The sequence below is a fragment of the Tetrao urogallus genome (assembly GCF_951394365.1).
Source record: "Tetrao urogallus genome assembly, chromosome: 1".
NCBI classification, from domain to species: Eukaryota; Metazoa; Chordata; class Aves; order Galliformes; family Phasianidae; genus Tetrao; species Tetrao urogallus.
The window spans coordinates 20014881-20075890 of NC_136813.1; the positions used below are offsets into that span (position 1 = coordinate 20014881).

The window sequence follows — 61010 nt, forward strand, 5'->3', positions numbered from 1 at the left end:
TACAGATTAGAAGAGGAATAATGCTTATGTTTGCTTCCCGATACATTATTCATTTCTCAACAGCTTGACAGTGTGGTGTCCTTTTCTGTTTGCTGCTCCCAGTTCTTTCCATTGAGTCGTGAGGCAGGAACAAACATGCAGTGTCATTAGAGTAGCTTCAGCCATTCTTGTCCTGTTTCAGGCCACAGGTTTGTTGTGTGTTGTAACAGAGAATGACAACAGGACCCTTGCTTTGTTGGTGACAAAGTCTAACGAGCATCATAGAATATCCCACACTGGAAGGGACCCACAAGGGTTACCAAGTCCAACCCTGGTTCCACACAGCATCACCTAAAAATCAAAGCCTGTGTCTAAGAGCATTGTCCAGACACTCCCTAAACTCCAGCAGCTCAGGGCTGTGCCCACTGCCCTGGGCAGCCTGTTCCGTGCCCACCACCCTCTGGGGAAGAACCTTTTCCTGATATCCGTGATTGAGAGCTATAAGCTTTTATGAAAGGGTAGGTGAGGGAACTACAAACCAGTGAGCCTCGTATCTGTGCCTGGGAAGATAATGGAACAGATCCTTCTGGAAGAGATGTTAAGGCACATGAGGGATGAAGAGGTGATCCGAGACAGCCAGCATGGCTTCACCAAGGGAATATAGTCCTTGACCAGTCTGGTGGCATTCTATGATGAAATGACTGCATCAGTGGGCAAAGGAAGGGCAACTGATGTCATTGTGCGAGGCCTTTGAAATGGTACCCCACCACATCCTTTTCTCTAAATTGGAGAAATATGGGTTTGAAGGCTGGACTATTTGGTGGACAAAGAATTGGTTGGATGATCATAGCCAGAGGGTTGTTGTCAACAACTCTATGTCCAGGTGGAGGCTGATTGCAAGTGGTGTCCCTCAGAGGTCTGTCTTAGGACTGGTGCTTTTCAACATCTTCGTCAATGACATAGACAATGTGATTGAGTGTACCCTCAGCAAGCTTGCTGATGACACTAAGCTGAGTGGTGCAGCTGAGACAGTAGAAGGAAGGGATGCCAAGCAGAAGTACCTGAACATACTCAAAAAATGGGCACACAAGAACATTAATGAAGTTTAACATGTCCAATGGCAAGGTGTTCCACTTGGGTCGAGGCAATCCCAGATATGAGTATGGGTCTGGAGTACAAAAGAACTCATTAAGAGTAGCCCTGTGGAGAAGGTCTTGGGGGTCCTGATGGATTAAAAGTTGAATATGAGCCAGCAGTGTGCTCTTCCAGCTCAGAAGGCCAACTTTATCCTGGGCTGCATCAAAAAAGGGGTGGTCTGCAGAGAGAGGGAGGGGATTGTCCCCTTCTACTCTATACTTATGAGGACCCATCTGGAGCACTGTGTCCAAGCCTGGGGGGTCCAGAGGAGGGCCACTAAGATGATCAGAGGGCTGGAGCACTTCTCCTATTAAGAAAGGCTGAGGGAGCTGGACTCGTTTATCTTGGAGAAGAGAAGGCTCTGGGGAGACCACATCGAATCCTTCCAGTACTTGCAGGGAGCTTCTGAGCAGGAGGGATACCAATATTTAACACAGTCTGATAATGGTAATACAGTGGGGAATGGTTTTAAACTAAAAGGGAAAAATTAGAAACTGGCTGCCCAGAGAGATTGTGCCCCATCCCTGAAGGTACTCAAGGCTGGATGGGGCCCTGGGCAGTCTGATTTGGTGGGTGATGTCCCTGCCTGTGGCAGGGGGTTGGAACTCGGAGGGCTATAACGTCCCTTACAACCTAAGCATTCTATTAGTCTATGATACCTGGCCTGACCCTCTCCTGACACACGTTACAATGTTGGATTGCAAGCACCAGTCCTACCTTGCATGTGAGATCTGAGCAGCACGGCTGGGCTGGAGGAGGGCTGTGCTGTGCCATGCTTTGCCACTGACTCCAGATATTGTTGGGATCTTGCAGTCCTGGAAAGAAGAAAGGTGAACTGTTTGTTATTCTCGCTGCTAAACATTATAACATGATGGTTAAACTCAAAGCATTCATATAGGATGCGAAGAACTAGCAAACATCAGCACAGCCTGGGGTGCTCCATGCTAGATTTCCAATCTTAATAGATCGGGATCGGGATGGGGAAAAAAGGTGTAGTTACCTGTGAGATCCAAAAGACTTCAGGATCTTGCAATTCAGTTTCCTTCCAATAGTGATGTGTAGATTACATTTTTACCATGCCTTTCTCATTCCCACACAGGTGCTGTTCTCTGAGCAGAGGTGTTGACGTGCACACGCACTTCCCTCCCCAAAAGCTCAAGCCAGCTGCCAGCACCAGATACTGCTTGTGTGGGAACCATCAGCTCCACCCAGGACCTGAAGGCAGAGAACAGGGCTGACAGCTGTGACAGGTGATGGCACATGAGTAGGACTTGGGACTGCCCTGGGAGACACTGGCACCTGGCAGTGACTGGTGATGGTGCTTAGAGAAGCACCTGCTATAAACAGAGCAGGTAGGGCCATTCTTTCTTGGTCCTTGCACTGTAGGAATTGCTGTGTTTGTGTGCATGTTTGCATTTATATATCCAGTCCTGTTTGTATACCTCTGCTTAAATGCAAATTTCCACTGTTTCCATTGGAAATATTTCTGTATTTCCAGTGCAACCTGAAGCTGGATGCTGCATTGACATTTTTATTTTTATCCCGACTTTTTATGCAGTCGGTATTTAATCTCTGTTACAACTCATCTGTGCCTTTACATCTTCTATCTTCTGATAATGTTTTCTATGGTTTAGGTAAACAAGTTTTAAAACTCATGCCCACCGAATTATTCTTCGAGAAACAGAAGGTAAGCATTCTTTTTTGTTGTTTTCTAAATGCTATTCATAATTCATAACTGATTGCTGTCTTATTCCCCCTCAATCATTCTTTCTGCAAACTTCATTGTCCTCATTTTGGCAGTCACTTCACCCAACAAGTCATTCCATTACTGTGCTTCCCAGTCATTACTGTCCTTCTCTCATTGTCTGTGAGTTCTAGCCCATGCTTTTAAGAACAGAGACCAGAGCTGTGTAGAGGATTCAGGGTTTGAGTACATCTACACTATGGCATAATGATGTTTTCTGTTTCACTCTCTGTTTTTTTCCTAATAACTCCTGACATTCTATTTACCTTCTTGACCACCATGGAATAATGAGCTGGTATTTCAGAGAGCTATTCAAAGATCTCTTCCCTAGTGATAATAGCTAATTTAGAGCCCATCACTGAGCACGCACAGTTAAGATTGCTTCCCCGTGCACATTACTTAGCATTTACCAGTGCTGAATTTCATCTTCCTTTTCATTGTCGAAGACACTCTGCAGCCTAAAATCCTCCTGCAGCCCTGCAGAGCCAGTTGTCATTGTTACTCCCTGACAATTTTGCAACTTCAGCAAACTTTTTTCCCTTCACCATTCACCCCTTGTCCAAATCACTTATGAAAATGTTGGCCAGCACAGCTCCCTGGTGGTTATCTCCATCACTGTGAAAAAATGCCTCCGTTTTCCCATCATTCCTTTTGTGTCTTTTAACTACTCTGGGTTAGTTATTAATGCTCAAAGGAGGATTTTTTATGACTGATCCATTTCTTCCATTTCAAGGGCCCTGAGCAAGGGGTTTTTGGAAAACTGAAGAAGCGATGGCGCAAAGATCCTTGTGTATGGAGGGAAAGGTGCTTTCGAGGTCCTATTCAACTCACTGTAAGCACACCAAAACCTGCAGATAAGATGCAAGCAAAGGTGGGCGAGATGAAATATGTGAGGCAACCCTTTGGCTTTAAAGCACTCACGGACTAGGGGTGTTGTCTGGCAAGGCTGGGGAACCCCAGTCCTTGGAGTGCTTCAGCCCCTGGCTGGAGAAACCCAATCCAATTGCTTGTTGTTTGAGCAGAGCTTTGGATTAGATGAACTCGTGCTTCGGAGGTCCCTTATGATACCAATTTTCTACATTCCTATGTTTACAAGCGTATGTAAGAGATGTATGCATTAGTACAGGGTATTAGAGACTTGCCAGAGTCTAAACATAACTTTTGATTTTTGAACGGGGTCTGGTTTTGGTTTTCGGCAAACAAAAAAATGGAAAGTTATGCCTGCATTCAGTGGGAACAATTGGATGGGTGGCAAACAGCCCAAGTGCCTCTGTTTGGTCATAGTACCACTTTTGTATCTATTCCAGGCAGTTCCCACCCCACTGATTTTACACTGTAAATCATGCTTGGTGCAAAGTTCCAGACCTCCACCCACAGCTGCTGCAGCCTTGGACACTTCACTTCTTGAGTTCTGCTGAAAATGTCCCAACCAAGCTCCACTCCAGTTGGTGTAACCTTCTGTGATGGTCCCTGTCTGCAATCCAAAACCATGACTTTAAGCAGCACCTGAGTACAAACTCATTTCCTGTCCCTCATTTTGGGTAGCAAATGATCTTTGTCCCAGACAAGCCTGGTATTAATAGTCATTTATGGTCACAAATTATTGCAATTAGAGAAGGTTCGCTATTAATGGGCTGTAAAAGAAGTGAATCTCTGTTTAATTCAAGCTGCCATTTTGTGATTTAGTCATGACCTGCCTGTGTCCTTCAGGCCAGTGGGAAAGGTGAGCCTGGAGCTGCGCTGCCTGGAGAACTCAGCGTCCCCCCAGGAGGAGCAGGGCTCGGGGGGACACTGCTCACCCCGGTGCACCTGGCGGGAGGAGGTGATTGATTTCTCATCTGGAAGGGCACAGCAATGTGAGCAGACAGGGCACAGCTCTCTGGCTCTCCGTGCTCCCTTGGTGCAAAGCCCTGAGCCAGGCTGTGCTCACCCCATCCTGCTGTCTGGCCAAGGGCTGGTCCTGGGAGATGGAAATAGAGCTATGTTCTTCCTCAAATAACCAAAGCATCTCTTTTAGGATCTCATTTGCAGCTTTTATTTTTTTTTATTTGTAGAGCTTGGTTTACTTGAAGGCAAAGGACTGCCATGTCACAAAAAGGTTTGAATGCCATTGTTATCTCCTTGGCCTTCATTGCAGAGCAAAGCAGTGCACTGCTTACTGCACACTGGTACCAAAAGAAACCCAAGTCCTTGAAGAAGCTCAACAGAAGTGGCACTAATTAAGCTTAGAAGTGGGAATAGAACAGTGTTGTGGTTTTGTTGTGCTGTTCCCTGGTTCACACAGACACCTGGATCAGTGGGTCCCATCATCCATCATCCCACACAGCCTCAGGAGCTGTGTTCCCCCTCTTCCAGCACGCGCTATGTTGTGGTGCTCACTGAAATACACAGGAACCATATCTGTGCTGCAAATTGCTACTGAAAATCTGATCAGGTCTAAAAATAGATATTTTGCAGGTGCTTTAGAGGTGAAACCAAGTGTCATGTCCCAGTTGCAGTGTGGCTGCTTCGAAGTCAGGACGTGTTACAGCCCTGGGCAGGTGAAGGAACATGCTGCAGGAGTGAGGGGATGCGTTCTGCTGCACACTCAGCTGCGTTTGGAGGCAGCTCTCCATCAGTCACTGCTCTCTCTCCTTGCCTTGCCCTTCCTTTCCCACCCACCATGCTGCCACCTGTGCTGTGCTGACACCACAGCTTTGTGCTACGAGGAGCCAGGGATCTGCAACAGCTGAAAAATGACTTTGCACAGAGGTGGGCGATCTTTCCTCTGAGCGCAGCAGTCCTGGTCACCATATGTTGCACAAATGAGGGCTGGCAGAAGGGAGCAGAAGCAAACGCTGGTGGTGGGGTTGGGACAAAATGCAGATTGACAGTCTGATTACTGGCAATGGAGAAATGTGTGAGAACTGGGATCTGTGTTGTGCCCTACCAGATTCCTGCTCCAAACAGCAGGACCATAGAAACATTTGAGTTGGAAGGAACCCTTAAAGGCCATCTAGTCCAATCCTCTGCTCCATCAGGTGCACAGAGCCCCGTCTATGACCTTGAGTGCCTCCAGGGATGGGGCACCCACCTCTTTCCAGGCAACCTGTGCCAGCACCTCACCACCCTTATTGTAAAAAAAAAAAGAAAAGAAAGAGCACACCCTGCCCTGCACTCACTGGGTAATGCCCCCCATGCAGGTGGGTGGCTGTGAGCAGTGAATGCTCAGGCTCAGACATCACAGAGGCATCCTAATGCGTTTGCATTAACACTTTTCCCTTGGCTCTTCAGTTAAGAGCCATTTCTGTGATGCACAGGACAGAGCAAGCGTTGCTTAGCAGCTCTCTGTGTCAGCGGTCTGTGTGTATCTGTGCATTTGTACCTTCCCTCTCCTCACTCTGGACCAAATGAAGGTGGTGTTTCTGTTCTTCCTGTGAGCCAAGGCACTCCTGGCACATCACTGTGCTAAGCTGGTGCCCCATGCCTGCCTCCGAGCCTTAGTGAGGTGATCATCCTCTATTATCTTGTCCCAGAGATTTCTGGATCAAATAATTGCCCATTTTAATGTGGTTTGTTGAGAGCAGGCTTTAAATCACAGTGTTTTTAAGCATTCTGCCCATATCTCTCAAGCCAGGAGCACCTGGCAGTATCCACTGGTGTGGGGGTTTGGGACCTGGCTCACTGGGCATGGCCTGGGAGCAGAGGGTACAGATAGATCTCATGGGAAGGGGAAAAAGGACTGATGCCCACACAGTCCGCAGCAGGAAGAAGTGAAAACAGCTGCAGATCCCCGTAACAAATCTGCAGTGCTCCAGGCAGACTGCCTGGCTCTCTCCAGCTATCATTCCATCCATTTAGAATGGACTGCCCAGGGGGGAGGTGGAGTCACCGTCCCTGGAGGTGTTTAAGGCATGTGGAGATGTGGCACTGAGGGATTAGTGGGCATGATGGGGATGGGCTGGCAGTTGGACTGGATGATCTTAGAGGTCTTTGTCCCTTCGGTCTTCCTGGGCCGATGAGTGTGCTCAGGCCCTTGAGCCAAGGACATTGCTGGAAACAGATGCAGCTCCTGCTACATTCAGTGCAAAATCAAGGTGTGTAAGCAAAAGCTGGATTTCACCTGGAGTCTCTTTATCCTGTGATAAATTACTAAGCGGATTGTCAGATTTGATGTTCTGTCATGAATGTCTAATTAAAAAGCAAACCTCTGCTTCATAAAATCTCTGACTGATAGTACTAATAAAACATCATAAATGCAATGAATGTTGTGATAATGCTTCTGGAGACTAATTGCCTTTCATCATCAATAACACAGAACTGATTGGCAGCCACTTGTGATACCACTGTGCCGTGGTAGCTGGGATGGGGCTGGCCAGGGGAGGAGGTGGGGTGTGGGATGTAAGATGTGGAATGAGGGATGCAGGATGTAGGATGAGGAATGTGGGATGCTCATATTCTATGCTTGTTACTGCCTGTCCCAGGGAGGTGGGAGCCCAAAAGGATGTGCTAATGCTCAATACCAGAGTAGGCAGGTAGAGTTTGTCCCCATCCCCAGGCCCCAGCATTGATCCCCAGTCAGGACACCATGCACAGCCTCTCCAGTTGATGCCCCAGTGTGGGGGTCTGAAGAGGTGTGGAAATGATGTATGAGCACACAAATTATGTAGCTGGCAGTGGATGAAAGCTTGGCAGCCGAAGATGTGCTCAGTGCTATCTGGAGAAAGTGAATGGGAACCCGGGGATGGAAGTAAGCACCCATTCTTCCTCCTGCCCTCCTTGGGAAATGGCCAAGAGACAGCTTCTGCTGTGGTGCCCTCTCAGCACTGCAGTGTGCCTTTGCTGGTGCTGAGTCACGTAGCATGGAGGAGGGCCGGGCAGGATGCCACTGTCCATAGGGCAGATGCTTCATAGAATCACAGAATGGCCTGGGTTGAAAAGGATCTCAAAGACCATCTAGTTCCAACCCCCTGCTATGTGCAGGGTCACCAACCACCAGACCAGGCTGCCCAGAGCCACATCCAGCCTGGCCTTGAATGCCTCCAGGGATGGGGCATCCACAGCCTCCTTGGGCAACCTGTTCCACTGCGTCACCACCCTCTGGGTGAAAAACTTCCTAACATCTAACCTAAAGCTCCCCTGTCTCAGTTTAAAACCATTCCCCCTTGTCCTGTCACAATCCACCCTTGTAAACAGCCATTCCCCTTCCTGTTTACACGCTTCTTTCAAGTACTGGAAGGCTACAATGAGGTCTCACCAGAGTCTTGTCCAAGCTAAACAAGGCCAGTTCCCTCAACCTTTCCTCATAGGAGAGGTGCTCCAGCCCTCTGATCATCTTAGTGGCACTCCTCTGGACCCGCTCCAACAGCTCCACATCCCTCCAGATGTGAGTCCCCAGGGCCCATCCACTGCTCTGGTGCCTCTGTCAGACCACTGGATGTGCCCTCCCTCCCTGGGCTGCAGGTAGAGCCTTCTCCTTTCCTTCATTTATTGCTGGCATGGTATTCCTTTAAACTCCAACAACAAAACTCGAGGCAGCACTGCTATTGTTGCCTCTAAAATGTTTACTCCTGGCTCTCTTTAGGACCTAAAAGGCTGAAAACTGCATCCTAATTGCCCAATTAGTCCTAATGCTGCGTAGTGTTGACTGTTTAGTTACCATATATTGTGTACAGAACTAATTGTGGTGAAAGTAAATGAATGTGAAGGAAACAAACAAGCTACTAGAAAATAATTACTTGGAGTGTTTCTTTTTAGTACCTGTACAGCAGATTTCATTATAGTCAACAGCTTCTAAAGCTGCTTGAAATAGCGGTATTTGTCATTTTCATAGAAACTTGATAATGACATTAATTTATCTTAATGGTCTGTTCTATTGTTATAAATAGTAAAATTAGCTTAAATTGTCTTGCTTTTGCTGGTTTTGGATGGCTCCGAAGGGCCCCACAACAGCAGATGAGTAGATAATTTGGTGTGCTTGACAGATTTCCAATAATTTGTTATGTGGAACATGAGGTAATGCTAGTACCATTAATGTTCATTTTCCTCTAAATTCATTACTGCCCTTTTCCCTTTTATCTTTTTTAATGTCTGGGCCATTTTTTCTATATTTCAAGTGGAGCTACAAAGCCTATTCATATTCAGCTATAGTAGCTATTAACATTCTGCACATAGAGAACATCATGTAGAAAAACAACTCTTTATGAAATGATGAGGCTGGTGGCTATTTGTGCTGGAAAGTAGGCAAAATGGGTTGTTTGCTGGTATTAGGGATTGGCTGTAATTAAGTCAAATGTAATTTTAAAGAAATTTAAATGTTTTCGTTTTTATAGCAAAGGTAAAACACAATTCAGGGAGACTCTAAGAAGGTGTAAATGCATTAATAAAAATTATTTTCCTCTTTTTCTGCCACTTCTGCTTAAACTTCACAGAGGGCTGTGTGTGGGGCTATTTAGTCACACAATATTTTCTATCCAATTTAAGCCTAATTAGTCTTGGGAAAGTATGAACATTAATGCTGCCTTAGTGTGGGTTTGCTGATATGGCAATGATCTGAGCAAACAGGGCTTCCCATTGTTGGGAAACTAGTTTGGGTTCTTCTCTTTTTGTTTCTTTACTTTTGCATCCGTCCAACATCTGCAGCCTTTTCTCCCCAGCTCAGGGCCACCTGGCAGGAGCTGCTTAGATCCCTCTGAGTGCTCCTCCACTTGGGGTTCTCCTAGGCCTCTCCTTCCATCCCCTGAACAGGCAGGACCACCTGGGGCTGTGGTGGGACCAGTGGGTCCTTGGCACGGAGATGCAGGAACCCCTCTATTTGGTGTTGGCTGGTGCTGTCTGGAACTGTGCTACTGCACTAATGCTTCTCTTGAGAGACATGGATCTGTTGGAACGCGTCCAGAGGAGGGCCACAGAAATGACATGAGGGATGGAAAACATCCCTATGAGGATAGGCTGAGAGAGCTGGGCCTGTTCAGCCTATGACCTGGAGAAGGTTCTAGGGGGAGCTGAGAGTGGCCTTTTGGTGTCTAAAGGGGGGCTGTAAGAAAGAAGGGGACAGACTCTCTATCAGGATGCGTTGTGATAGGACAAGGGGAAAAGGTTTCAGACTGAAAGTGGAGAGATCTAGATTGGATATAAGGAAAAAGTTCTTTACAATAAGGATATTGAGGTACTGGCACAGGTTGCCCAGAGAGATGGTGGATCCCCTGTCCCTGGAGACACTCAAGGGCAGGTTGGACAGGGCTCTGAGCACCTGATGGAGCTGTAGGTGTCCCTGCTCATTGCAGAGTGTTGGCACAGATGACCTTTAAAAGTCCCTTCCAGCTCAGATGATTCTATGATTCTATTATTCATGCAATATCAAGACACTCACATGAAATGTGGATTGCTTTTAGCTTTTGGAAGCAGATTTGCCAACGTTCCCTTCTGCTGAGAAGTCAAAAATCTGCACTTCTAGGGAAAAAACAAAACAAAACAACAGACCTTTCCTTTTCCCCAGACTTCTTCCCCAGATTCAGAAGATTGAATACAAAGTGCTGAATACATTGCTGGCCATTGGCATTGGACAGGAGCAACTCCTTGTGGGCACATGTGGCAGAAGAGCACATTGCCCAAGCCCTGTCTCAGCTTATCATCTTACTCCTTCTCAAGACAGTGAAAGACATAGCTACATCTGCAGCTCAAGTTACCTGATTTATTCCTGACAACTGCATTAGGAGGAGATGAGCAGCACCTACAAGTGCCAATTTCTCTCCATTAATGAGAGAGCCCAAGCTCCCTAGTGTAAACATGGCATCAACGTGATGAACAGCCACACCTGGGCAAAGCATCAGTGCCAGAATCAGAGCTGCCACAGAAGGGATGCCCACACTTGACTCATGTAGGTGAACCACTACGGGGTGGGGGAAATTCTCCTTTGTCCTGGAGCTCCTGGACTACTCGAGATTGCGGAGTTACAGCTGGGATTGTGCCTCAGGGTATGAAGGCTCAGTGTAGTGATGCACTGCAGAGCCTTTCCTGACACCCAAAGCTTGCGTTTCTCTCAAAATTTATGCTGAAGTTAGCTATGATTTCCCCAAAGATATACTTTGCTGTTCCTGTTTTCATAGAATCATAGAATCATAGAATGGTTTGGGTTGGAAGGGGCCTTACAGTCCCAACCCCCTGCTTTGGATGGAGCTGCCACTCACCAGATGCGGCTGCCCCCATTAATTTAAAACCTTCTATTTTCTTCTTCTTTTTTATTTATTTATTTTTTTTTCAGATGTACCATTCTTGTTTTTAAAGTTCTGGGGATGAAGCTGTGCACTCTGAATTCTCAGGAAATCATTTTTGTTTTTCATTGCCCCTGCACTAAGAAATTGTCATGGTTTAACCGGATGGCAGCTCAGCAGCACATCCCTGCTTGCTCTGCCCAAGTGAGATGTGGAGATAGTTGGATAAAAGTGAATCTCATGGGTGGAGATAAGGACAGCTCACAAGGTGAAGCAAAAGCCACACTCACAAGCAAAACGAATCAAGGAATTTGTGGAACTGTGGAATCATAGAATAATAGAAGTTGGAAGGGATCCGCAAGGATCGCCAAGCCCAACCCCTTGCTCCACACAGCACCACTCAGAATCCAATCCCTGTGTCTGAGAGTGCTGTCCAAATGCTCCCTGAGCTCCACAGCCTGTTCCATGCCCACTGCCCTGGGCAGCCCATTCCATACTGCCTGCCCTGTCAATGGTTTATGGGCTGGTTCGGCCCGGTTCTGTGACTAGCGGGGCAGAGGGATTTTGCAAATCCACACTCTGGAAAAGGGAAACAGAGGACCCCAAAATAACTAAAACAGTGGCAGCGATCTGAGGAGAAACAAACTAATTCACCAACTATGGTAACGGAATGCAAGATAACACACTATAATACAATATAATTAGAATTGAAGCTAATAAATCAAATATAATGAGAGTGTCCGAAAGGTGGAAAGGTCTCACCATAACACTGAGGCACACAGTCTGGCTGAGCAGCAGGGAGGAGAGCCGAAGGAAGAAGAGAGAATGTCAGATGGCCTACCAAGACCTTATATCTGTTCCCACTGAGCAGAAATGATAACAGCACAGCAAACAGTCTTCTGGGGAATTTGGCTCTTCTTCCTTTGAGGTCAGATACCCATAACTGGAGCATTAACGCTTTAACTCCCAGTGCACTACGTGATGTTATGATGTGGAATACCGATAACCAAAAATCCTAAAACTATGACATGCCATCTGGTGCAGACCCTTTCCCTACCCACCATTTGCTGCTTCCCATGGGCAGGTGGATATGCAGCCACTCCCAGCAAAGCAGGGCCCATCACAGATAACGGTTCTTTAGGAAGACAAGCACCATCACTCTGAATGTCCACCCTTTCCTCCACCCCAGTGCTCAGCGTGACACCACATGGGACATTCAGCTGGCCAGTTGGGGTCAGCTGTCCTGGTTCTGTCCCTTCCTAGCTCCTTATGCACTCCAGCCCCTCACTGGCCGGGGGTGTGAGTGAGAAGATGAAATGTCCTTGGCACTGTGAAGCACTGCTCAGCAACAGTGAACACACCGATGTTATCAACATTGTTCTCATCCTAAATCCACAACTCCTGGTTACCTTTTCTCTTTGTGACGTGGAAAAATCCCACCAAACAAGGGGAACATCTGCACTGAAAGATGGGTGCTTGTGCTCAGCCTACCTTCTTTGTGATAAAGCCAACAGGTCTCCTGGCAGTGACGCACTGGATGCAAGGAGTGAGCCCCCGTGCAAGCCAGGATGTGCACTCCTTATTCCCCACTCCCATTTTGTGAGTGGGAGACCATGGGGCAGTGATGTAGGGTGCGAAGGCAGTGGCTGAACGCATGCAATGACCCTGCTGACCCAACAGACTGCCAGAATTACCCAATTAACAGAAGTAACCAATAAACAGAATTAAAAGGATTTCCTTTTAGATCTGGTAGCAGGTGAGGGGAAGGAGCGCTGGGAGAGAAGGAATTGCAACAAAATGCGTGTGTGTTTTCCTGCCCACTGAGCAATTCACAGCTCTGAGGAGGCAGAGACGTGCCGTGAGGAGCTCCTGTGCAGTGGGAGAGCCAATGCATCAAATTCAGTCTTGCCCATGCTAGGTCACTCAACAGGCTTCAGGTAATTTTCTATAATTTGTTACCTATAATAATTAGGTAATTATAATTAATTATATGGGTGATTTTAATATATGAGTAATATGTAATATATAGATCATAAAGGAGTGTTTATTACTATAAAATATACCAGCTCCCAGTTCCCCGACTCATGGTTTTGTTTGACCATGCCCCTTCCTTCCAACTAGGATGCTCCCAGCCTCAGCCTCAGTGCTGCAAGGAGCTTTGGTGCAGGGCTGGGGCTTCAGAGCACACTGTTGGAAATGCTGGCCAAGCAGCACCAGGAAGGATGCTGACATGCAGCATATGTATGGCCATTGGTTGTGGAGGGCTCTTTTTTATAGAATCATAAAATCATTAAGGCTGGAGAAGACCTCTAAGATCCTCCAGTCAACCCATCACCCAGTCAACCCATTGGATTGCAGCTCAGGCTGCTCAAGCTGAGATATACACACTGAGAATAACCGTATCTGAGCTGAAGGCAGCTCTTTCCTTGGCACCATGTGTCTCTGAGGTGGGTGTAGCCCTCCAGCAGCATCCAAAGTTTGCTGATGATCTGGGCATATTTGCTAATTTGCCCCTGTGTGAAGTCGCACAAATACATTTTTCAGGCTTTATGGTGGAAGACATTGGGGCAGCTTGGGATAAGCCATACATTTTTTTCTGCAACATGAATTCTCTGACTTTCCTTTTTCCAAGGCTCCCTCGGGGCAATATGGGCAGGCTATTACCCAACACAGCCAGGGCTCGAAATCACCCCAATGAGTGATCACATCTCTGGGCAACACACAACCATCGCACCACAAGGACACCAGCAAAATGGTTTTGCATCATGTGAATTATTTTCCTATTTGAAACACAGAATCTCTCTCAAATAGCTTTAAAACCCATCTCACAGTGAAGCATCCAGTTTGTTCCATTAACTACTCAGAGAGTCAACTGGAGAAACACTGTTACTAATTTCAATGGAAAGCTAAAATGCAGTTCATTTTCTGTAATTGCAGGCCTGTCACCTAAAGACCTGGGAAAAGCTTTTAATCTGAGGTGTTTTTAGAAGGGTATGATTACACCACATGTCTTCACAAGTGCCTAATTAGTGTGGCGTCAACCAAAAAGAAACACAAAGAGCATAACTTTAGGGCTGCCAGCAGACAGTCCCCACCCAGCCCCAGTGGGGTGGGGAGCAGTGGCCACTGGGATGCTCATGTAAGGGGCACCACTCCCTTGCCATCCCACCCATCTGCATCCAGCCCCCACCCCAATGCCATGGCTTGGTGGCTGCCTTCCCCGTGTTGGTTTGGTCCGTATACGTTTGCTCGAGCGGGCACCTGGAGCAAAACTGGAAAAGCTGCAGCATTTCATTTTCTATTGGAAAAGAAGGAGTAATCTGCAAATTATTGATAATCTGGAGAATGGGATGGAGTGCACCCTCACTGAATTCATGGACAACTTGAAACTGAAGGAAATGCTGACCCAACTGAGGGCCTGGAGGTTCTGGTTGACATGGAGTTGAATATGAGACACAGTGTGCCCTGGTTAATGGTGTTCTTGGCTGCATTAGTCAAAGTAAGGGTAGCAGATCAAGAGGTGATTCTTCCCCTCTACCCAGTATTGGTGAAGCTCAGCTGGAGTGCTGGGTCCAGCTCTGGGCCCCCCAGAGAGACATGAGCATACAGGAGAGAACCCAAGGGAGGACCAATGAGATGCTGAACAACCTGGACTACTGCTGTGGAGAAGCTGAGAGCTGGGACTGCTCAGCTCAAGAAGAATAAGATCAGGTTGGATCAGAGCCACAGCTGCCAAGCGGGATCCTTTGTAATGAACCTGTAAGGCCAAGTCACAGCTACAGAGGACACTCAGACCAGTGGAAAAGTATGGATGGCAGAAGACCACCCAATTAATGTTTGACACATCCAGCAGCCTCTTCCCTTGGCAGTGCTCATCACCCCCATTGACCAAGCAGCATAGGAGGACAGTGTGTGGGCCCAGGCACAACGGTGCTTTGGTGTTGCCCTTGGGGCTGCTCTGCCCGCATGCAGGGGACTCTGCGGCCACGTCCCCAAACAAGGGCACTGTCCCAGTGCCTCTAATTGGGAGCCTTTAATTGAGTTCACAAAGAGCCAAGTGTCTCAGCACCTTGGTGGATGAGGACTGAGGTGGATAATAGTGCTTGGGAAGTGATTTAGTTGAAAAAAAGTAAGAAAGGAGAAGACCAGGCCATGCATCTGCTGTGCCGCCTTGAATTTGAGCGTGTAGAGGGCTTTGGGTTCTCGGGATCTTTCTGAGCTGGCACATCTCCCCAACCATGATAACATTTTCAACGTTAGTGGATGACATTTTGTAATATGTTTAAGGATCTGTAATATTTTATGCTTGTAGCTCTTTGTGATTGTTGTTCCAATATGGCACTGATGCCAGTATTAAAATTTAATATGATTATAAAGCTCAATTGTATAACGGAGGGGTTATACTCTTTATCTATCCTAATCTGATTAAAATGCTTCTCTTCAGTAGCTTGCTGCAATCGCTTTACAGCAAACCCTGGCAGCCAGGCCGCTGGCGCTGTGCGTGCGCCTGCCTTCATTTCAGCTCGACCAAATTGTTTTCTTCAGAGAGTCTGCTGTGGTGCTATGTTCTGGTTCTAGGAGACAACCAATGTCAATAGCTGTAAGCAATGCTTACAGTTGCTGCTAAGCAGTGTTGGACAAAGCCAAGGCCATTTACAATGAAGGGCCCAAGGAGCTAGGAGGGAACAGAGCAAGGAAAGCTGACTTACATCAGCCAAAGAGATATTCCATGCAGTATGACATCATGTGCAAGGAGTTCTGAAGGGGGTGGCCCTTCATCTGGCTCTTCTGCTCAGGGCTGAGATGGGCATTGGGCAGGGGATGATGAGCAATTGCTTGTGCATCACTTGTCATATACATATATAGTCACAACTATTATCCTTTTCCTCTCTGTGTTAGTAAGTAGTTGTATCTCAACCCACGAGTTCTACTTATCCTTTCTGATTCTCTCCCCCTTCCTATGAGAAAGGGAGGGAGGGAGTGAACTCAGTGAGGCACTGAGCCACCTGCCAGGTTATACCACAGCTCTGACCAAACACAGTCCTGTGAACTGTAAAAAACATGCAGCTGTGCTTTCCCTTTTGATAAAGGAATTTGAGGTTTCAAGATTGCTAAAAAATCAATTTTTTGGTATATTTGTGACTCCATTTTCAAACAATGAAAATACATTACCTAACTATTTATGAGCAGAATGTGTAGGTTTGCAATCAAATATTCAACTCAAGAATAAGATTGTGTCTCTTCACCTGACTTCCACAAACCCTCTCTTACCAGAGGTAAATAGCCCTCGTTTCACAGACACGCCTTATTCACATCAATGCTTTTTGGCAGTACAGACACTTGCGGAGGATTGTTGTCCAGGATGAAGCACAGGGAGAGTAAAATCATGTCAAAAATCTCTGATGAACACCTGGAGAACTCACTCGGAACAGCAGACACTGCCGCTGAGCCTGACTGATGCGCTAGTTTCCCAAAAACAAGGTCCCATATTCCGCTAGTTTTATGGCTTTGTTGCTCTCTTTTTCTTAACTTTTTAATAAAAATGATTAAAAAATAAAGTTTCATTACTAATATACATGAGCTGCATTATATATGAGGGCTACTCCAAAAGCAATGCCTTCTGTTTCATGGCGTTGGTCCATGATGTCTCGTTGGTGGTACGGCAAGAGAGGCTGAACCTTCCCACCAATATTCCATTAGCTGTTGTGGTGGTGTGACACAGGGGCAGTCTGGTACAGTGGTGTCTGACATGGAAGAGCGAATGAAGCAAAGGTGTGTCACTGAATTCTTCTAGGTGGAAAAAATAGCACCCACTGACATTCATCAATGCTTGCCGAGTGTTGATGAACACCAAACAGGGGATGCGAGGACGGTGAGCAGCACTGGTGCATTTCAGCAGCACAGCATGCAAGCTTTTGTTAAGCTCTGAGAAAAATGCACAGGTAATGGTGGTGACTGCTGAAAAATAGGGTTGTGTGGCTGAGAACTTGCCCTATCAGATAGTGTTGCTGTGCTGTTTGCATCTGCTGCAGTTTCCATGGAAATAAATAGGAGGCATTAGTTTTGGTTCAACCTAAATATCTGCAGCCCAGGACAGTTCCTCTTCCCTCGATGTGGCTCAGGCAACCAATGGGTTGGACACCTGCTGGTGCTATAAGGGAAGAGGCACTTTTGGGCTGCTGCTTTGTGCCGACGTTGCTAAGCAATGGAGTAACTGCCAGCAGCAAATGTCACCGCTGCATCTAAAACCCATCACAGCATTAAATTCATCATTGTAATTAAATTCTCTCTTTGCTTATGATACCATCTCCTGGACGTGAAGTACCTGTTCAGGCCAGTGGAACACTAGTTAATGCAGGAGCACACATCCAGCTCTAATTTCCATGGCCATTTAGTGCTCATGTGCCACAGCGTGTTATAAATGCAAAGGTACAGGACAGAAAATGGGCTGTAGAGAATGTGATTATTGCACATGGAGGCAAAAGCAAGAGGAGAGAGCTTGGTTTTACTGAACCCACCTCCTCTCTTCCTTCAAAAACCTCCAACACTCATATGAGTGAAAGTAAGATCAAATTGTGCTTTGGGGCAAAGCAGAGCCGCCAAATGAGCCCTCACACAGCAGAACTGTCTGTGTGCTGCATGCTGCAGATCTGTAGTACCAGGCTCCTCTCAGGTTGGAGATACGGAGTGTGAGCACTCACTTGTGCTGCTGGTCTGCTTGTGTGAAGCCATGCAGCTGCAGCTCAGGGGGTGGCAGCTCTGCAGTCTGCCTCTCCGCAGGACACACAGTGATCAATTACCAACCAGACCACAACTGCTGGCTGTCAGGAAGATGAAAGTTTCAAAGAAAAAAATATATAAAAATACACACACACACACACACACATATATATGTGTGTAAATTCAGTGGAGCAGAAAGCAGCAGGCTGCCAGGGGCACAATGTGGCTAAAGCCTCCAGCACCTCTGCTCCCAGCCCACGGGGAGCCAGGGCTGCAGCAGCACAGTAGGGTCAGGAGCACAAGTGGAGAGCAGCAGCTCAGCGCAGCCCAGGGATGCAGTGTTTGCTCCTATTATTGATGATCCCATCCCATGTCCAATTCCTCCTCTCTCATATGATGGAAGCGATTGCCTCTCATTCCTCCTTTAACAAAACCAGAAGTGCTTTCTCTGCTGAGAAGTGTGCTGCTTGCAGCCCTCAGATTCTTACAGCCAGCCTTTACCTGCAGAGCTGAACAAGAAAAACAGCCCCCAAACCCAAATGCATTCTTTCTCCTCGTACACCATGCAGAGCAGATTCCAGGGTTGATGCTGAGCAGGCTGTGTGCCTTTGGCCAGGCTCTCAGACCTCTTCCACTTCTGGATGGCAGAATTTTTCAGTGATGCTCTACCAAAGGGAGTTAATCACAGTTCTATCAATTGCAATGCATCATTAAGATGGGTGTTGTATCCATACTGCGGTGCTAATATTCAGGTAATCCAGGTATGTGAACTGAGAACAAACAAGAGGAGAGAAACTTTTACTCAGAGGTCAGTGCGGCATGGGCACAGGCTGCTCAGAGAGCTGTGGGTGTCCCATCCCAGATGGTGCTCAGGGCCACGGTGGATGGGGCCCTGGGCAGCCTCAGCTGAGGGGTGGCAACCCTCCCCACAGCAGGGGGGCTTGGGGCTGAGCGGGCTGTAAGGTCACATCCCTTGTGATGCAACACCTTGCTGGGCTGTGTGCTGTTGGATGGTGCATTGTGGCCTTATCTCTACATTATCCATCACTGCTGACCTGCCCAGAATAGCCATCATTCACCTCATCAGGATATTTGTACTTTACATCCCTAACAAATTTCCACTATCTGTTAAAATTGCCTCAGAATTAAGTGGTTAAGTTTCTTGACTGAATGGAACTTGCCTTGCACCCACTATTACCTGGCACAACGTGTTAGAGAGACAGGCTTACATTTTCATTATACCCAGCCCAAATACACTAGAGAATCTGCAAATGAGAGGACTCTAAATTCTAATACTGAATTTTCCTCTCAGTTGTTCCTAAAAAGAAAGCTTAGAGTAGCAAATAAACGACTGTGTTTTCATTGCTTCGTTGGCATGCGGTGAAGTAGAATGAACTGCTCTGTATTCTGAAGATTCATACGGCTGTTTGGGGAAGGCGTTCCTCCCATGAAGATGTAGCACACAGATGCCTCAGTCCAGCTCCCCACAGAACAGCTCTGTGCACGTTCAGCTGCAACAACAAAACCATTAATCTGCCCATAAACCAGAGCCCTCACAGCGCGACCCTTCCACTACAGAAGCACAAGAGCCAGGAAGCCACTGGCAAACACTGCAGCATTGTGCACTTTTGCACATAAACATTTTTCTTGTTTTAAGGGGATTCATTTATTCTTAGCCCTAACTACTGCAGAGGATAGGAATCCAGGCTCCGGGCAATATGAGTAGTAAAAACTTTATGGCAAATCATCTAGAAATTGCTATAAGACTCATTCTGGCTTAGCAGACGTCTAAAGATAGAGCACAGTTCCCTGCAGGAGATGGAGATGGGAACTGATTACCAGGAGGCTCAAATTACAGCCCCGGGTTCTCAAAAATGTGACGTTTCCAGCAAGACTGTCTCCTTGCATCAAATCTGTGCTGTGGAACATCCTCGGGCTGATCAGTAGCAGCTGGCAGGAGGGGGACCAAGAAAATGCTGCTTGTGGTCAAGGACCACAGGGCAGAAAGATTACCTTCCCTTCAGAACACTTCTCCATGCTGGAATCACTACTTCACCAGCTGACAGGTAGCCCTGGCTGACTGAATGTGTGGTTTGTGAAAAGTCACATCAAAAACAAAAATCCTTCAACTCAACCTGCATTTAGGCACCCGTTTCTTCTGCAAAGAGTGAGACGATACTTGGAGTTATTACAATAAGTAGAATGAACTTTATTTCCATTCATCCTTCATTAATACCATACAATTAGATAGCAATATCTGAAAAAAAAAAAAAACAAAACAGAACAACAGCAAAAAAAAAACCTTGAAATAATTTAAAACAGAAGGCACAGAGAAACAAACCCAACTATGCAGCTATGAGAGAAAGGGGAAAAAAGATCCAGGAAAGAAATTCAGTCAGAGAAAAGTTTCTAATGCTAAACATTCTGATCAGAAGCTACAGCACACAAACAGAACCGCACTGCTTACGCTAACCCATGCTTTTGGTACATATATATATGTATATAGAAAAGAAAATAAATGCTAAAAATCTGATTTTTGTAGGGTTTTGAATGAAAAGTGTTACTCTGAAAATAACAATAATAAAAAAGTTAGCTCTAGTACATATGCCAAAGTCTTTCCTAAAGTCTACACGAAGACATACTTTACAAAAGAAAAAACTGCATTAGGAGCAAAGTATACATTATAACACCATTTTGGAATGGGAAGAAACTCCTTCTCAAATCAGCCAGCGTATCAAAGTTTGGTGTTTGCATCAGAAACAAAGTTCTCAATACAGTAATATACTGTACAGGACATTCTTTTAGTATTGTGAAATTAAACCCTTATCATACATCATAGAGAGGAATAAAACCATTTCATTCATATGAGATTTTATTTCTTCTTTTTTTTTTTCCTTTGCAAAAGAGGAACTTTAATTTCTTTTTAAAACAAAGCTACTGGGATCAATGACATGCGATAATACACCCCAACATTACAACAGCTAAGGGTGAAAGTAAAGTTCATGCTTCACAATTGATATATGCTGTGATTCCCCTATACATTCTCTGGTAATGAATAATACAATACAGAGGTCATTCAGAAAGTCAGCTCAGATGTGAACCTGGTTTATAAATGAAGCTGTTTTTAGCTATTCAGAACACTGACAACCCGTAGGTTTTGCTCCAGGTCAGCACATTGCTTTATGTGCCACACTCCTCTTTGTTTTAAATAAATGGGTGGTGCTTAGCCTGCAAATATCTCAGAAGGGCAAAGTCTAGAAGTTACAGGTTTGTTTTTAAAAATCCTAAATACGATTCAAGATAAATAGCATTTACCTTACTGACATCTTAATAGCAGGTGCTCTCTAAAGGAAAGAAAAATCCTGCAATGCCAGACAAATTGTTTCAGCATTCATACCAAGGCATTGCACATTTGTCAGGTGACAGAGGAAGAGTGAAATTTGCAGCTTACTCTCCAGCTGGGAGTTGAGTGAAAAGAGGCATCTTTCCTGCCTGCCCACCTGCAAACCTCGGGTGTTTTCTTAACAGTGGGCTTTTCTCTCTAAGTGATTCTCTCATCTACAAGGTGCGAGACAAAGCAGTGCTTCCACACGTGGAGCAAGAGAGCCGACAGCTACAATATAAACGGTAAAAATGGTCTTAGTAAAAATGTTCATCAAAATTCCCTGACATAGCAAAACATTCATTTGGAAAGGAAAGTCTAACACTGCAGGCCATTCGCTCAAAGGTGACCTCGGGCACGTGTCTTCTTGCTAGCACTGCAACAGTAATTGCTTCCATGTTTCTGTTCATTAGAGGATACAAACACTGTAATATATTAAAGTTTCCTAACAAAGAGTCCAATTATTGCACTTTATAAAAATTCCAGTAATATCAGGCTTTTGTCCTACTTTTCTGTGAACACCGATGCCCTGAAAGGAAAAGTATGGGGACCCAACAATTTCTCAGGAGTAAGATGGATTCCTTGAGGGAGTCTGAAATACTGACTCAAACATGGAAAGGCTTACAAAGTGGAAGGGGGTACCTTTGGAAACGGGTTCTGACTCACAGCAGAAGGGAGATGCATCACTGCGTTACTGACACACATCCTCTTCTCACAGAGTGGGTACGTGGCTGTTACATTTTTACAATATATTGCAACCAAGGGCTGTTCAGAGGAACCCAACCAACAGGAGGGCTCTTCTGCTGACTGTAAGATTGTTGTTTGACTGGGAAGGCTCAGTGAGAGCTGTATGGCAGTAGGAGCATACAGCTCCTACTGTGTGAGCATGTGTGCATTTGCATTTGCATCAGCAATGGATGTAGCAAACAGAAATGGCTAGTTCAGGATGGAAAGATACATACAGTGAGTCTGAAAAGCCCATGAATAATGAGCCAAGGAAGAAAGTGAATACAGCAGTTTTGGCCCTGCTTATAACCAGCTGTATCGATGTGGGGGAAAAAGAGATAAAGGAGATTTTTGTGCCAACTATCCAGAAAATGAAGCTGCTCGAACCAAAATGATTTCATAAATCTAGATGAGGCTTCCAGGCCAGCAAATCACAGTTAAAGTTACTTTATTCCTCTGCTCCTTCAGCATGGGAACAAGTGCAGAATGGCTCATTCCAACCGTTGATAGTCCATTTACAGCAACAATCATATCACCACACCTAAAAAAAACAAGAAGAAAACCCAGTGATGAGTGCTGCTCTGCTGTAACTGACAGACAACAGCAAACAGCACTTTATCTTTGGAGAGGCACGTTTCCACTAGGTTTGAACTGTAGCTCAAAACAAACATAAGGGTTCAGTATCCAGTCTGTATTACTAATGACATAAATCTGGGAAATTCTCAGATTGCTGGATTCCAACCCTGACACCAAAATAGTTCTGCATTAAGAACTGACCCAAATGGAAATGTGAGAAGAGAGAGCAGGAAAAATCTACTTGACTCAAGGCAAGATGACAAGATAACAAGATAGCATGTGTATGTCACAGCATTTTTGTTTGTGTGAATTGTAACACATTTATACCAAACGTGTTTAATGTAGAAGGTGTAAGTAAAGATAAGCACCATTACCAATCACATTCCATCCAAGAACCCTGTTTTAAATGGCTTACAATTTTGTCAAATGTAACCATGTGACTTAAGATGTCCCAGAGCAGAAGGTTCAACTGAGAAGCTCTAGCAGTTCTGTGCTTTGAAACAGGGAACAGAAATTTGGGAGGGTGCTGTTTGCTGGCCTTGAAAAAAAATCGTCCTTGAAGGTTATGCTTCAGTTTTTACAAGTTCAAGTAAAATTTCAAAAAAGCACCTGTGTTCTTCTTATCCAGGCTACGTTCTATTTTGCTGATATCCCTCTCTACAACTTGAGTCTATTTGGGATCCCTCGGAGCAGCGGACTGAACAGGACTTTCCCTGTAACTAATCCCTCCAGCTATCGGGTGCACCACAGTGGATGGCAAAAAGGTGCTCTCCTGGGCTTTCCCAGCTCCCCCCACAAGGGCAGAATGAAGGAAGAGGAGGCAACTGGTCAAATGTGCATTCAGAAGCCCCTCTCTACCTGAACCAGGTATTCCACCACCCAAGAAAGCATCCAAACCACAATGCTACAGTTGACTGAGTTGGGTCTCACTGACCCAATTGCTGAAGCCATTTCATCTATAAAGTCATAGCAGACTGATACTGTAGGCAGAAGACATTCTTAACTACTGGACTGTGATTTTTTTTCCCAACTTTCTCTCTAGCCTAACAAAACATTCAGATAATTTAAACCAAATGGAACAGCTCAGAAAGAGTGGTCCCATGATAATACATTATGCAAGTTCTAAGGAGCTCTCACTTGTGATGGGAGAGGCCTATTTTTAAGTCCACAGTCTCAGAAAGAGAACAGATGTGAGCATAGGGTACTTACTACACCGCAGTATCACAGAAGAGAATCTTTTCTATTCCTTACAAGGAGTAAGCACAACCACAAGCACTCTTCCCTTTGTAAGAATGATCTTAAATTTCCATCTGTGTTAAGACTTACAGTGATTAATTCCCCAATCTGAAATTATTTACTTTGGATTGAACTGAAATCTTTCATTTAATCCAAACTGTTTCATAGTTGGCCAAAAAAAAAAGTAATTTCGTGTTCAGCCAAACTATTTTTTTCATTATTTATTTAGTCACTGAGCCAAAAAATCTATTGCTGGCAAGGCTCTAGGCATAAGCACATGTTTTTCTTAAGTTATCATATAAGTAAATATACACGTAAAAATCATGCCATGAAACTTCAAGCCACCTAATGTTTACAAATCCAGGGCATATTTTTCACTCCTACCTTTACAAAAACTATATCAGTTTATGAACAGGAAAATCTTTAATAGGAATCGTAAGTCCTAATTCTGAAACAACCCTACATAAAGCAAATGCACAAATGAATAGTATACCTGGAAATTACACCCAAATGTAGATTGTAAGTAGAATCATTTAATCTCTAAGGCCAGAAGGGTCCACCACCTTAGAGGCCTTTGCTGAACTCACCCCATTCATCCACGCCTTTCCTGCCAGCCAAAAACTCAGGGCACTGTTCCTTAACCATCTCCTCAGAGGTACTGACTGACTGTTTCATCTACTTTCACACCTTTCTATTAAAGCAGCAGCATCCACCTTCAGTACCAGGGTTTTCAGCAGTGGTTTCAGAAAGCTTTAGGGAAGGATAAAGCTAGTGGGCTGCACCAGGGGCTACAATTGTTCATTAAGCTTTTAGTTGCATTAGCATGTGCTTACGTACAAGTGTTGATGATTACTGTTACTGCTTTTTTAACTCACTTTAATCTCCCATCAAAGTACGCAGGAGTTCCAAGGACAATGGTCTTAATGAAGAAAGGCTGGTTGGTGTGGTTCTCCTCATAGCCGCCGACAATGCTGAAACCCCAGCTTCCTAAATTGCTCCGCCGCAGCACTACGTCATGGCAGCTATGCAGGCAGCTGTGGAATGGAAGCACAGGAAAGCAAGAGAAAAGCTGAGTATACCACGTGTAGGTGTTTCCATACTAGGCACAGCACCTGCTCTCTCACGTCACTGCTGCAATAAGCAGGGAGAAGAAGGGGAAGGCTGGTGATTAGAGTATGCTGCCCACAGAGCAATTCTGCCATATTCAGACTGATTACAAAAAAAAAAAAAAAAAACCTCCACATTCTTCAGACATAAATGTTTAAAAAGAAATAACGCAGAGCTAGAATAATTACTTAATACTAAAATGGCTTTATAGGGATTTCTAGGTGGCAAGAATGTGGGTGGAAAATGTACATCCAACCTATTCACTTTGCAAGTCAAAAAATGCAGTCCATGTTTCTCCCACCTCTAGTCAATTTAGCCTTTTTACACTTTAAGTACAGATCTAGAAGTTCACGTGTCACCTTCTCTACCTCTGAACTGATTCACCGTCAGCAATGAAAATACAAATGATTAACCATTTTGATACACGGCAGGTAAACAATCCAGATCGTGCTCCACTAACTGTACTGGGATATGTAATAACCTCCTTCATGAAAATTAATTCTTGCCAGTGAAATAGGGACTGCAATTAAAACAAACAAAGAAACAAACAAAAAGCCCTAGAAATTAACTTCTAGGCCATAATGATGCGAAGCTCTTTACTGATACACAATGCTCTTTAAAGAGCAGCAGCACAATGAGTGACATAGGAGCAACACATCATCTTCCACAGCATATAAGGAATAAATCACTACTAAGGCATGGGGAGTAAGTACATTTACCAAAGCTGAAAGCAGTTTATTGACACTGGATAACTCATAGTTGTGTTATATTCAGACATATTTGTTATCTTCAGACATATTTTGCCCCCAGTATGCTTGTATATTTTTGTTGTTTTATATTTTAACTACAGTCCTGAGCTTGGTTAAGTCCATCAGTGGGAGAGGAATTAGCTGGCACACTGCCTGAAGTTACCAACACTATTCACTGTAGTGGGAGCTCTTCTTGATAGTGAGCAATGCCAGAATGAAGCCACAAGAGACTGAAAAACAGAATAGTAAAATGAAGCATGATGCTGTCAAGCAGACTGCAGATTAGGAATGGGGAGGGAGGGAGCTGCAGACCTGGAAGAGCTTTTGCATTTGGCAGAGATGGTAGTGGGTTCTTGAAAAGAAATAAATGAGGATTTGTAACTCCGGGCTTGTGTGGAAGAGACTTGTGTTAAAAGTATGAGAATGGAAAGTCTGATCCAATATTCCAAAGTTGTATGTTTGGCCTTGTAAATTTAAGTAGTAAACCAGCACTAAGACATAAGGGTAAATACTTTGTGTTATTATTGATTATCTCTCTGATTTTAGATACTCTACTGGAAACTATGATATGGTTAAGCAATGGAAAAGATGAGCTTTATTAAATGAAAAGAATCCATGTGAGTAGTTACTGTTGTTTTTGAAGAGATAAACAGTCTCTTCACCTTCCAGTTTCCTAAGAGAATGCTGCTCCTGTTCATGATCCTCATCATGAGCACAATGCAGACAGAGTACAGTTGAACTGGTTAGGCAGGCAGAAATAAGGGCAGATGTGCTGCAGCTTGTAATGTCTCTGCTTTTGTATTTCTCTCCGACTTAGTTTAAAACAGATAACTAATTACTGTATTAATTAATTCAGTACCTTGGGAGTCCCAGCCACATGACCCATGATGGTGACCAACTGGCATCATATTCATTTTCACTGATGGTACTCAGTTGTTCTTCACTGGCCTGGGGTTGTTCTTCTACAATCTGAACTTCCAGTGCTTTCAGGGCGACTACCGAGGAGGCAGCGCTGGCTTTCAGCATGGCCACTGCCTCACTGTGACTGAGGTTAGTCAGATCGATGCCATTGATGTTCAGCAACACATCACCTGTTTAGAGGCACAAGTAAGAACACAGCAGCCTGTCATGATCTATAGTACATCTCTGACCAGGATTTCACCTAATACTGTAATTTTCTGGAGCCAAGACAGTCTCAACGAACAACTTGGGAATGTGAATAGCAACATTAGCTCAGTAAGCAACAATTCAGGCACCACAACTGTATCTTATAGATAAGTGAGGCACCACAGAGCGTTTTAGGCTTTTGGCTTTTCTGAGTTTGCAATTTAGGAGAACAAAAACGAATACAAAAACAACTAGAAAGGCTGGTGCAAAATCCAATACATCAGAAGGAAAAATGAGCATCTGTGCAAAGGTAATAATCTGGAAAGAGTCCAAGACAGTAAAAAAAGTGCCACAAATTCTATTGTATTTCAGAGTAATATCAAAATGCCTCAGGGTGAAAACAAAAATGTAATTTACTGTTCAAGCAGTAAGAGTCTCCTTCTTCACACAATGTCTCACATACTGATGAAAGCCAGGAAAACCAAAGCAAACGTGAACACCTGAGCCACATTTGGAATGAGACTCATTTCTTAAAAGTTACTGCCTCCCAAGGAAAGCTAAAGTTGAGGTGCAGCACAACTTAAAACCATTTTTGTGGCTGCCCTGGCTCCTCTATTATTACACAACGAAACTATAACTGTGATTCTTCCATCAGTTGTATTTTTCACATCAGTATACTGTGGTATGTGGGTATAAATCTCCCCATCTCAGAAGCATAGAAGGAGGTTCCCATGCAGTTCCTTTTCAATTTCAATTTCTGAAGTTCCCCTCCCCATCCTTCTAAATTTAATTCCTAAAACAATTAGAGATTCTGTGAATTCTGAACTGCCAAGGTCCCATACACGGTCTTTGTTTCACATATGACACAATATATTCTAATAACCAATGCTTAGCTACTAATCAGCAAGGACTGTGCTCTCCTATGCTGTGTCTAACCTATGTCTCCAGGTTCCCTGTACCTTCTGCAAACCTGAAGAACAGGGGTGGGTGCTGTAGCACACATGAAAAACACCAAAACCAGGCTGTTCTGGACAAAAGACAAGATAACATTTAGGTTCCATAGTCACTGCAGATGAAGCTGTGAGGGTAATCTCCAGGTGGATTACCTGCCATCAGGAACATGTGAGCTGTTCAGATAGTACCGTCAGGGTTCCTCAAGCAGAAATGGAGCCCATCTCACCGAATGAAACACAAAACAGGACGCGTGCACTACAGTATGAAGCATCATGAGACACTCAGCTCAGGGGATTACAGTCAGCTATAAAGAATGTAACCAGACATTTCCTGATCTCCTCCACTTCCCTGCAATCGCGCTCTAAACATCCCTTTCCTAGAAAAGGTGGAAGTGTGATACTAAATACTGTATTTCCGTTACTGAAACACGAAGGCAAACATCCATCATTGCTTTGTTACATTTGTTAAAAGGCTTTATGACACCCCGTGATTTCAGTGAATGTGCTCATCAAAAAACAATTGGAGGTCATCCATGACACCAGGAAAGCCAAGCCCTACCTCGTTTAATCCTGCCATCTCTTGCCAAACACCCATGGGGCTGTACGCTTGTCACGAAAATGGGCAATTCGCCACTTTTGCTGCCTCTGCCTCCTGCCACTGTCATTCCAAGAGATTCATGTGGCTCTTTTTTCACAGTAATGTGTTTTTCTTGGCATGTTACGCACTGGGAGAGGTCCTGTTTGACAAGAATAAACAGTGTAGTTAAAGCTTTGAAAAAAACCCAACACACACACACACAAAAAACAAACAGAAAAAATGCAACTAAGTTCACTCCAAAGCTATACTTTGGTGCTTTAACAGAATGGTTTTAAGGACTAAGTCTGTACTGCAAATTGGCTTTAGTTGGATTTCCTCCAAGTCAGAAAAAAAATAAAAATGCTACTCATGTAGATGCTTAACTGTAGACAGAAAGTTGACAAAGGCCAACCTTGAAAATCTCACTCAAGTTTCTTTTAGCTCTTACACTGGAATAGGCTAAATTTTAAGATTGTGCTATGAAACCATATGGCCAAAAGTCGAGAAACCAAACAGAAGCAAATCTTTTGATGTCTTGATGAACATCAGCATTACCTTACTCATAAGTAGAACGTGGCCCACAACTACAAAGAAGCTCTGTAAGAAACGAAAACGTGTGTTTTCACAATCACACAGAGAGGCCATTTAAAATCTCATGTCATGTTTGTTTTTACATCTGGTATGTAGCCTCTTTCAGAGCACAGAGCAACTAAAGTAAGTAAATGCTATATATAGGCTGTCAATAGATGCATTGAGCAGACTCCCTAATAACCATAATGATAACCCAAACCTGAAGCAAGAAGAAAATATTTCATTTTCTAACACGTGAATTCGAAAGTTTAGTGCATACTTAGTTTTCCACTATCTAAGGATTTAGACATGAATCAATTTATTTCACTTGCCCAAATCCTTCCTCTTCAGTTTGTTTAGTGACACATTGAAAGCACTACACACACACCTGCAATGACATCTTAAATCAACAAAATGCTCGGAAAGAATCCAAAATAACCAAATAACCTGGAAGATTCTTCCAAATACAAACACTTCTTTATTCCCCTGCTTTCTCTTAGAAATTGGAAGCTCTGCTTTCCTCTACTTCCAATGCCACACGCCTCTTCTGACTGAGTCTGCTCCCTGCAAGTTCATGTTAATCACATAATATGCAACTCAAAGCTTCTAAAGACAGCTCCTCCTTAAGTTATCAGGCTTTGGGACTAACTGGCAGGTGCCATGTAGTTATATAAACTTTGTATTAAGACTTCTACACCATCTATAGATCAATGAGAGAGAAGTAAAGATAGCACCTAAGCTTTTAAAAGAAAATACTACCAACACATGCAAATCCTCCCAGTAGAAGGGTGACATTAGACTGTGATGCTAAAAGACTGCGTAGGAGGAAAGGTGGCTTGATTGCCACGGTCAATAGGACAATTATTTCACAAAATCTGAACAGTAAGAAGTCACATTGTTTTAACAAGAAGTTAGAACTCAAGCACAGGCTTTATTCATACAGTCTTACACATAATCTGATACTAGCTTAATGAAAGTCTCCTTGTTCTGCCTTTCTCTCCCATTCTGTAGTCCTGCAGTCAGCACTGCTGGCTCACAGAGCAGAGGACACATCCTTCAACAAGATCTTCATATGCTGGATAGTAAAAACTGCATGTCCTGTCGTTGCTGGTTGCAGCCAGCACAGTGGTAGAAACAGGAACACCCTCGAATGACACCAACCTTATGTGAGTTGGGTCTGCTGTGAAACAGCTGCTGGGACTGGTGTTGGTGTGGGTTGCTGTTGTGAGTCCCCGTATCTCGGATAATACTGACTGTTTGTGACTTCATGGGTCTAGAGATGATCAAATTCACTCTCTCCCCGCTGGCCTGTCAAATATATAAAACAAAATAAAGTCTGTAGGATACACATGATGAAATATGAAGTCAGCAGAACTTGTTTTTCAGCTCCTGGAGGCGCCGTGAAGTTCTCAGTCCCTTACTTGATTCTTGCTGCAATTCCCCTTAGAACAGAGGGAATAGTAGCACTCCCTTACTTCTGATGTTACATCTGCTTCACTTGGAAATCCTTTGCAAAAAGGACTGATTCAGTGTTACGAAGCTTCAAACAGAAACACATTCCATTTGCAGCCTCTACGAATTTGTGCAACCTCTATCAATAAAAGAAATATGCACATGATGTATCCAGGATCTGCAGAGTTTTGTCAAAAGTTCTGAACATTGTGTTTTTCAAAGACTTCAGAGAAAGATGTTATGCATGAGCAGACCACTAAATCCTAGAGATCTGGGAATATCAAGAGACTCAGATACGAGTTATTAAATGAAATATCAACTCTTTCCATTACTGCAAAAACACACCTCAAGAGATAAAAGTTACCTGTTGTAAAATTCTGACTATTTTACTATATCCAGAAACTTAGAAACTGGTGTTAAACACCCAAATCATTGTTATTTTCCTTTAGCTACAATGGAAGCTCTTAAAATGATACCTGAAGCACATATTTTATTCATTTAAATTGTGGTTCTCGTTTGGTGTTGGAACTTGAGGTTAAGCAAAGGGAATTAACTGCCCTAGACTGCAAGAACCTGCTACTGGTCTATCCCAACTTTACCAAACTGGAGCACTTTTGCCAGCATCCCATCAGAAGGAATGCAGCTGTTTCCTTACAGATCAGGGGGAAGGTGTGCAGTAGAGTTTCTCTTGCAGGAATAGATAGCGGTCATATGTCTGACTGCATCACGCTTTGGGTAATATCTGTGTCCAGAGCAGAGCCAGTCATTTGGAATAGCTCTTCCTTAATGCTCAGGAAATGAGTTTTATTGCACTAGGTTCATGAAAGATTGACTTTTTGTTTCTAGCTGCTGTCTGTTGCTTCTATGAAGTCTGGCAATTCGCTGTCACATTCTGCCCACCAACGCCATGTACAGGTAAATCAATGCAAATCAATGTCCACTTTTATAGACCTCACTCAGACAAGAAATTAAACCTACAGTACACACAGAAATATATATATATGTATTTTTCCTGTTAAGCAATAGGTATTAATAGGTAAGCAATTGTTAAGCAAGTAAGCAGCCATCTAACACTCAGGCTGCGTGCTAGGGAAGCATACACAAGCTGTGATGCTAGGGAATCACTTTTCACTTCTACTAAGATAAACTTCATCTGCAAAATGCCAAAGCCCGGTTTGCTGTATCATTTCCAGAACACGAATCACAGAATTGTACAGCCACAGGCTTTTAGAATCATAGAATTGCTCAGGTTGGAAAAGACGTTAAAGATCATCAAGTCCAACCACAACCTAACCGTCCTACCCTAACTCTAACAATCCTCTGCTAAATCATGTCCCTGAGCACCACATCCAAACGGTTTTTAAACACATCCAGGGGTGGTGACTCAACCACCTCCCTGGGGAGCCTATTCCAGTGATTAACAACCTTGCTGTAAAGAAGTTTTTCCTGATATCCAACCTCCCCTGGTGCAACTTGAGGCATACTTCAGGTATTACTCACAAGCTGTTCTATTTGGGATAGACTCCACCCAATCTTCACCCAAGACACCGAGCCAAGACTTCAGGAATGCAAATTACCTGTATAACCTGAGCAGCAAGCTCGGGTGTCCCATGCTTCAAGTCATGGCCATTGATGGCAAGCACTCGGTCATTGCTGCACAGCCGGCCATCTTGGGCAGCCAAACCTCCTTCTAAGAGATCGAGAATGAAGACTCCCGGCTCATCTGTCCTGCGGACCAGCTTGATGCCAAGCTGCTCACTGGAGTCACGTTTGTGCAGCGTGACTTGGAAGCTGTCGTCCCGTGCGGAGCAGGTGGTGGTGGTGGTGTCAGTGTGGCCATGGGTACGGCTCCCAAACCGCCGCTCCCGCAGCACGGTGAGGTGCAGCACCGTGCAGGGCTGTGACAGCACTGCTCGCGCGTGGTTATGAGACACGTTACTGATGTCAAAGCTATTCACCTGCCAAAAAATACGTTACAGTAACCAGAATAGCAGTTTCATGGCTTCAATTACTACTCATTATGAACATAATGAAAATACGAACATAAAGTCCATTCCGAACTACATTTGCTGCAAAGCTCAAGAAAACCCACCTAGAGCAACCTACTTATCTGTCTGTATTTCATCCTCTCCTGCTCCTGCTTTGTCTGCCCTGTCTACAAACCTACTTCCCACAAAGGTGACATCTCTCTAAAGGTGAGCACCCTCCATCCTCATGCTACAGGATCTTTATCCTCCTGGTCTCCTGCACTTCTCAGATCTTTTCCTGTTTTGTTCTCCAGAATAAGAACTTCATGAATGCTTTTACCAGCAAGCTTAATATTACTTGTATCTATGAAACAACAGCTCTAAAAACAATCCCTTAAAGTCTCTGAGGAAGGCTAACATCTAACAATATGCAGCACTTCCACAATGTGAAACATTAACAAACGAACTGAAATCCAGAAAACTTAAATTTGTTCACTAAGGCAAAAGAAAAGGCCTCAGTGAAGTCACAGCATGAACTCAGGACTTTTTCCACTGACTTCAGTGAGGTTTCAGATTTGCAGCCTGTGTTGTTTAAAGTCAGTTGTAAATGAAAAACAGGCTAAGCCTTCCCTCCCTGTACACAAGAATCATTTGTTATGTGGCCCACTTATAGAAAGATCAGTTATATTCAGTCATTTCTTCTACTACAGCCAATACAAAAATTTATAGTACAATAAGATTTAACTGAAAATAGGACCACCACAAAAACGAGCACAAAAGCAGTATGTGTGTCAAAAAGGGGTTGAAAGTTAACACTTTCAAGTCATCTTTGGCACATACTGTTGTGCCCTGATGGAAGAGCCCCTGTCCTCATGATTTTAGTAGAAATACTTTTTTTTTTTTTTTTTTAGAAAAAAAAAAAAGCACACCAAATTTTAAAATTAAGGCCAAGTATTTATCAAAATACAAAAAAATATACTAAACTATAAAAAATAAATACCCACATACTGACCTGCCCCCAACCCCTGCCCAAAATCCAACCCGAAAAACAACAAAAAACAGCCACCAGCCAAAAGCTAGGCAGAGAAAGGACTCAGACATTTCTGTACAACAAGCATGACATTCCCATCACACATCTGAGCTGAGGGGTGGGTGTCAAGGGGCCAATGTCAAACAATTTGGCCATATCCTGTCCAGTGCTGCCCCAGACAGGTTGTCACCTTGAGCAGAGGGAGAGGAGGCACAGCTTGAAGAAAGAACAGTTAAAGCTGCCACCAGCAAAATCCACCAGGGCTCATCTCAGAGCCCTCAAATTAAATTTAGTTTTATTTTTAGCTGTCGCTTGCTAAAGTAGATGTATAAAATATGGAAGCACGCAAAGGGCATAGAAGAATGTATGCAACAAAATTTGATTCTTCTTTCTACAAAGCAGCCCACAATTTCAGAATAAAACAGACTTAGTTTTCCTTGTGAAAACAGATTCTCATTAGAACATATTTTAGCTGAATTAGGTGAATTTAGGCGAACATATTTTAGAACATAGAACATATTTTAGGTGAATTTAGGTGAACTGTACAGGACTATGACAGTCCTGCACAAAAAGGCCCATTTGTAGAGCACTTTTAGGCACCTACCTGTATGTTATACACGACATGCACGTTTATGTACCAGTTTCTAAATGCTGCTCCCTTAGATCTTAAAAGGGTAATACTTCTTGTTTGACTGGACAAGTGAAATGCTAGGCTTCATTTTGCAGTTCGTTCTGGCGTTGTTTCAGCACTTTGCCTCTCATGAAAGTCTTTGAAGACATTTTCAGAAAGGACTGGCTGAAGCATGTACTGAACTGCATCTAACTCTCTACTTAATTACAGTCTGTACAGACCAAGCCTGGTAATTTTAATACAACTCAGCACCAGCCCAGACACCTGTGGAGCTATAAAGACACTGTATCTTCTAAAAAACTTTGGCTTCTACCTCCCACACTTCATCCTCATCATGACAAAAGGACTCTGATGAACGCCTTCCTAGCATCTGACAGCCTCAGTGTCAGCACGCTGATAGGGAGAACACACTGCTGCTTATAAATCCTATTTATAGTCAACTTATTGACACTTACGGCTTTGGAAACCATAATTGACAGCTGCCCAAATGGCAAGAATTTCCAAAGCTTTGGTGGTAAGGTCCCTATTCTGCAACCAATGAGAGCCCTTGAGTATGGGAATAAAGTGGGGAGTGTTTAATCAGTGCCTGCAACTGCTTGCTAAGAAGGCAACATTTTGGAAGACCCGAGCATTACTCTTGGCCAGCTACTCTTCTAACAATCAACAAGAGGAAAAAGATATGTTTTTAAAAGAGACTTCTATTTTCTGAAGTGCAAACTAATTTTATTCCAAGTATAACTGCACTGCTTAAGCTACTTTTCTCTCCCAGATTTAAAAAAAAAATGGGAATGAAAAGGGCTGATGCTATTTTTGGACTGATCTCAGGCTATCACATCAAAAGCAAGGATTTTTAGTGAAGTCAGTTTTAAATGTACTGGAAATGTATTTGTTTCAGGTGGAATGATTCCAAAATAGAAAAAAGGCGGAGGACTGTGTTGTTTATGTAGAATTCAATTACTGTCATTCTTCTAAAGATTTCTCCATCTACAGATTACTGCATTTAGCTCCTTCCCCTATGATAAAATCAACAGAATTAGATCCTTTTACACCATCTTTGGCTAGTTACTGAAAACTGTAACAAAAATACACATCATATAATAACTAACTTAAACTTTAACCAATTGTGAAAATGTTAGGAAAAAAAAATACTCAGAGCACTTTGCTTCAAATGATGTCAGTGAAGAATACTATTGATTTTATCTTTTTACAAATGCTGAAAGATGCAGATCAGCTGCTGGGGCTGCTCAAAGATAACACTGATATGAGACTAAAATAACAACTTAGACAAAGTCGGTCTAAGAAAATATAAATTGCTTTCTACACAGAACAAACATTGCTAACTTGTTAGCCAGAAGCATCCTTTAGTTCTTCTGGAAAGCACACATAAAGTAGAGATAAAAAACAAGCCCCACAACAATTAAATTCAGAAAACTAAGCTCATGTTTTAAAAATTGATAAGAGGAGAAAAACGAATTCTAAGGGGCTGATCCTGTGAACCACACAAAACATCATAGCCAAAAGTGCTAGAACAATGGGCTCTGCTTTGAATATTAATTGGCTTTCTAACTGATAATTGCAAAGCAAACATTTACACAACATAGTCAGACAAGGAAAATCTCCCATCTCATTTAGCAGGCAGTTCTGCAATGACTGAATGGTAAGTAAGTAAACAGAATATGTAATTAGATTCCATACTTGAAGTATTTGGTCTCCAGCAAGAAGTCTTCCATCTCTGGCAATGATCCCATCTCGATAAACTTCCTGAATAACAATGTTGATCAAAGGCGTTTCATTGCCACCCACTATGCTAATTCCTAATTCAATATAAGGATTGGACCGATGAATTTCAATAGTAGTGATCTCTCCCTCAGGCAAGGTAGGTGGCTGTTGATTTGCTGCCAATTATTTAAAAAAAGAAAGAAAGAAAAATGATTAATATCCTTTACAACTCATCCACTTTCAATAAAGCAAATTGCCAGAGGACTGACTAGAGCATGGCACACAATGGTTTCACAATCTAAACAACTGTGACAGTATTAGTTTTGGTATTTATTGGTTCACCTAGATCATTAGAAATAATCAATAGTCAATTAGCAGCACCTATGCTTCGTGAAATTGAGGTTAACTGTTTTTTTAATAATCTGAACCTTTTGGCTCCTGGCCTTTATTATAATAAACATCTCCAATTTGATCAAGTGTATTCACACTTGATGATGACAACAGCAAAAATTCATTTGGGTTTGTAGCCCACAGAACATTTTCACTATGTTTCTTCATTAGCTGCTATTACACAAATCATGTGCTTCCACTGAGCTAACAGGTGCCAAGGAAGAGCCCATTTCGGAAGCAAGCATGGAGACAACAAAGGAAGATGCTAAGGGATGGTAGATACACAGAAGAAGGAAGGGGAAATGACCACCTTCCTCTGTGGTAAGGCTGAGAGCTTCCTCTCTAAAATCCCAGACGCTAGAGATGTTATTGCTAACTCAGAGCAAGTGGATGCAGGAGTTACTCAGCTACTTTCTGGGCCGAGCAGGGCAGCACCTGGTGTGCAGGAAGCCTGCTGATCCAGTGCGGACCCATAGGAGAAGGGAAAAGAAATCTCATCTTAGATAAGAACTGCTGCAAATTTACAGAAAACACATGGCTTCGGCCTCACTGCCACTAGGTTGACATGAACTATTTTAGTGAGAGAGTTTCATTATGACCAGATTTCTACTCTGTCTGCTCACAGGATATAACGAACATCCATTAGTGGCTGACCACATAGCAAAGCTGCCACATCGCTATAGGCTGTGATAAGTGTTGCTCCTGGATTGGACTAGACCTGTTTCTTACATGTTATTCCTGTTTTCAGCATCCTGAACAGGGAGAATTCCTCAGAGCACTTGGAATGAAGTTTCATTTGCCAGGGGAGGTTCAGTTTGCATATTATGAAAAATTTCTTATCTGAAAGAGTGGTCCAGCATTGGAACAGGCTGCCCAGGGAGGTGGTGGAGTCACTGTACCTAGAAGCATTCAAGAACTGCATAGATGTGGTACTTAGAGATCACAGAATCACAGAATGGCCTGGGTTGAAAAGGACCACAATGATCACTGAGTTTCAACCCCCTGCTATGTGCAGGGTCACCAACCACCACACCAGGCTGCCCAGAGCCACATCCAGCCTGGCCTTGAATGCCTCCAGAGATGGGGCATCCACAACCTCCTTGATGTAGTTATTGGGCATGGTGGGAATGGGCTGATGATTGGACTCAATGATCTGAGAGGTCTTTTCCACTCTTAAAGATTCTGTGATTCTAATGTATGGGTGTTGGTGTAGCATACAGCACTGTGATATCCAGCACACACGCACACATGCATATTTCTTTCCTTCTGAACTGCTATTCTAGCTCAGCTGCACACTTGCCCATAACCGAAACATACCAGCATTCAATTGCAAAAGAGCAAAGAAAAAGAAAAAGCCAACAAACATGCATTCAGTCTTCCAAAGACACAAGCTCTGACACCATAACCACTCCTACACTTGATAAGCAATCTGAAAAGGTAACTGAGGACATACTGTCTGCTCCTGTGTTCTCTTCAAAAGGAGGATTGTCGATGCCAGGCTCATCTGCCCAAGCAGGCAGTGCAGGAGTAAAGCTCTGCTCAGCAGGCACGATGCTCTGCTCTGCATCCGGGGACACGCTGTTGGGCTGCTCCGGCCCACCTGGCCCAGCCTCAGCCTCAGCCTCAGCCTGCAGCTTGCTCGCTTTCCGCCTCTCCAGGGCAACCCTTCGGTGAGAGGCCCCAGGGCACCTGCAAAGAAAACACTGACATCAAATCTGCAGCAAGAACCACAGTGCCAGTTCTCCATCAAGCAACGTCAGTCTTCCTCAAAGCCACTGCTTTAACTGAGTCATAAATGTTAACCTGGATTGATCTAGCGTGTCAAGCAACCCTGCCATGGCAGGGAGTTGGAGCTTGATAATCTTTAAGGTCCCTTTTGACATACGATTCTATGATTTTAAGGCCAAAATGCATGTCAGTGGACGGAGACCAAGATGATACTGCTTACTTCACAGAATCTCCCTTATGTAGCTTCCTGGCCCAGAACTAAATGTGCTGTGATTCACTCTGAATGAGGACTTTTTTCGCTATGTATATTTCAGCTTATGGAAGACAAACCTTTCTGAAAAGATTGAACAAGCTCAGCACAAAACCCCAGAGAGTAGAAGCCCTGTTTCAGGGCATATCTGAGCACCCACTGGAGCTATCACCCTTGGCCCCACTAAGCCCAGAAAGAAGCATTACATTTTCTTGTGGCCACCTTAGGAAGGAAAGAGAGAAATGAAATTTACCTAGACTGTCATCTAAGCATTAAAATAATGAAAATATTACGCTTGTCCATGAGTGTCTGTGAGAAGTTTGACATAATAACAGTTCTCTGTTCATGACCTCTTGAGTCAGCAAAGGTTCATTCTCCTCCTCATCCTTTTTTTTGTCTTCCTGACTTCACAAAGGAGGTCTAATTTCTGCTTTCCCCCAAGCAGCAATGTCCCATCAACATTCTGTTCTTTCCATGATAACCTGATTTTCATGAGTTTATTTTAAGGCCATGATTCTTCACTTACGCTTAAAACCCTACAATAGTTTTTTTGTAAAGAAGGGCTGCAATGTTGCAAATTGATAGAAAGCCTTCATCTATTGAACAGTCTTACATCTATTTGCAAATGACTGATGTATACATCAAGCTTACTTTTGCTGTGTCACACAGTTTTGTCAGCTTCTGATATTTCACATCTTACAGTATTTGATGTCCTTCCTAAAGTTTCTGCTTTGGGAGCTGCTGACCACATAAAGATGTTCATACTGTAGCACTGTCAGAAAAAAATGGAACCATGTTCTTAAAAGAACTCCTTGTTTGGGAATTTGACCGATTGTTATAACAAAAGGAGAAATTATTCATGTCTGCAAAAGGATAAGGAATGTGTTTACAGAGTTGAAGACATCAGAAGTGTAGATGTTCTAATCTGTCAAACTGGGGTGGTCTGAGAATCAAAATGTACTGATATTCTGTGAAAAGGATGCAAAAATTGTAGGGTTAGACTGTTTTGACATGAGGGATTTTGAAGAAATGCTAACAAAGCTACTCAGATCTGAGGAATTTTGATAAACACTCATGCCGAATTTGTGACATCCCACTCCAGCAGTTACACTACACATACATAAACTGAGACAGCTATTCACAGGTGAATATGTGTGTGTATACATAGACATATATTGTGATATATGTTTAGAAGAATGAAATAACCAAAATGTGAAATATGCATAAACACAGAGCCTAAAAGGTAACATAACGAAATTATACTTTTAAGAAATCATTTCTTGGGGTTTTCCTCAAGACAATGCTGAGTTTCACACCTGCTGGACATCTTGCTCTTTAAACTTTAGAAAGTGCAAGCACGAAAGATGAAAATTACTTGAAGCACAAGCTCCAATATCATTCAGCTCTTGAGCAATGTGTGAAGAACTAAGGCTCCTGCAGAAACATCTTGTTCACTGCAAGCTCTGAAAGTTCAGGACAAAGCCATCCTACGCTGCATGTCTGTACTGTCCCTGAACAGCTCTGATACAAAAGTGCTAACTTTAGGCAAAGAAGTGAATTGCTCAAAATTGACACTGTCACACAATGATGCTTCAGACCCACAGAAGATCAGAGCCACTTCTGTGAACATGATACTTCCTTCCATCACATCTTCTACCAAAATAGTAGTGTGCTGCCAGCCCTAATGCAGCTTGTTCACAAGGCCTGTGGATCATGGAGGAGTCGGTGTAGGTGGCAAAACTCACCTTGGAAACCTATGGGTTTTGGGGGGGTTGTTCAAAAATAAATATAAATAAATAAATAAGACAGGACAGAACAAACCCATCCTTGGAAATGTCCTGTTTCTGTCAAAGCTTTCCAAACCGTAGACAGGTTTTCCCCCCTTGTTCACATAGCACATTCCCCCATCATTGCCTGGCAGCTGATTAAAGCTGTCATATGAAATATAAATAGATTTGAGGTTTATTTTTGCTGATGATATTTCATTATCATTTCAAAGGCTAACAGCAAGAAATGTAAAGAACATCCTGAGCACACCTACTTAGCTCAACAGAATCACTTTTATGCAACCAGAGAAAAAAAGAAAACAATACAGAATTAACTGTTAGATTCTTCCCCTTCTTCCCCAAATGAATTGGTGATTTTGGAGGACTAAGACTTTCAGCCTGGTACTGTGGAACTCCACGGCCTTAAAAGTAGCTGTCTAGCAGACACATCAAGTCATACCATGCCAACTGCTAGGTCTTTAAACATGACGTGCCATCTATACCAAGCAACAAAAACAAGTGTTGGTATTCAAGCACATAAATTGATGCTTTTTCATTTCCACTTGCAATACAAAAATATATTTATTAGCATTAGGAATGCATTATTCACAAATAGTGAGACCATAAAGTAGCTGTAACAGTTAACAAGAGCCAATAAATCTCTAAAAGTGCACACCCTTACTAACACTATTTTTGCCAAATGTTTGAGATAAAGAGCAGTTAGGACAAAGTCCTGTAGCAACTTTGTGAACACAGATGGATGCCTCAAGTTCAAAGCTAGCATCAAAGTTTCTTTTTATGGATACAGGAACTCATTCTCCTACAACAAATCGCATAAATAAGAGCTTGAAACTGAAATATCTCTTCCAGGAATGGCATTTCATATCTACCTACAAAGTCAGAACAATTTGAATAAGAGTGAGAAGAAAGCAATGCTTGTTTTTTTAAAACTTGTGAGTGCTTACTTTATAGATACCTAAGAGTAGAAATGCTGAAGCAACCAGCTAAAGCACATCAGTGATGCTATTTATCAGGAAACTTGAAGGGCAGTTGTTCTTGGGATGTAAAACGAGCTTCTTGTGGACTCCCTCCTCCACTCAGCAGCAGGAATGGCTTTAGCTCAGTTCTGGATGTTGTCAGAGTGTAAATTTTACCTTGAACCTCTTTTAAACAATATCAGACAGAAAAAAAAGTATTTTCTTAAACAGACAAGTCTGTTTGTGTCTCATTTAAAAGCTGAATTCTTGGAACGCTAGCAGCAATCTCTCTCTGCAAAGAAAAGAGCTTTCACACAAAATTAAGATGTAGTTTACAATATATTCCATGGAATAACAGCAGGGGCTTGAAAAACACATTTGCTCAGTGACTACTGAAAAGAAAGATTTTGTTGTATCTTGGGCCATCAGTTTCTGCCCAATATAGAGGTTCCATAAAAGCAAACACACCAAATGGCCTCAAAACAGTTGCAGTAAATCGCTCTCCAAAGACCACAAAGAAGCAGCTGAAATGTCTGTGGTATTGCTCATAAAATGTTGCCAACAAAATGACCTTAAACAGTGATTTTGGCAGGATTTACAGCTGCAATTCAGAGTAAAACATGTTGCCTCTTTGGAAAGCTAAGTGTTTGGGTTTTGTTTTAATTTTGCCAGGGGAGAAAAAGAAAAAAAAAGAAAAGAAGGCACTATACTTGCGAACCAAAAAAGACTAAGACCTAGGAAAACACACAGAGAAGAGGGTTTTTGTTGTGCGTTTGTCTCTCACATGTAAGGATTTGAGGAGCCTATCAGAAACCAGGTAGCTTCAGAGCAGAAACCAACCACAGACAGGACTTCTTCTTTCCAGCAAAGGAGAGAATCCATGGGGTATGTATGGAGAAACTTTGAATACATTGCTTATCTACTACTTAGGTCTAAAGAATGACAGCCAGAACAAGGCTAAATGTTACATATGCTCTTCAATCTGCTTGGTGTTAAAAACAGACATGTAGGGACAGCTAGCATGAGAAAAAATAGCTCAGAAGCACTATAATGAACACTAAAATAACTGATATTTCCAAACTTCTGAATGATAAGGTTTTCTACTTATACAAATGATTTTCATGTAATCTTCTTACTCTAAATTTGTATAGTAAGCATGCTGATCGAGACACAGCAAACCTTTCATCATTTTCAGAAAACATAATCCTTTTTAAAGTTCAAATGAAGCCTTCCACAAAACTGGCCTGGATGCTGGCCTCAACATGAAAACATTTGGTAAAATGCCTCCATCCAAAATGATAACTTAAACCACTACAGCAGAACACAGGAGAAGAAGATTGAAGCCTGTCTCAAAACAAATGCATAAATGGGATACTTAACCCTCCTATTAAAAAGTTGCACAAATTTAGGAATACTGTCTTGTACGACGGAATGGATTTTGTTCAGGACTGATTCATCTGTAAGAATTAATTGAATCAAAACCACAAATAGAAAAAGCTCAATGAATTTCCTTGAATTTTGTTCTGATAAACTGCCTGTGATATTTAGAAGTGGAATTGGCACCTACTTGGCTAAACATTACCTATTTTTCTTACCTGTAACTTACTGATTGAGTGACAAAAGGGCAAAACAGTTCGGCCTGACATTATTCATGCATTGTTTCCTTTAAGGCAAAGTACACTGTGTTCAACTTCAAAAGTCACATTTCCCAAATGAACCTGACAAAACTGAAAGATTAATAAATCAAGAATATTTTTTTTAAGCATCGAGGTACCATGAGGGCAATTAGTGATTATGAAGCAATCGAGTTATTGTCTCATGCCTCTTATTTCCAGAGCAACTTGCAGTATCCTCGCATTCCAAGTTGCCTGGTGGATATTATGACATGTTCTCTAGCTTTCATGCTCAAAGAGAGTAGATTGCAGTAATCCTGGAAAACTGGAGTGAGAATGTTTTTTAACCTCCAAAACTAACCAGTCAGATTTCATTTCTTGAAAATACAAGCTAGTCATTTCAGTGCTTACTAAGACTCATTTATATTAATCTATGCTGAAAATTGTAATAATACTGAATTATGTATTTCTTTCCTACATTTAATAATCAGTAATAACTTTTTACTGGATTCACTAATCCATACAAAATCAAATTCAAATGACACATCTTATGTCAGCAATGATAATTTACAGGTGTTCAGATGTTTGCAAATAAACTTAATTGAAAACCAAAAATCACCATGTACTCAAAATGCACATCGGCACCCTGAGACAACAGAAGGAATTCAAGATGAGCAGCTTTCTGAACTGAAAGCTTTTTTTCATCTGACAAACAGGAAAAGCCAGTGACTCAGCTCACGCAGATTTCATAATAATCTTATGCTTTAGGAAAATGAGTATTTCATATATATCTGAAGGGAGTATACATAATGTTCCAAATACAAGTAAACTGACCTTATGTCACTCAAAAAGATAGCAGACAAGGAAAATGGACTGAAAAGCTGAGGGAAATGTCAGTGAGAAGCCAGAAGATAAACTAAATATGCAGCAAGAGTCTTATTAGCACTCTGGCTCTTATCAAAATCAAATCAGTTTAATATTACGATTATAAATCTAACAGGTTGTCTCTCCAGCTGCCTCTAAGTCATCATATAGATCAGAAGTCATCTGCCTGGAAGAAAAGAACATGCCTAAAATAACATGGAAACATGGAGATTTAGAGAAGAAAAAAATCAAAAGAACAAGAAAGGCTACTCATTATTGCCTGTACTTCTCTGAAAAGGATGCTGCATGTGTGCATGTCCCTGCAGTGGGTAAAAACACCAGCAAAACTCCGCTCGCACCCCAGACTGCATGGCCACGGTCCTCTGGGCCTCTCAGCTTCTGGAAGTCTTTGAGCTTAAGGCAAGATGAAAGGGGCTCTGCTGAAACAGTATCTGACCGAAGCATACCTCTCCTGAGCCTCCTCAGCACCAGGGCCTGAGGTGCAGCTCCTGCCTGCAGCAGAGGCAGGGGAATGTTGCAGGTGTTAATCACTATTTACCCAATGCCTCACTGTGGCCAGGGAGGTAAAACAAGCTAGACAGAACTCAGGGCAGAAGAAGGAGGCCCATGGCTTAAGAGTACCTGCACTTTAGAGAGCAACAGGAGCCAGATGGAACCTCTCCAGTGCTCACTGCACACTGTGCCACTGCTTTCCTCCCTCTGGGCCTCTGCTTTGAAGCCTTTGCAGGTGTCATGGTGCCCAAGGACAAACACAGCAAGGAAATATTCTACATGAAACGGGCAACTTCTGAGGCTTGGGCTGGTTTAAAAAACCCAAAGTATCATACTAAAATAAAACAAAGCATGTAAGAGCAAAACCCATGATTAAATTAATGTGGGATGGAAACAGAAAGTTCTTGTCTCAGTACAGTGACTGAGGAGAAGTGGCCACGTACCATCCATTTTTGCTATGACTCACCAGGCAATGCTTGTTTTTACAAACACTGCTGACAAATGCTCACACACTGAGTTTTGTTTTTTACATTTTGTCTACATGCAACAGAGACGCACAATGCTTCCTGTTCTGGTTTTGATGCTTTTTGAAGAGACAGTTATATGCCTTTCTGAAACCTCTCTCTGCAAAATGAACATAGTTTTTCCAAGTTAAACACAGTATGTGAGCTGAATTGAAAGTGAAAATGCACCGATCACATTGAGTTATACACGGGAAATATTTTCTGATATCAGAAGCAATTCATGTGAACAGGATCCTTTGAAAGCAGAGGCATTTCCTCTGAATGCATTATTTCCTTCTCAATGTAATTCCCCACTATACTCATCTTGTAATTTCTTAAATCTCCAATAAAAATGTTACTTTGTCTAGATGTGCAGAAAATCCTTTAGCTCTGACCGATGAATTACATCATGTTTTAGCTTTATCATGAGTGTTATGTTCAAACTTTTGTTAATGGCTCATATAATAAAATAATAAATATTTGCTTACTGAAAGTGCCTTCTGAAACTACAGAGAAAACCAAAGCAGTTAAATGCACCCCTCAGAACAAGTTTAATATTGGTCCATGGAGATAAGTGACATGCTTTACACAAAAGAATGAAACATGTTCATGTAGCAACCTCCAACAGCAAGGATGCTTTTCTTTGTCAGAAGAATGAAATGCACTAGTCTACATAATATTAAATATTACTCTAACCTGAACTTGATAATCTTATTTCCTCTTCTTCTGTCATGCCCTCCTGCCACTATTTAAATGATTAGGGTAGGAAAGCATAAAAGAAAAGAAATATAAAATGATTAACAGTTCAGAATAAGCTCCTAAACCTGTGAACGGGTTTAAAACAGAACAACAAACAATAACAGAAAAATAGGTCTTGCAGGAGTCTCAAGAGGCACCCTGTCCATTAGCCTATCTCGAGGAAAAATTGTGCTGCTGTAACTATTCCTGACAAAAGTTGGTTTAACATATTTGTGCACTCTTCTGAAAATGGAGAATACACAACCATCCTACCCAGAAATCTATGCCAGTGCTGGATCATTATAAAGCTTTTTTTTTTCCCTAAAATCTGAACTAAATTTCCTTTGCTCCTACTGCCCTGCTTCTCTCCTCTTTGCACACATGGTCTGCATTTGCCTCGCTCCTCACTACTCGGTCTTTATTTTCCTCTACCTTAAATAACCCCATTGCCTTTCACTTTTCCAAGACTCCTGCTGACTCACCTTGTTCCTCCCATGATTCTCCACATGTTCCCTGATATTCTTTCTATGCAGTGTCCAAGAATGGACTCAGCACTGTGGCTGGGCTCAGTATCATTTCCTACAATGCTATACTGTGGATTTCATAGCCACACCAACCCTCGCTTCCCTCTGCCCCCCACTTTATCCTGAGATATGAATCTGTGTAAGTATTAGTCTACCAATCCCATCATCTGCACTGCTCACCTGTTTTTGAGATGTGCCGCCAGGTCACATCGCTGCATGACTTCCTGACACACCGATGAGAAGGGGCACAAAACAAGTAACTTGTCTAAGAGTTTATGAACGAGAATGCTGGATTTTTTGCAGAGTTTAAAATGGAGTCTTTTTCGATCCAGCGGGCAGAAATCCTTCTCCTGCAGAAAGTTCCTTAGGCACTTGTAGCAGAAAGTGTGTCCGCAGGGAGTGTCCAATGGCTGCAACAAGGGCTGAAGGCAAATGTGGCAGACCAAGTCGTCGTCCACTTCATTCTGGTAGTTGTACAGGTGGTTCTCTCTCGTCCAGTGCTGCTGGCCACACTCGAAGCACAAGGGGTTCAAGGAGGCGTTCTGCTCTGCCAAAGCCATGTCATCACCTGTCGTCCCCATCGTGCAGCTAGGAACGCCGAGGTGTCCTCCTCCTCCTCATAGGATGGTCTGCTCCTGCAAATCCTAGAGGGAAGCAGCCTCAGAAAAGCTGGCTTCTGTTCTTCACTCGAGTGTCACTTTCTGCAACAAATAAGGAAGTAAAAATTATTGACGTGACACAAAGTATGAAAGCTCTTGGAGCTACTGACTTGTTCTGTGTTTACCAAAGTCCACAAAGGAACAACGGTTCCATTAAGAGAACATTTCTGTTTTCTGTAAATTTGTCACAGAAGAAAGCACTGAAAAATACACCAGCACAATTCGTTTTGTGAGAGAAACATTTCACAGCTTTGTAACAGCTGCTCCAGAGCACAGTTTTCACCTGCAAGAGAAGCAGTTTGCTGAGAGCAAGGACATCACATTATGCAGTGTCACACCAGATGCACGCAGTCAGCATCTAGCACAAAGACACTCCATAGTGGAGCACTGGTTATATGACCATGTAATTAAAGGTGGCCTTCAATATGCGATTAGGATTTTATTCAGCAATCTGGTCCCACTTTCTTCTTTTTTTTTTTCTTCTTTTTTTTTTTTTTTTGCATATTAATATGGAATATTACATATTAAAGGTCTAAATACCTCACATTAAAAATAACAGAAATGATTGCTTGCCCTGTTATTTCCATTAGCAATATTGAGTATATGCCACCCTTTACCTTCAGGTTCTGTCCGTGAATTCCTTCACAATGAGAGGGGCCAATTGTATCCAGTGTGACACATTTGTTTTAATTTAGAAGCCAGAAATAAAAACAGACAATAGAATAACGATACGAAGCTATTGGTTCCAAACAACTAACCTGTTCTGCATACTGAGTGTGACAAAAGTCACATCAGTCAGAGAATTCTGTCACTATGGGATTTATTTCCTAAATTTTATATATTAAAATTTGCCCATTTTAAAATAGGTGCATGGTCAGGAAACTGCAGCCATCAGTCTACAGTTTCAAACAGTAAACCCTTAACCTTCCCAACATTATTTATCTTTCTCTCCCATATGAAATAACACTCTTTAAATCTTGTAACAGGGTGATTTAGGAAACAGAATAAACTTTCTCACACTCTTAACAGCCCTGTTAATTAGTTAGTTTTGGTAAATAATCTCGTTCAAAAACAAAAAATAAAAAACAAATTAGAATGATGCTTATTTTGTGCCTGAATTCTTTATTACGAATTCACAACACTCAAGAGAGAGACTGACTGTATCCTAACAGACAAGTAGCAAACTTGCAGTGAAATGAAAACCACTAGCTTAGGCACCAGCCCATAATCTTTATTTTTAGCTGTTGAATGTAGTCATAAACGCATTCCAAAATTTACATGGAACACATGCATTTTACTATGTCTTACATTTCAAGAGAATTTCTGTTTCAGTTTTTGCCTCTTAACCTCACACAGCCAAGCATAAGACTTAGAGCACATTTTGCAAGGATTATTATATCCTTTGACGCAAAAAGGATTAAATAGTAATTTGTAATCCAGGATTCTATTCTGCTGTGGAAATTGATGCTCTTCATTGCCCTGCCTTGTAGCAGATAATGTGCACCTTCTGGAAAGGATTTCAGGAGGGAATAGCACAGCAGTTCTTAGTTACTGGAGAATACAAATGCAAAATGAGACCGCAAAAGAGATTACTCAAAACCAGCCTTAAATGTATTATGTAAAAATGCAGACGGCCAAGGAGATAAGGAGCCCAGCACATAGGGCCCTCATGCACAAACCACAGCTCTGTAACCACACACTCCTGCTCCAAGACAAACACAAAAGGAATGAGACCCACCTAATGGCTCTTCCTTAACAGATTCAGAAGAAACCAGCTCCATGTTCTAGAAAAAACACTGCACTGATTCAGGGCTTTACCAAATCTTTTTGCTACACAGGTGCCACACAGCATGGCCAGTATGGAGGGACTGAGCACACAGAAGGGGCTCAGGAAGCCCCCTGATGATGTGTTGTGTAAACAAGTGGGCAACGATACGTTGTTCAAACTGCTCCAAATCATGAAAATCAGGACCTCTCCTTCTTCTCCACATAACAAAGATGCCAAGAAAGGAGTGAGCTCTACACCAGCAAGGTGCATTCCAGTTACAGCCTCCTAACAGCGAGTACCTCAAATTCATAGAACCACAAAACAGTTTGGGTTGGAGGGGACCTTAAACTTCACCTCCTGCTGTAGGCAGAAAATGAAGGCCTTGAACACTTTCATGGATGGGAAATCCACAGCTTCTCTGCGCAACCTGTGTCAGGGGCTCACTTCCCTCACAGTGAAGAACTTCTTCCTCACACCTAATCAAAATCTCCATCCCCTTTTAAAAGGAACAGGCTTATAGCACTTCTGCCCCGTGAAGTGGTTTACTCACATCACAACCTTCTACAGAGCACAATGCAGTGCCAAACAGCAAATATACCTGTGGTGTACTTGCTGCAATCAAAGATTCCAGCACCAGGTTTATAGAAGGTTGTAATTAAACCCTTTTTGAACAGTTTACTAAGGATTTTGAATGAAAATTAAAGTAAGGAAAGTTTCTGAGAGAACCAGCATTCACCGTGATCTTTTACATCATCAGGACAAGCTGGAATGGGACAGCAGAGCGCCGTAGGGGTGGGATCATGGGGCCAGTGGCAGCCAGGGCCACAGGCAGACATGCTGAACCAGATCTATTTCTGCTGGCTGCTGACGTGACTTCTAGCTGCTTCCCAGTGCCGCTGCTGCCAGGGATCAATAGAGATCATATGAGCTAACCCGAGCACTTCTGCAGCTGATCTGCCAGCCCTTCTGTGGTGTGGCAGGCTGCAGTGAGAAGGGAACGACAAACAGACCCGCAGTTCAACGCCACAGCCTTCTGAAATAAGAACATCTGACTGTGGCTCAAAGACGTCCTGATTGTGTAGGACTGCTTCCATTTTGCCACCAGAACCCTTCTGAAGGAAAGACCTGCCCTGCTGATCTTCCCCTGCGAGCTTTTGCTTGTGCCTTGATTTTACTTCCCTTGAACAGCACAAATGTTGCAGCAGGGTTCAATGCAAGAAAAAGATGGTCTATTACAACACAGAATGTCAAAAGAAACCCCAAACCTCAAAAGCAAATGCACATGCCACCCCAAACAAAAGAAAATCTAGAGACTTCATCACTCCAGCGCTGCTGTGTGCTGCTTTTGCATTTAGGGCAAGCATATTCAATAACAGGAATTATTCACTGGATTTGTATTGATTATATACCACAGCTGCCAAGGCTTTCCACAGGCAGCTCCCAGTGCAAAATCTCACAGCTGATTTACCAAGCCCACAAGCACAGTATTCACAGTCCAAACAATGATCAGGATAGCAGGCAGGGTCTAAATTTCCCTGGCATAGAAGCACTGTATTCCTGAAATACACAGCACCAGGGCCCTGTCATTTATATTACAGTATTTCATTCCTCTTTATGCATTCCTTATGTTGTTTGTTGTCTCTCGTATCACTGCAGATCCCCATCTCCACAGGATGATTTCAGCTCAGGAGAGCTGCAAACAGGAGAAAATAGTCTGAATTTTAAAAAAAAAAAAAAAAAAAAAAAAGGATAAGAGGAGGGTAAAAGAACCAGCCAGGTCTAGTTTTCAAGCAATTCCCTAGAAAATAATTCACCTGGGACTTCATTACTATAGCATAACAGTGCAGGTAGTGCCCTATTTTCAGGGTTTCAATTTTAGTTTTAAATCACAGTTCATTTGGGAACTGAGCAAGACTGGACATCCAACTGTGCATTTTTAATGTATTTTTTATGCAGAACATGCATGACAGCAATTTTAGATTGAAAGAGCCAGCCTTATTCATAGGCCTCCCGTAGGTCTGATTTATTGGCTCACCCAACACTCTTTGGAGAAGTTTGGCACATTTTTCCAAAAGCATTAAAAGCCAGGCTTTATACCTACATCACATTTCATGATGTTTATTCCTTCCGTCTGAATGGGCATGATAAACAGCCAATCAAACAAAACAACAGGATGGAAAGAAGTTATCACTGCTACAGAGGCTTCCTACGACCCTGAGTTCATCCTTTTCTGGTCAGATAGATTTGTACGTGCCACATAATTGTTCCAATATCCCCATTAATAAATTCGGATGGTAGCATGGTCATCATCCCGAGTTTTAGGAAAATTTTCTTAATTTACAAATTTGCAGGATTTCTGAAGCCTGTTCTTGGTCTTGCACTACATCCCCACTTCTAAGGCACCCCAGCTGGAAAAGATCTCATGTTTTCTAAATTCCCCTTGCTCAAATGCTATAGCTGTGAAGAACATCCTTTAGCAGCCAGGAGTAGATGAATGCAAGCCATGGGAGAGGGAAACTAGACAGTGGTCACATTCATGGCTTTTAACCACATCGTAACACGAAAAATTAGTCCTTTGTTCCCAGTCCAGTATCCTTCACAGGAATTACAGCATCATACTGATGATTCAGAACTGTTTTCAAAGCAGACCACAGTTTGAGTGGACTAACATAAGACAGCAGAAACTTGGGAATAAAATACATGGTGAGAATAAATAGCGAGCAAGCAGCCTTAGAGGGGAAAAGTGTTATGCCACATCTTCAAAAAAGCGTGACCTAGCTCGTTAGATACAATCTGTGTTTTAAGATTAAAGCCATACAGCAAGCAAGCGGAGCAGAACCAGCAACTTGTGTTGACTGCATAACATCCATGTTAATTATCCAGATGTCTAAGGGCTCTGCTGCTGTCCAATACAAAAAGCCAACTCGACTCCAGTGCAAGACTGTGAGAAAGTAATCCTGCTTGACTCCTACTCTTTTGAACACACAAACAAAAACTGAATGTTGTAATGTCAAAAGATGACATCTGGTAGCTCAAAGTCAGGAAAACAGAGGGAGATAGGATGAGTACAGGAATTAGACTTGAACGGATTTCTCTTAATGCACCAGAAACACTTTCACTGAATCCTGATTATGTTCTCTACATTTTTGAAGTCATTCCGCAGAATGACCAGAATTTTTATATAATCAAACTAAATCCAGTTGTGGCTGAAGAAAACTGAACCACCAAAAGGCAGTGCTGGGCTTACAGTACAATCCTCTGCTGGCAGATTTGCCACCCTTTTGTGTGTCTTTCTGTTCAACCAAGGCAATGGCTGCACAGCCCAAGCGCCTGCACCATGCCAGACGCTGGCACGGCACCCCCACCAACAGAGCCCTGCTTAAAGCCAGCGTATAAAGGAGCATTTGGGAAAATGAACCTGTGTTTGCAGAGTGCTGCGTTTCCACAGCAACAGGAATGATGGGCTTTAATTGCAGCAGCTCCCTTCGGCAGGGGTGGCTCTTGGCCGGGCACCTGCTGCATGGGGCTGTGATGCTTGGGCCAAGGCAAGGGGACATCTGTGCTACATCCTCTGACTGAGGAGATTTTGGGGATCCAAGCATCATTCTCAGCAACAAACATAAAGATGTAAAGAGAGGTGAAAACACAAGCTCTGTGAAGCGCGGGGCCATCTCTCCATTGGACAGTGGATTGGTAATGCTCATCTCCCAAAACCACTGCTCCAAAAACTGGAGATCCCTGATTATTGAACAAAATGGTAGGAAACAGCTCTGAGAGATTAAAGAAGGAGCCAGAAGGTTTTTCCTCAAAGCAGGCAAAGAACATCACACAGCCATTTTCTAAAGCACAAATGGAATGGCTTCTATTTTGGGATAGGGAGATTAAAATAGCTTCAGTTTAGTCAAATCAGTCTCAAACAAGACAGGGAGGATGAGGATTGTAACCATATGAGAAACCTATTCTTTATAGCAAATAGAGGGCTACATCAGATAAATCACCTCAAAATAGATGAAAAAGAGAAAAGAACATGAATCTTTAATGAAGATACATCTACACATTAAACAAACAAACAAACAAGGATTAAACTTTGAATATTCATACCGAACCAGAGGAGTGCTGAAAAAAGAAAGAAGTGAAAGGCATAAACCAAGCTACAGGAGATTGCAGTCTGACAGTCAGAAAACGGCTCTGAAAGCCCTTGGAAGGAGAAAGGTATCAGATTTATTCCTTCCTCTATAGGCAGGGCTGGCCACTGCTGTCCACGGCACTGGGATTCATCCTTCTCGGTTCCTAGGTCTTGCACCAGCCATGGGTTCACAACCTGCAGGCCTGATCCCGCATCAGATCTCCCAACACTCCACATCCATTTTGGGATATGGTGAAAAATAAACAAGAAGCAGCAAAGTGAAATGAAGGTGGAAATGATACACGCTTACCTGGCAGTAGAGCTCAAGGCAAATTTCCCTTCCGAGCAAAGAACATAGCAAGAGCAGTATTTGGTTACTACTCCTGTAACAGGTGGGATCCTACATCCAGTAGCAGTGACAGAAATAGCCCAACAGTTAACAGTGAACTGCACGTAGTCAATCAGAAGACTTTCTTCTCGCTTATGGGGCAGAGGAGAAAACCAAGAAAGAGTAAAGCATTTGTTCCAACAGTATGGTTCTTTTCTGCAGTGCAATCTGTCCTACAGCCCCTGACATATGTGCTACTCTTTCTGTTGGAGAGATGAAAGCAGCAGAAAGCTGTCGATCAAGATGTTAAACCTTCTGCAGAGCCCTCCCCTGTGCTCTTTGCCCTGAAACAAGGACTTCCACGGATGAACAGAGAACACTTAACTAGATTAAACATAGGTGGTTCCTGGCTGTGCACAGATACCATTTGATTTGATTAACAGGAATTTTAAGGAGCTGATGCAATTCAAGGAAAATGAAGAAGGAAGAGGTGAGCGATATTCCCATTGCCTGCTTTCCTGCTGCTCATCTGTATAATAAGCCCTAATCACTACGGGTGTGAATGGGGAAAATATCAAGGAGACAGCAACATTCTTCGATTGCTCTCAGAATGGCTTTCATGGAAAAGACAAGCCAAGAGTTCATGGGAGGACAGAGGGATAAAAGCTGTTGGGGTGATTACATTGGTGAACGAACTATTTTCAGAGAGACACCAGCCCCATCTCTTCCGTTCTTCATCATGTGTGACATGCCACATCTGGTGCCCCTTGCCAGCTACAGCCCCTGTGATAAATGGAGAATTATTCTGCAAATTAAACTATATAATACTATTAAACTACAGTTGTACTACGTCAGTCTTCTCCTCAGCCAAATATTTAAAAAATGAAGGTCCTCCCTACTGAACAGGTATTAGGTATTTACATACACACAAAAATAAACTAGAAGAAAGTTGTCCAGTGAAAGTACAAATACTTACATCATGGCAGTCATCATACAAGCAAAGAGGGGAAGGGGCTAAAAGAGCATGGTGGGGTAGGTCCCACAGCAGGTCCATGAGAAAGTGCAGAGGGTATTCTGGACAGAAAGGCTCATCCAGCATAATTGCCTGAGCCACAGCATCACCCAGACCAGTCTGCCTGGCCTCCAGCCTCCACGCATGCTCCCTTGTAACAAAACATCACCGCATAAGGATGGAGCAGCTTTTCAAAATAGAAGGAAAAAAACAACCTTCTGATGTCACAGCCAAAATATTCAAAGCAGTGTTCAACTCGAGCTTCCCAGACAGGCGCAATCAGCCAGGAGACTTGCTGCTTGTTGGCATGAGTACTGCCAACAGAGAATCTGCTTCACCTAAAAACCATCCCCACTTGTCCCTGAGAGCCATCACCTACCCCTGAGAGCACTGCTGTGCTTTGGTGTGCTGCGGTGAAGCTGAGGATGCCATGGACCAGATATCACTTGAATAAGTCACCAATAAGACTGGTTGTTGGACTCTCAGATCCTTAAGGCGATGACCGCCTGTGGGTTTAGCTCTGCTGAGGACACCTGCACCTATGGATCTGAGCAAAGAAGGTATCTTCAGTCCCAGTGGTCTGACCCAGCTTTGTTGCAGGATTTACTCTCATGCTCTCTAATATTTATTCAAAACATTCCCATAATGTTTTACAGAACATCAGTCAGAAAATAAAAGCCTCCAACTGGGACCTTCTGTTTCAGCTCTCTAGACATGCGTGTATCATACCTCAGATACATGCACTCTGCACCCAGACACTGCAAATAACTGGCTCTGTGCATAATCAGAATTTACATAACAACAGCATGTTAGATATAGAACTTGTAGTCTCAGTTCTGATCTTAAACAACATTTAAATATTTTGTATTTAAATGGCTCTTTGCGTACACGTTAGGCTAGAACTTGATCCAAGGCCTTCAGACAGGTTTCAGAGAGGGGACTGGATGCTGAGCTGACCTGTGAAGTTGAGTCTGGTTATACAAATAAATGCGACAAAGAACAGGCAAGCAAAGACAACAAACACTACGCTTGTTTTTTAGTCAAACTAAAAGCATGCATCTCTGCTTCAGTTCCTGTAATTCCACAGCAACAAAGATAAACAGGGATAGCATTTACAGAATGAGAAAACAAGCAGCCAAAAAAAACCCAAACAAAGAACCCTAAACCAGAAATCCACATTTTTTCCTAAAGCATTTCTCTGTTTCCTAAGTATTTGTAAGCTGTTTATTTCAGTTCCTTTCCCTATTAGCTTGGCTGACTACATACAAACGCACACACATGTATATTACACACATATATGTGTACAAACCAGTTTTCAGCACCGATCAAATAAAGAGGCTTTTATAACAGTGCTTTCATGGCCGTGCCTGAGGTACAGTTTGGCTGCTGCAGCACCTTCCCTGTTACAGCGTTCTTGGAAAGAACCTGCCTCAGTAGAACTGTTGGAAAACAGTCCTTCAAGACTCAAGGGGACGCATTAGCAAAGATGCACAGTGTTAGCATCCTACAGCAACCCAACAGTTGTGCTATGAGTGATGGGCTAAATATTTGACAACAATCTTCTATTTCCTCCTTACAGGAATGACATGGAGGAGCTAGTGCTGAACTGCTTTCTTTCTAGGCTCATTAAACAGAAAAAAAAAAGATTCTTAAACAAAAGCAGACATATCAAAATCACTGCCTTCTGAGTAGTGCAAACTATAATAAAATCAAAGGAAAAAGTGACATTAGAGATAAACAATAGGTGGCATCTACGCAAACTGGAAGTTGTTTATAGAAATTAGGTACTTAGATACACAAAGAAATAAACTAGAAGAAAGTCACCCAGAAAAGAAGTGCTCAGACCAGGGCACTCATTCTAAAAGCAATGAAGGGAAGGCTACCCAGCAAGAGAGGTTTCCAATTGCTTGTCCACCAAACAATGGCTAAGTCATTAAAAAAAGAAGGCCTGGTATTATGAAAGAAAAATATACCTAACTTGTCAGATACCTAACCGTTAACTTGCAGGACATACAGAAGGCACTTACTTCAATAGGAATTTCTGGTTCATCACACTTTGGGAAGACAGTGGGGAAAGAAGGCACTCCGAAGCCTGACTTCAGGCACTGGTTTTCTGACCGTGGTCAAAATGGCTCCAGCAAGAGGCTGACAGAATCATGTCACCTTGGGCAGGAGCCAGCCTCCTCCTCCTGCCACTGCCCAATCTCAGCATGCTAAAACTTCGTATTTGAGATTCTGTGGAGGTTGATACAGTTTTCACTTCCTCATTTATTCTATGTATTCAAGCCTTAAGAACCAGCTGTTAGCATACCAGTCTTACTTTGGGGGATATTAATTCATTACCATCACTTTTGGAAAAAGGTCTTTAAGAGACGAGTGATCCAGCCTCGGGAGTACCTACCCACTTTGCATTCCATAACCACAGCACTCATTTTTCAAGCCGAGCACTTCTCAACAAGTTAGGTTAGACTCAAGGAAATAAAAATTCGAACTCTCATGTATTTCCATAATTCTTTGTTACTCCCAACTCATGCTAAATGTTTTCACATGTTTTATGCCAGATACTTACACAAAACGTTTTTTTAAATTCACAAATCCTTTTTTTGAATTGCTACACCATCCAAGAAGCCTTAACAAACCTAATTCTGTACTGTGAATTACACAAACCCAAATGAGAACTATTGGTCTTTGTGAGATAAAGACCAATATCTACATGGCAGAAATCAAGCTCTTGCCATGAAAAGGGAACAGTCCTGTGCGTCCGGATGATGAGATCTAGAAATGCCACATGCCATCCAGCCCTGCTTCTCAGTATGGCAGCAGCAATGGTAGCAGATGTGTTAATAGCACCAGGGTGGCTTAATGTGATGGTGAATTTGGAAATACTCCCAAGTATTGGAACAGGTTGTCCAGGGCAGCGGAGCGGTCACCATCCCTGGAAGTATTTATGAAATGTGTAATTGTGGTACTAAGGGACATGGTATAGTAATAGGCTCAGTAGGTAAGGCTGATGGTTGGACTTGGTGATCTTGTGGGTCTTTTCCAACCTGTGTGATTCCATGATTCTGAGAAATAGCAAACTTCCAAATTTCCGTGCTCCCATGAGCAGAATAACATACAAAGTAGGGCATTAGTAACAAGTTGACCCTCAAAATTCTAGTTCAGATTTCAGATCTTGTGAGAAATTCCTCCAACCTGGTACCAGATTCAGGACAGCTTATGGTCCTACAGGAACAGTCCAGGAAGCCAGAAAGGCTACACCCATGTTACCTTCACTTGGAAATCACCAAACAGAATAGCTAGAAAGTCAGTTAGCACTCTATCCTTAGACAGATCCCTTCTGCATTATGCTTGTAATAAGAGGAGTGCAAGGAAATTCATGCAAGAAAACCATCAAAACAAACAAAAATCTCCCACAGAACAAATAACCCACCAGTCTGCTCTACAGTTAATAGCTTTCATATAGACTCACTGATGGATCATGAAAAAAAAAGTTTACATTTCTGTAAATAGCTGTTTAATATTAAAATTAATAACAGCCTTCATTTTCACTGGCTTGAAGAGTTAAAAAGTTAATCATTCAAATTATAATCTAAAGAACCAAAAGCTTGGCTATAGGATAATTAGAAGCCTTCATTCTGTGTGCAACCTGAAAACCAGAAATACAGTCAAGAACACAATGGGATTTTCATTCAAAGGAGACATCTTAATGTAAAAGCAGTTAACTGCTACAAACAACACTGCCTCTTATTAATCATATGGAATAAGAGAGAAACAAGTTCCCAGGCAATTAGTCTGCCTTCGTATATTGAATGGAGGCTGCTGTAAAGAAAAACATCTGAGGAAACGAGCTCTGAAGAGGACATCCCAGCTGAACAATTTTAAGACAAAAAAGGCAAAATCCTTCACAGAACCTAGAAGTTACCCCAGAAACTTACTGCAATAACAAAGCACACTTTGGCTAAGGGAAATAATTTGCGTATGTTTTCCTTCATGAACTTTGGAACCAGAAATACATGAACTGAGATCTACAATTTGTTCTCACAAACCAGTTTAACTGAGCATGAGATTTTCACTAAGTTTAAAATCTGAATTGATCCTTATTTTGTTTTTGGATCACATTCTGCTGCTTAAAGCTTCAGCCAACGCTTACTATTAGAAATAAGTGGAAGTAAATCTAAACCTAAAAGGGTTCACAGAGTCTTGCATTTTTCACCAGTTAAGTGAAAATAAATCACTGCAACTTTCCCATAGGCTATAGAAGATGGATTTATTTATTTTTAATACTGGATTTGGAGAAGGGCATGCCTGCTGGGATGCCAGCAGGGTCAAAGCATGCAACGAAAATATAAGACCTTGACAAAACTGCTGGACATCTCCAACAGTTTCAAATCTTAAACCAGAAAACCTCCCAACAGCCAGAGCTGGCACCTCATTTGCTGTCCAGTTTCTGTCTCCTTACCCTCCCCAAATCCCAGAAAAACAGTGAAACAGGAATTATTTGCCTGAGACAAGCTAGAAAGCATTACATGCAATTACTTCAAAATACCTACACATGTGATAGCTCTTGACTTTTGTTTTTCCTATCAAAGCATTCTGAAAAGCAAACAGGATTAGCAAAAAGAAAACAGAAGCATGAGTGATCTTTCATTTCTTATTTTATTTTTAAAAGCATCTCGCTCCTTTTCCTTTGAAAAAAGTCTTTACCTGAGTACCCATTTCTCAAAGCATGCACGCACTACACGCATGCACAATGAAATCAGGAACCTTCTTTTCAAAGTGGTCATGAAGGCCAGGTACAATTTTAACAGGGTCTCTATCATGTCTATGGGAAAACGTTATGGTTAACAGTACAACTCTTACTACACACGTATCCTAGGAGACCAAAGAGCTCTCACATTTAAAAGCTTATTTCCCAGCCACGCTCTCAGTATCCATCTAATGCACTTACAAACAATACAAACAGCTGTGAGAGACGAACTTGTTTTAATTTCAGCCAGAACGTACACTGACCTCTGCTAACCTCCACACAAACATTTCATTTTATTTCACTTCTATGTCTTTCTCACTAAAATGATGTCAGAAACCTCTTGTAATTCATGAAATGCATTTTTAAATTTGGATTTTACAAATGAGCAGAGCTGGAATTCTCAAATATTTCTAGAAAATGATTCATGCACATGCTTGCAAATCATTTTACAAAACATCAACCTAATTCAATATATCAGAAAACGATATAATTAAGGAAATACTCTCAGAAAGAGAAACATTTAAAAAAAAAAAAAAAGAAAGAAACAGAAATCACAACCCATCTAATTTAAGCCTCTTCATGCTTCAGGTCAGAATCACCTACCCACTCAAAACAGGCTGAATTAAGGAATTTCCTGAATTTCATGTTTGCAGTTCTGCCGGAGGGTCCAGCCTGCAGCTCTGGAGAAGAGCATCTCTCTGAGCAGAGCCCTCATCACCCAGCTCCAACTCCTTGTGAGCCTCTGGGCAGCTGGCACCAGACACCCATCTCAACGCCCGCAGCAGCCCCCTTGCCTCTTTGCTGCTTCTTACCCTTTAATTCCCAGATTGAGAGGGGAGGAGGCAGCCCAGCACGCAGGGCAGGGCGAACATGTTACTGTTCTCACAGAGGAGGAGGTGTCTATCACATGACAGCAGAGAAGTTGAAGGAAAAAGCTTGTCGGCGTGCTGCTGTACACAACCAAATTAATTCACCAGCAGGCAATTAAAACCAGGCAATTAAGGCCAGCCCCTTCTGTAGCCGCTGCAGCATCCCACAGGGTTTGCTTTACTTACAGCAGTAAATTCATCTGATTTCCAATCTCACGTGGGTAGCTGGGGCTCGGGGAACACTGCCGCTCTTACGCTGCGTCCTTTTCAAACACAAAACCTAACATTAACATTAACTGCGGGCTAAAATGTCGTCAGCAATCTCTCCTGAATGCATAATGAAGCAGGTCTACCGGATCTAGCACTTTCATTTTTTAAGCATGCCTGGGGAGCCCGAGCGGGAGTCATGCAGAAATAGTTACAATAACTCCGTGCGTACTGCAGAGCAGCTTTACAGCACACCCTGGACATCCCAGCTCTCTGTCTTGCTGCCATGTGCTGCAAACCTTATGCAAATCCTACTACAGTCACAGCCTTTCCAAAAAAAAGAAAAAGCCAATATCAGATTATACACCATTATTTTCCTATCTCCTCCTCCTCAGGAAAATTATATTAAGAACAAAAAATTGAAAGCATTCCCAAAGCTGTGCATAATTTCTGAAAAATTCTCAAGTTAGTGCAGCCTTAAAATTCAGTACCTCGATACTAGAGGGGTACACAGTGCAGAAGGTGCACATCTTGAAATCGTTCTTTCAGAAAGAAATTTGTTGCTCTTTCCAAGTTATTCATTTGTAACCTTTCTGAACACTAGGTGTATGAAGAATTTGCAGACTCACACAAACTACTGTATTCCACTACTTTTATAAAGCCCAGCATACTGGGCTTCCGTATTCCCATTTCCAAACTGAGTACCTAAAGGTTACTATCCACTTTCACTGGACATAATGCAAATGCCATTTGCAAATGCCAGAGTCAGCTGCCACCAAAATGTGTCACATCCCTCGAGAAACTGTCCTCTCTTTGCATTTATATAGCTCTGCCATGTGGAGAAAAAGCTCTGGACCTACACACAAGATAAAAATACACAGCAGAAAGGTGGGCTCCAAATGAGAAGGGTCCAGTTTAGATCTCAATGGATGCTTCAGGCGGATTCATGCCTTCCTCTGCTTGAGAAAGCCTAACTGCTGACCAAATCACACATCTGAAAAAGTAGCAAAAGTGTTTTTCTTGGCATTTTTTGACTCGATATGGTTCAAAACCAATGAGGTTGGATAAAGAGCACAAAAAAGAAGAATGGGTTTATTGCTAAAGAAGTCAGCACTCAGTGGGACAGATCAGAAGTGAGGGCCATTCCCTCCCTTCAGTGAGGTAAAACCTGCAGCTGTGTTTCAAAGACCCGGGGAGTGCTACAGATGCTTTTCATATCTGTTAATGACAATGGCACTTAAATGATGGTTTACCCTCACTGGTACCAGCACCGGGCTAAGGGAGCTTTGTCTGGCTTTGAGCATTTGACAGCAATCACTGTTTCATCAGAGGAACCAATATAAACTAATCTGGGAAAAACATTTGTTAGCACACCTACACTGCACCTACATGGGGCTTTCTTTAGCACGCAAGCGTCACTAACTGAAGAAAAATACCAAAAAGACAAAAGAAACTCCAACAAAACCATTGCAGGATGGGGAAATGGAGAAAAGACATGAGGAGCAGCTGAGGCCCCTCTTGTGCTCAGCCCGGAGCAGGGCAGGCTGAGGGGAGGCCTGATGGCGGCTGCAGCTCCTCACAGGGAGCGGAGGGCAGCGCTGAGCTCTGCTCTGTGTGACAGCGACAGGGAACGGCATGGAGCTGCGTCAGGGGAGGGCGGCTGGGGGTGAGGGAAAGGGTCTGCGCCAGAGGGTGGTGGGCATGGAACAGCCTGCCCAGGGCTGTGGGCACGGCCCCAGTGCTGGAGCTCAGGGAGCATTTGGACGGCGCTCTCAGGCATTGGGATTGGATTTGGGGTGGTGCTGTTTAGGTCAGCATGTCCTTTCTCTGAGCATGAACTTCCTCCATCAACATGGAGCTCATCACACAGA

The 61010-nt window shown here is 42.8% G+C and overlaps 1 protein-coding gene across 1 annotated transcript; it reads right to left on the minus strand.

Moving 5' to 3' along the window:
• Positions 1 to 22285: 22285 nt before the first annotated feature.
• On the minus strand, positions 22286 to 46001 carry LNX2 (ligand of numb-protein X 2; the record flags this gene model as incomplete). The annotated part of the gene is made up of 9 exons (XM_079540410.1): positions 22286 to 22421; positions 24568 to 24726; positions 26408 to 26639; positions 28168 to 28345; positions 29917 to 30063; positions 31785 to 32165; positions 35531 to 35730; positions 37398 to 37633; positions 45601 to 46001. The coding sequence occupies 9 exons, from the start codon at positions 45999 to 46001 to the stop codon at positions 22286 to 22288; spliced, it is 2070 nt and encodes a 689-aa protein (XP_079396536.1).
• Positions 46002 to 61010: the final 15009 nt, after the last annotated feature.